The sequence below is a fragment of the Porites lutea genome, chromosome 6, assembly GCF_958299795.1.
Source record: "Porites lutea chromosome 6, jaPorLute2.1, whole genome shotgun sequence".
Lineage (NCBI taxonomy): Eukaryota > Metazoa > Cnidaria > Anthozoa > Scleractinia > Poritidae > Porites > Porites lutea.
The window spans coordinates 13,992,901-14,053,848 of NC_133206.1; the positions used below are offsets into that span (position 1 = coordinate 13,992,901).

Sequence of the window (60,948 nt, forward strand, 5' to 3'; positions counted from 1 at the left end):
CCCCACCAGAGCACACACTTCCATCCTTGACTGCACAGCTTCAAATCAGCACAGCACAGCCTATCTACTGAAATGGTACAGGTCAGGTGCATTCCTTATGGGTTGGGTCAAGGGGGGTATATAGAGCTCTGGAGGAACCTTGCAAAGCATACTTTCCACACACGTTCGGCCTGAAGCTTCCGGACTTTTTTTCGGCTTAACTTAATTGTAGTTAGATTAGTTAGCGGATTCCCTGGGCTGGTGAGGGCCTCCCCTTCCCTTTTTCATAGGATGGGTTCCTTTGCAGGTGTTCGGTTAGCAATAAGAGTTCGGCTTTTAGGAATAGGTTCGGCTTTTTGGATTCGGCTTCGATTCTAGGAAACAGTTCGGCTGAGTCTTCGTTCGCCTTTTCAGTTGGATTCGCCGTCGCCGCCGTCATCGTCTTCGTCTTCGCTTCGGTTTCCCCTTAGTTGCGCCAAATTGGATTGATTTATCACACTTCACTTGATAGTCTCTGCGCTGGGCAAGTGAAGCTTTCATTCGCAAGGTTCAACCAGACAGTGATTATCATAAGACTTAACTTAGTAGACTAGAGACTTCAGGTCATTCAGCTACTGTGAGAGGACCTCATTTGGTCACTGCTTACAAGCTTAGTGGTCTCTCTGGTTACAGGTAGATAGTTAGTTTAGCCTCGCAAATTCGGGCTGCTCCTAGCAATTTGGCTGTTGATGTGAAAAAGTACATGTGTGAAGTAAAAATGCATCGATGCGCATTTGCAGACCTCGAACTTGTGATGGTATATCAGTTAACAGGTGTAGTCGTACAACAAAGGTAATTTGCGACCAGGCGTTTCTTCCCGTGAAGAGCCAACACCTCGTGGCAGGTTACCAGGGCAACATGGGACAATCCACACACCACAGGCTAGATCGTTTACAAATCGTAAGCGTAGGAAGTCTTCGAGACCAATCTACGACGCAGTTTCATCGTTGGAGGAGCACAAAGAAGATGATAAGCTAACTTTATTAGCCTGCGAAGTAATCACGGAATGCTATTAGGCCGAATATTTCGGGGACACACATGTGGAGGCCCACCATACCTCAATATGCGTGCCCCTGAAAAGTATTCAGGTGGATACCTAGCATGCTATAGATAGTCTTTCCCGATCAATAAGTAGCAGGAGAGGATACTTTGGCTTGGCCTTGTTGACACTAAGACGATCTCATTTGTCTTCCTGTTGATTTTGCCTTGCTGGAGGGTTTTCTTCTTAGGAAGTCCTGCATTGCACAACGCAGGCACAGATCGTCTACAAATGGTAGGCGTACGTAGTCTTCACGTCGACCGGTCGTGGCTATTGGTTTCTTCGTACTCCAGACGTCATCCGATTTTTCTACCTCCAAAAGATCTTCAAGTTCGTCATGACTGGGACCAAATCCTATCCAGCACACTGTTTTTTCAACTTATTTCTGAATCTTGTAACAAAATAATAGAATTCATTTTGAATAAAATGTATTTTATTGACTTGTGTCATATTGTATTGTCGGTCCAGTGCTACATCAAAGGAAGAGGCCGGCCGAAGAAAGAAGAACAAAGAACTTCCAGAGCCATAGAAAGATAGTCCAGTAATCCAGTTCATTAAGTAGGCGAGGTACCCTCCTTTGCAGCCATGAACGGAGAAGAAGAATCACGTCGGACCAAATCGGACAAATAAGATGATAACGATTACAGTGGTGATGATGATCGTTTTACACTAAGACGTCATTCTCCTTCTATGAAAATAGAAGCCGGTGTCATCTTAGGGTAAACGACTTCATGATTAGGAAGGCAACGTAAAGCCAGAGAAGACAGCATATAGTAATAACTTTAAAGAGCTGTCTTGACTAACGTTGACATTTCCATAATTAAGACCCTTTATTTTTCGTCGCCTTCCATGTGGGAACGAGTTTGAAAAATTATGAAACGAATCAGACAAGCTTTTCTTGAAATAAAGAAATGAGGAAGGCAATTCCATAAACTGTTCCAAGCAAAAGTTAAAATTCATATTATCTAGGATCCCATGTCCGGCAATTGTTTTTGTTGTCGTATAGAACAATGTTAGTTGAGACAGCAAATATATTTAATAATTTTAACTTTAATTGGCCGGCCGGACTTCATCTTTGGAGTAACCTCAAGTCATCATCATCAACAACAACAACAACGTCATGGACTTTTTTTTATCTACGCCTTGGTCTGTTGGATTGTTGGCCCCAGTATCCATGGTCCTTTGTTGGAGGAACATGACGACAGAGTACAGCAGCCCATATAAGGTAGGGCTGATTAATGTTGGTACAAAGTTTGCGCAAAGCAGACGCGTTTGGTTTGAAATAGCGTACGGCAAATTGAATTTCCACTGCACCGTTATTCTTGCAAGAAGGTTCGCAGCTTAACGCAAACCTCGCACCACATCAATCAACCCAAGTAATAATTCAGTGTGGCACAAGGTATGTGGACTTTTTTTCTTTGTTAGACGATTAGATTTTCGGTTCGGACCATTCCTCGTTTTCCGGTTTTCCATTCGACTTGCGATCTGATTCCGGATTCGGCTTCGAAAAAACGCGAAGGCTTGGTATCGACGATATTTCGATAGCAAGCCGCCAAATATCCCTGCGTACCGTCCGGGGACCCTGGTGTGTTTCATTCGAGGTGTCAAAGTTTATGGACACATGTCACACTCCTCGGTCTAGCGAACCTGGACGCCAAATTCTTGTAGGAGCGCACCCCATAAACTACTTAACTTCTGTAAACGACTAACTCAATTCAATAAAAACACTTTACCTAATGCGTTGTCTGTGTGATTTTCTTAAATTAATAACTGATAGAGTAATTAGTTATAAGTACTAATGATGATTTGATTTGCAGGTATCTTACAAAATACTTGTTGTAATAAGACCAATGAAAATAATAATAATAATAAAAAACGCTGAGTTGTGAGTGTGCTGTCTTTTACACAGTTTCGCGCATTCACTGACATTGTCACATCAGCATGTTCCACTGCAAACACACAAATAACTAATTTTTCATTTCAGTGTCTAATACGTCGATCCTCATTATTTTTCGATTTTTGGACTCTACCTCCATTTTTTTCTTGAGTGAGTGGCAACGCAACTTTTTGGGCGCGCCCCCCCAAGATCGCAGACGCTTTTTTTCCTCGCCCTTGGATTACTTTTTTGGACGCGTTCTTGAAGAAACGCATGGCGCCACCAACTTGGAAGTCGGAAGGAGAGCTAAATGCAAAGTAGAAATTTTTAATTGCGTTGTACGTAATTAAAAGTTGATGAAAAATAAAGTTTAAAAACAGACGAGAATTCACCAGCTTGTTTTTTTCCTTTACACCAATACTGAATAACTTAAATATGTTAGATTTTTGTTGTAACGTAGTTGCTTTTCGGTTATAACAATAAAATTAATGTTTGACCAACATAACGTCGCCTCAACAGTGTATTTTTTCTTTAAAAATGATATTAAGTTTTATTTCAGGAACTTCGGGCGTCATCTTTTCACACGCTCTTTTCGTTCGAAAATCGCCGCGTCGAAGACGTCTTTATGGGCGCGCCCTTTGAAGACTGAGCGCGTATGCTCTCAAGAAGCTCGTTCTAGAAGCACTTCTGGCTGCGTTCCTGAAGAAACGCATGGCGACACTGGTTATACGAATGAAAAACGACTTTAGGTTCTAAAGGTAACACAGATACGTGTTTCTTCTTTCAGTTGTTTTTACTGTTAAATAATCTTTTTGTGTTTCAGATTTCGTGCGTGAAGTGAGCTTTTTCCGGAGGAAAGGAAGAACGAAACGGACCATGAGAACAATAAATCTGATTCTGCTGATACAGGCACTTGTCCTCAGATGATACAAAACTTATTCATTAATTTAGGTTTTAGTGGGATTCAAACCCACGCGCTTTGTTTAGTGACTGGTAATCCTTATCTACCAAAGAGTACAATATTCAAGACGTAGGATTCCAAACAATGCAGTGAATATCTGTTTGAAGAAAGCTGACAGAAATTCACAGTTAAAACTTACTATTAAAACTAGGTAAACTGGGATTCCAACCCAGCAGACAAGAGAGTCGAGAGCTCTCTGGACTGACACATCAGTCTATGATCCATAGTTAAAAGTTACCATTAAAACTAGACGAACTGGGATTCCAACCCAGCAATTTAGGGAGACAGAATCTCCCTGGACAAATACTTCAGTCTATAATAGTTAAAACTTGGTATTAAACCTAGATAAACTGGGATTCCAACCCAGCAAACAAGAGAGACTAGAGCTCTCTGGACTGATATTTCAGTCTATTATAGTTTATAACTTACTATTAAAACTAGATAACCTGGGATTCCAACCCAGCAAACAAGAGAGACTAGAACTCTCTAGACTGATAAGTCAGTCTATGATTCGTAGTTAAAGCTTACTATGAAAAGTAGATAAACTGGGATTCCAACCCAGCAAACAAGAGAGACAAGAGCTCCCTCGACTGATATCTCAGTCTATGATTCATAGTTAAAACATACTATTAAAACTATATAAACTGGGATTCCAACCCAACAAACAAGAGAGACTATAGCTCTCTGGACTGATATTTTAGTCTATTAAAGTGTGTTTAACTTACTATTAAAACTAGATAAACTGGGATTCCAACCCAGCAAGGAAGGGAGACGGACGCTCCGTGGACAAAATTAATACTTCAGTCTATAATAGATAAAACTTAGTATTAAACCTAGATAAACTGGGATTCCAACCCAGCAAACAAGAGAGACTAGAACTCTCTGGACTGATACATCAGTCTATGATTCATAGTTAGAAGTTACTTTTAAAGCTAGATAAACTGGGATTCCAACCCAGCAAGCAAGGGAGACAGGAGCTCTCTGGACTGATACGTCAGTCTATGATTCATAGCTAAAACTTACTTTTAAAACTAGATAAACTGGATTCCAACCCAGCAAGCAAGGGAGACAGGAGCTCTCTGGACTGATACGTCAGTCTATGATTCATGGCTAAAACTTACTTTTAAAACTAGATAAACTGGGATTTCAACCCAGCAAACAAGAGAGACAGGAGCTCTCTGGACTGATACATCAGCCTATGATTCATAGTTAGAGGTTACTTTTAAAGCAAGATAAACTGGGATTCCAACCCAGCAAGGAAGGGAGACAGAAGCTTCCTGGACAAATACTTCAGTCTGTAATAGTTAAAACTTAGTATTAAACCTAGATAAACTGGGATTCCAACCCAGCAAACAAGAGAGACTAGAACTCTCTGGACTGATACATCAGTCTATGATTCATAGTTAGAAGTTACTTTTAAAGCTAGATAAACTGGGATTCCAACCCAGCAAGGAAGGGAGACAGGAGCTCTCTGGACTGATACGTCAGTCTATGATTCATAGCTAAACTTACTTTTAAAACTAGATAAACTGGGATTCCAACCCAGCAAGCAAGGGAGACAGGAGCTCTCTGGACTGATACGTCAGTCTATGATTCATGGCTAAAACTTACTTTTAAAACTAGATAAACTGGGATTTCAACCCAGCAAACAAGAGAGACAGGAGCTCTCTGGACTGATACATCAGCCTATGATTCATAGTTAGAGGTTACTTTTAAAGCAAGATAAACTGGGATTCCAACCCAGCAAGGAAGGGAGACAGAAGCTTCCTGGACAAATACTTCAGTCTGTAATAGTTAAAACTTAGTATTAAACCTAGATAAACTGGGATTTCAACCCAGCAAACAAGAGAGACTAGAGCTCTCTGGACTGATATTTCAGTCTATCATAGTGGATAACTTACTATCAAAACTAAATAAACTGGGATTCCAACCCAGCAAACAAGAGAGACTATAGCTCTCTAGACACTGATATTTTAGTCTATTAAAGTGTGTTTAACTTATTATTAATACTAGATAAACTGGGATTCCAACCCAACAAACAAGACAGACAAAAGCTCTCTGGACTGATACGTCAGTGTATGATACATAGTTAAAGCTTATTATGACAAGTAGATAAACTGGGATTCCAACCCACCAAACAAGACAGACAAGAGCTCTCTTTACTGATATCTCAGTCTCTGATTCATAGTTGAAAGACTACGTAAACTGGGATCCCGACCTAGCAAACATGAGGGACTAGAGCTCTCTGGACTGATATTTCAGTCTATCATAGTTAATAACTTACTATTAAAACTAAATAAACTGGGATTCCAACCCAGGAAATAAGAGAGACAGGAGCTCTCTGGACTGATACGTCAGTCTATGATTTATAGCTAAAACTTATGTTTAAACTACATAAACTGGGATTCCAACACAGCAACCAAGGGAGACGGGAGCTCTCTCGACTAATGCGACAGTCTATGATTCAAAGCTAAGACTTACTTTTAAAACTAAATAAACTGGGATTCCTACCCAGGAAACATGAGAGACAGGAGTTCTCTGGACTGATAAATCAGTCTACGATTTATAGTCAAAACTCACTTTAAGAAGATCAACTGCATGGGATTCCAACCCAGCAAACAAGAGAGACTAGAACTCTCTGGACTGATATTTCAGTCTATTGTAGTTTATAACTTACTATTAACACTAGATAAACTGGGATTCCAACCCAGCAAACAAGAGAGACTAGAGCTCTCTGGACTGATATTTCAGTCCATCATATATAGTTAATAACTTAGTATTAAAACTAAATAAACTGGGATTCCAACCAAGCAAGCAAGAGAGACAGGAGCTTTTTGGACTGATACATCAGTCTACGACTCATAGATAGAACTTAAATTGATTTTAACACTAGATCAACTGGGATTCCAACCCAGCAAACAAGAGAGACGCAAGCTCTCTGGACTGATACATCAGTCTATGATTCATAGTTAAAACTTACTTTTAAAGCTAGATAAACTGGGATTCCAACCCAGCAAACAAGAGAGATGCAAGCTCTCTGGACTAATACATCAGTCTATGATTCATAGTTAAAACTTACTTTTAAAGCTAGATGAACTGGGATTCTAACCCAGCAAACAAGAGAGACGCAAGCTCTCTGGACTGATACATTAGTCTATGATTCATAGTTAAAACTTACTTTTAAAGCTAGATAAACTGGGATTCCAACCCAGCAAGGAAGGGTGACAGAAGCTTCCCGGACTAATACTTTAGTCTATAATAGTTAAAACTTAGTATTAAAACTAGATAAACTGGGATTCCAACCCAGCAAACAAGAGAGACAGGAGCTCTCTGGACTGATACGTGACATGCAGTCTATGATTCATAGTTAAAAGGTACCATTAAAATTAGACAAACTGGGATTCCAACCCAGCAAGCACGGAGATCAGAGCTACCTGCACTAACACTTAGTCTATAATAGTTAAAACTTAGTATATTTGACCCTAGATTTAAACTGGGATTCTAACCCAGTAAACAAGAGAGACTAGAGCTCTCTGGACTGATATTTCAGTCTATCATAGTTAATAACTTGCTATAATAATTAAAACTAAATAAACTGGGATTCCAACCCAGGAAACGAGAGACAGAGCTCTCTGGACTGATATATCAGTCTACAACTCATAGTTAAACCTTACTTTTAACACTAGATCAACTGGGATTCCAACCCACCAAACAAGAGAGACAGGGGCTCTCTGGACTGATACATCAGTCTGTGATTCATAATTAAAATTTACTTTTAAAGCTAGATAAACTGGGATTCCAACCCAGCAAGGAAAGGAGACAGAAGCTCCCTGGACAAACTTAATACTTCAGTCTATAATAGTTAAAACTTAGTATTAAACCTAAATAAACTGGGATTCCAACCCAGCAAACAAGAGAGACAAGAGCTCTCTGGACTGATATTTCAGTCTATCATAGTTAATAACTTACTATTAAAACTAAATAAACTGGGATTCCAACCCAGGAAATAAGAGAGACAGGAGCTCTCTGGACTGATACGTCAGTCTATGATTTATAGCTAAAACTTACATTTAAAACTAGATAAACTGGGATTCCAACCCAGCAAACAAGAGAGACAGGAGCTCTCTGGACTGATACATCAGTCTACGACTCGTAGTTAAACCTTACTTTCAACAGTAAATCAACTGGGATTCCAACCCACCAAACAAGAGAGACAGGGGCTTTCTGGACTGATACATCAGTCTACGATTCATAGTTAAAACTTACTTTTAAAGCTAGAGAAACTGCGATTCCAACCCAGCAAGGAAGTGTGGCAGAAGCTCCCTGGACAAATACTTCAGTCTATAATAGTTAAAAGTTAGTATTAAACCTAGATAAACTGGGATTCCAACCCAGCAAACAAGAGAGATTAGAGCTCTCTGGACTGATATTTTAGTCTATCATAGTTAATAACTTACTATTAAAACTAAATAAACTGGGATTCCATCCAAGGAAACAAGAGAGACTAGAGCTCTCTGGACTGATACGTGACATCGAGTCTATGATTCATAGGTAAAAGGTACCATTAAAACTACACGAACTGGGATTCCAACAGAGCAAGGAAGGAGATGAGAGCTCCTTGGACTTATACTTAGTCCATAGTTAAAACTTAGTATATTTGACCTTAGATTTAAACTGGGATTCCAACCCAGTAAACAAGAGACTAGAGCTCTCTGGACTGATATTTCAGTCTATCATAGTTAATAACTTGCTATAATAATTAAAACTAAATAAACTGGGATTCGAACCCAGGAAACAAGAGAGACTAGAGCTCTCTGGACTGATATTTCAGTCTATCATAGTTGATAGCTTACTATTAAAACTAAATAAACTGGGATTCCAACCCAGGAAACAAGAGAGATGGGAGCTCTCTGGACTGATACATCAGTCTACGACTCGTAGTTAAAACTTACTTTTAACACTAGATCAACTGGGATTCCAACCCAGCAAACAAGAGAGACTAGAGCTCTCTGGACTGATATTTCAGTCTATCATAGTTAATAACTTGCTATAATAATTAAAACTAAATAAACTGGGATTCCAACCCAGCAGACAAGAGAGACTAGAGCTCTCCGGACTAATATTTCAGTCTATCATAGTTGATAGCTTACTATTAAAACTAAATAAACTGGGATTCCAACCCAGGAAACAAGAGAGATGGGAGCTCTCTGGACTGATACATCAGTCTACGACTCGTAGTTAAAACTTACTTTTAACACTAGATCAACTGGGATTCCAACCCAGCAAACAAGAGAGACTAGAGCTCTCTGGACTGATATTTCAGTATATCATAGTTAATAACTTGCTATAATAATTAAAACTAAATAAACTGGGATTCCAACCCAGGAAACAAGAGAGACGGGAGCTCTCTGGACTGATACATCAGTCTACGACTCGTGTAGTTAAAACTTACTTTTAACACTAGATCAACTGGGATTCCAACCCAGCAAACAAGAGAGACTAGAGCTCTCTGGACTGATATTTCAGTCTATCATAGTTAATAACTTGCTATAATAATTAAAACTAAATAAACTGGGATTCCAACCCAGGAAACAAGAGAGACGGGAGCTCTCTGTACTGATACATCAGTCTACGACTCGTAGTTAAAACTTACTTTTAACACTAGATCAACTGGGATTCCAACCCAGCAAACAAGAGAGACTAGAGCTCTCTGGACTGATATTTCAGTATATCATAGTTAATAACTTGCTATAATAATTAAAACTAAATAAACTGGGATTTCAACCCAGGAAACAAGAGAGACAGGAGCTCTCTCGACTGACACATCATGCAGTCTGTGATTCATAGTTAAAAGTTACCATTAAAACTAGACGAACTGGGATTCCAACCCAGCAAGCATGGGAGACAGAGCTCTCTGGACTTTTACTTCAGTCTATAATAGTTAAAACTTAAAAACTGGGATTCCAACCCTGGAAACATGAGAGACAGGAGCTCTCTGGACTGATACGTCAGTCTATGATAGTTAATAACTTGCTATTGAGACTCCATAAACTGGGATTCCAACCCAGCTATTAATCTCTTGTTCTTGAGATGTATTTTATTCAGATCGTATAAAAGTCTTAAAATCAGCTGACGCCTCCTCACGGCCAGTTGCTGTCATGAAAACCTAGCGCCAGTACCGGTCAGCGGTACTGTAGATAAGGACACGCGCCCTAGACGCTCTCGGGTCTCGCTCTTGAGTTTGTTCTGTATTTCGCTGTTGTGCCTACAGTAGCATTAAAGTAGCAGTTGCTTTACCTGAACCGTGTCATCGATCGACCGACTCTCTCTTTACTGGCGTGGTGGCAGCGCTTCCGGATCTACGCCAAGAAACCGAAAAGAAAACAAAGCCAGAGCTACCCGTACAAACGTCGGTAAGTCGATACTTCGAACACCTTCGTCGCCCAAGCACGATTTATTCGTAAACTTGCAACCAAACCACAACTATGGCGAGTACCCTCCGAGCCCCAAAACAGTGGAGCCTGTCAAAGAACGAGTCCATCAACAGCTTCGAGAACTGGAGACAAAATCTGTTGTACACTTTATCCCTCGACAGCAATTTCGCTCCTTTCCTCGCAGAAGACGCTACGTGGGGGAAAAAGACTAAGTCCCAGCCCCTACGCGGCCTCACAGATGACGGGGAAACCATTCCAATCTCCAGACGCAAAACGGCCCGTCAGAAGGTCAATTTTCTCGAACTAATGCTCGGACAAATAGCCAACTATTGCCCAGTGATATCCAGGACCTCTCTCGTGAAGAACTCGACTTCGATTCACTCTGTTTGGAACATGATTCGTGCACATTTTGGCTTCCAAGTCACAGGCGCCCACTTTCTAGATTTCGCTGGCTTACATTTGGAAGCAGATGAACGCCCAGAGGATCTCTTTCAGAGACTGATGGCCTTCGTGGAGGACACTCTACTCCGTGCAAATAGCCTGTCACACCATGGTGAGGTTACCACAGAAGATGAGGAACTCACCCCCACCCTGGAGAATTTCATCGTTCTCACCTGGCTTAAACTGATCCACCCCGAGCTACCTAAGTTAGTGAAACAGCGGTATGGAACTGAGCTACGATCACGGACTCTGGCCTCCATAAAGCCAGAGATATCTCAGGCCCTTACTTCCCTGCTCGACGAAATACGCACCGCTGATGATGCCAAGATCATGCGCACCGCTGTCACTAACTACCGCAGACCTCTCGGCGTCAAAACCCCGTATAAGGCGACTACACGACCCAGCCGCCCCACTAAGTCCTGTCCCCTTTGCAAACAGGCAGGTCGCCCCGACAACCATTTCTTGAGCGAATGCAATTTCCTTCCAGACCAAGACCGCAAATACATCGCGAAGGCCAGACAGATCGCCGACATCTTTGATGCTCCCCATGAACCTGAGACCACACCCGACATGACCGACCCAGAAAGCGACACCGACGACGCTAGGCCTGGCCCAGGCCCTAAGGTCTTCCGCATACAGACCCGCCAGTCACCGTACCTAGACATGTTCTACTCCCACTACCCCGTACGAATCACCATCGATAGTGGGGCTACTGGAAACATGATCCGCCACACTGTCGTCCAACGTCTTGGCTGCCACATGACATCTAGCTCCCAGTCCGTCCACCAAGCAGACGGCTCATCCCCCCTTCAGGTCGTCGGTGAGACACGCTTCTTATTAAGCCGCGAAGGCCGAGATTTCACCTTCGAAGGACTCGTCGTTGAGAACCTCGACGTGGACATACTGGCAGGCACCCCCTTTATGGAAACCAACGATATTGCAGTACGCCCAGCTAAGCGCCAAGTGATCCTCCACAACGGTTCCATCGTCAGTTACGGGTCCCCACACCCGGCTACAGTAAACCCCGCCGCACGTCGTGCAATAGTACTCCGCTCTCCCCCCACGTCAATGACCGTCTGGCCCGGAGAGTTTGTTGAAGTCGACCTACCACACGACGTCCCCACTGACTCCGAATACGCCTTAGAGCCTCGAACAGATGCCCCCAGCGTTAGGCAGTTGTCAGCTTCCCAACTGTGGCCCACCCCACGCATAGTCTCTAGCGTGGCAGGAAAGATACGTATTCCCAATCTCTCATCCGAGCCGCACTTCCTCAAGCGAAATGAGCACTTCTGCCAGGTACGCGCCACCTTCACACCAGAACCCCTCGGCGACAACTCACCCCCAACAGCCAAGCCACCTCCCAAACCATCAGTACCTATCCCAGGTACAAAACACTCGTCAACCGTACGCCTTGACCCAGACAACTTACTTCCCCGGGATATAAGAGCAAAGTTCACTTCGCTGTTGGACGAGTATGACCACGTGTTCGACCCAAACATCAAGGGCTACAATGGTGCGGAAGGTCCGTTCGAAGCAAGAGTCAACATGGGACCTGTAGAACCCCCCCAGCGGAAAGGCCGTCTACCACAGTATGCCCGTCACCAGCTAGTGGAGCTCCAGCAGAAATTTGACGAACTTGAAGCTTTGGGTGTCTTCAGTCGCCCCGAAGACATAAACGTCACGGTCGAGTACCTGAACCCTTCATTTCTCGTCAAGAAACCCAATGGTGGCTCCCGCCTAGTTACTGCATTCGCTGATGTCGGCCGCTATAGTAAGCCACAACCTTCACTCATGCCAGATGTGGACTCCACGTTACGCCATATCGCCCAGTGGAAACACATCATCGCATCGGACTTGACCAGCGCTTTTTACCAAATCCCCCTCTCGCGTGCCTCCATGAAGTACTGTGGGGTAGCTACCCCATTCCGGGGAATGCGCGTATACACACGGTCGGCCATGGGCATACCCGGCTCTGAAACGGCACTGGAAGAACTTATGTGTCGCGTCCTTGGTCACCTTTTAGAAGAAGGCGTCGTCGCCAAAATCGCAGACGATCTATACTGTGGGGGAAACACGCCACAAGAACTCCTACGAAACTGGAGGAAGGTTCTAGCAGCCCTCCACAAGTGTGACCTCCGCCTCTCCGCATCGAAGACGATCATCAATCCTCGGTCCACAACAATACTGGGATGGATTTGGAACGCTGGCACTTTAAGAGCAAGCCCTCACCGCATCGCCACCCTCGCCTCGTGTCCTGAACCCGAAACCGTTGGCCGCATGCGATCATTCATAGGAGCATACAAGGTGCTCTCCCGCGTAATTCCCGGGTGCTCGTCACTCCTTGCACAAATTGATGACACCGTAGCTGGCCGCGAATCTAAAGAACACATACAATGGTCAGACGACCTCCGAACTTCGTTCCTCCATGCCCAGAAAGCCCTCTCCACTGCTCGCACCATCTCGCTACCCAAACCAAGTGACCAGTTGTGGATTGTGACCGACGGGGCGGTCCGTAAGCCTGGAATAGGAGCCACGCTTTACGTCACCCGTGACAACAAACTTCATTTGGCAGGGTTCTTTAGCACAAAGCTACGTGGCTCACAACCGACATGGTTACCGTGTGAGGTGGAGGCCCTAGCTATTGCCGTTGCCACCAAACACTTCAGCCCGTACCTAATCCAATCCCTTCACAAGGCCTGCATCCTAACCGACAGCAAACCGTGCGTACAGGCATTTGAAAAACTCTGTCGCGGGGAGTTTTCCGCTAGCCCTCGCGTCTCCACCTTTCTATCAACTGTGAGCCGGTATCAAGCGTCCGTCAGACATGTATCCGGATCTGCGATCCTACCCTCTGATTTCGCCAGCCGCAACGCACCCCCTTGCGAAGACGAAGCCTGCCAGATCTGCGCCTTCACAAAACTCACCCAAGACTCCGTTGTCAGAAACACATCGGTACAGGATATACTGCGTGGTGATGAGCGCCTACCCTTCACCAGCCGCACTGCCTGGTTAGCCATTCAGGCCGAATGTGCCGATCTGCGGCGTACTCGCGCCCACTTACAACAAGGGACACGCCCTTCGAAGAAACTTACCAACATAAAAGATGTTAAAAGATACCTGAACGTCGCTACCATTGCAAACGATGGCTTGCTCGTTGTCCGGCGTGATGAACCCCTTGTACCTAGCCGCGAGTGCATCATTGTCCCTCGACAAGTGCTTGATGGACTGCTGACAGCCCTACACATACAGCTCACCCATCCGTCGAGCCATCAACTCCAGGCTGTAACCAACCGGTACCTATATGCCTTAGACATACACAAGGCCATCGACCGCGTGACCCAAGCTTGCCACATCTGTGCCTCTCTACGCCAAACTCCGAAAATGCGCGTGGAGCAGTCGTCCTGCCCCCCTCCCGACGCAGTTGGCGTATCATTTGCCGCAGATGTCATCAAACGCTCAAGACAACTTGTGCTTGTACTACGTGAGTGCGTGACATCGCTTACAGCCACAACCCTGCTGGAAGACGAGCGTCACAACACTCTGCGCGACGCTCTTATCCGTCTTTGTGTCCAACTACGTCCACTAGATGGACCAACAGCCGTCATACGTACCGACCCAGCCCCAGGATTCAAAGCACTCAGGGATGATCAACTACTGAAACACCACAGGATCACCCTTGAGATCGGCGACGCCAAAAACAGAAACAAGAACCCTATTGCAGAGCGGGCAGTACAGGAGGTCGAAAGCGAACTACTCCGCCATGATCCACTAGGCGGTCCAGTAAACCACGTGCAACTCGCCGTGGTCACAGCCAATCTAAACGCGCGCCTTCGCTCACGTGGTCTTTCCGCAAGAGAGATGTGGACCCAACGTGATCAGTTCACAAACCAGCAGATCCCCCTACAAGACCAGGACATCATCCTACGACAACATACACAACGGTTGTCTAACCACCCCCACGGTAAGAAGTCAAAGACACCTATCCCAAAGAGCACCCCCACTGACCGCGTTGCTGTAGGTGATTTAGTCTACCTCTATGCCGATCGGAACAAGACCAGAGCCCGCGATCGCTACCTTGTCGTAGAAATAACCGGCTCGTTCTGCAACGTCAAGAAATTTGTTGGCTCCCAACTCCGCAGCACGTCTTACCGAGTGAAGATGTCTGAGTGCTATCGAGTCCCATCCGAAGTCGTGAACCACAGACCACCTGCTCCCAATAAGGATGCAGACTCATCATCTGACGAAACTCCACCAACACAGCCAGAACCACCACCTCCGCCAATCATCCCGTGCGCGATCTCGACACCTTCTACCCAGGAATTCCCTCACCTTGATGACTTCCCTACCAGCCACGATGAGTCTCACGATACCGTGACCGTGACCCACCCTGATGAAACCAGAGACCCCTATGCTAGCGACAGCGAATCAGATGCCACCCCCCCTCCTCGCCGATCCACACGTGAGCGACGCCGACCCGCACGTTTTGAGGACTTTGATATGGATTAATTAGCCAGTGGTCCTCGTGACCCACACTAGAAACTGTTCAAGTTTTATTGTTATTCATGTTAGCCGTTTACATGTACCTAAATTTTTCTATAACCATTGAGCTCATACCATATTTGTAAGAGTAAAGAAAGGAAAAAGAGGCCACGCCAGTACCGGTCAGCGGTACTGTAGATAAGGACACGCGCCCTAGACGCTCTCGGGTCTCGCTCTTGAGTTTGTTCTGTATTTCGCTGTTGTGCCTACAGTAGCATTAAAGTAGCAGTTGCTTTACCTGAACCGTGTCATCGATCGACCGACTCTCTCTTTACTGGCGTAGCCATTCGCTTGAACACGATATGTTGGATCTTCAATGCTTAACTGACTCGACAGAGGTAGGTATGAGAATAAACAAATATTTGATGCCCATGTTTTACCATATAATTTGCAAAAACCTAAGCAGAAAGGAAATTAGCGAGGATCTTGAGGCTTTTTTCATAGAATTAAATGGACAAAGCACGTGCTTAAACTGCAAAAAAATCAAGGGGAGAAAAGGGGGGTCATGGTAGCTCTACCTTCCTTCTGTGAAATCCTTCACTAAATTTGCTTGCAGTCTCGTGTCTTTTTCTTAGAGAGATGTACGTATTATCTTCTGGGGCATCGTCACGGCGAGTGGAAAAATGATTGACAACCCATTGTATTATGTTGCTTGGTGATGACGACGACGATATCAGCGGCAAAGGATAATGTTGGTGATGATGGTGACGATGATGGTGAAGATGAATCAATGACCTTCTTCCGAGCAGGTGAAACGTGAAATATTCGAAATAGAAATCACATTCATTACAGAACCTCGAGCGGCTGAGCGGGTGCGGTGGGAGGCAACCTCATTCCCAGGCTCCTCCCGGGGGATGAATAGTATGGGACCGTGACAGCCAGGTTAAGCTCAGGGCTCCCTCGCTGGATGGCCTATTAAATGATGCAATGGCAGAGAGAAATGGAATTGTCCAGCTCAATACCCATAATATAAGCAAAGGCCAAGGCTAAGGTAAAGGGACATGAAGTTTCCCGGTAGAGCGGATGGTCTTGGCGTTCTTCTCGGAGAATTTACTAAAAGCAAGTAGGGATAAAAGTAAAAATAATAACATGCAAATGAAGCACCTGATGGACTCATTTGAAGCACAAGGAAAGAAAAATGGCAAAAAAGGAAACAAATGAAGAAAAATGGAACAAAAGTGAACTTGAAATACAAAATAAATAATAAAGAAAAATAATAAACTAATAATCATAAACAATAAATTGAAAAAGTAGTCAAATAAATAATATGAGAATAGGAAAAACAATAGTAATGATTATGATAATGATAATAAAAAGAGAAGTAGAAGTAGAGAAGGAAATAATTGCAACAAAAGAGACTTGATTGATTTTTTGAAAACGAAACTGCAAGGATTTTAAGGCAGTTTCGTTTCAAAAATCAGGCAAGAAGTATTTTTTTATTTCTAAAGTCTTTTTAGTTGCCACTTTCGATGCTTTTCCTTTTCTGTTACTATCATTATAATCATTATTACTATTATTATTATTATTATTCATAATAATAATAATAATAATAATAATAATGATATCAATTTTTAGTTCCTTTTTGTTACATTATTCTGATTTTTTTACCTTTTTCGTCTTTATCCTTTTGTGCATAAGTCATTATTTTTAAGTTTTATCCCTCTTAATAAGTTTGAAATTGTTGTATAAAATTTTCACCCGAGTCGATTTTCTAGTATATAGGGACGGCTGACTATCCGAATTATCTGGAAACGCCAAGTCCTTTTTGTCTTTGCTTATTTTCTTAATTAGTTAATTAGATGCTTTGATCCAATAAATGAACAAATGAGGGAGAACTTAACTTTTTGATATAAGTTCAGTTTAACGTGTGGTCTTGATTTCTTGAGAGATATAGGAACAGTGAACGTTGACAAGCTGGGCTGCTTGATGAGGCACGGTGATGTGAAGAGGCTAGACGTAGACGAATGACACCTGTTGCATGGATGATGATCATGATGATAATGATAATGACGATGATGCCGACCATGATGCTGACGATGGTGCTGCCAATGATAATGACGACGATAGTGCTGACAATGATGATGATGCTAAGGATAATGCTGGCGATGATGCTGACGATGACGACGATGATGACGACGATGATAATGATGACGATGATGCTGACGATGATGATAACGATGATGATGATAATGAAGATGACCACGATCATTCTGACGATGATGACGACGAAGATAACGACAATATGGACGAGGATGATGATTATGACAATAGATGCTGGAAATGATGATGATGAGGAGGAGGAGGACGTTCTCGTGAAATTTGTTCTCTGATGAAGAAACCCCGAAGTCAGTAATTGGTCCTGGCGACGTTAAAATTGGTGAGTGTCAGAAAAGCAATTTTGTTCTTCTTCAATACCTGACTGCTCCCCAGTCGTCTCTCTTCTCTCACTCAAATATTAACGATGGAGACACGTGGAACATCCATTCCCTGTATACCGTAAAGGCCTGTCTCCCGCGACCGTTCCACGACCGAGAGAGACAAGATAGGCGACTGGGAACGAGTCAGCTTCAAATAGGGAAAACGCAAAGACACAAAACCTGCGACGGGAGGAGTGAGGAAAGGCTAATCTTTGTTAATGTGTCCCTCGTTAAACTAAAGGCTTTGACTTGACTCAGTCGTCAGCGTTCCCTGTTTTACTTATTAAAGCTATGGACTGCAAAACAAGGACAAAAAACGCGGTTGCAGACCAAGACACCTTAGGATTCAAAACTCCATCAAATGGATTTTGCTATTGATCACACTTGCTTCTATGATAAAATTAAGGCTATATGTTTTGAAATAGACGACAAAATTTTGTACAATGCGTAATATTTTTTTATAATAGGACAAAAAATACTCTGCAGACAAAGCAAAATAAACTTTGCAGATCCTTTGTTAAAAATCAAGCAATAAAGATATCTTCTGTTTCGTCCTAACAGCTCACAGGAAAAGAATGCTATTGGGCGTGTTCATATATCATATCGGAGGATGAGTGTTGATGTCGTCCGCTACTCTTGCTACTACCCTACGTCACTGCAGCACGAAAAACTGATAATAATAATTTAATGTTTATGTAAGACTCAAGTTAAAACAGGCTGCATTTCGGGGTTAGGGTACGGGTTATGGTTAGAGTTAGGGTTAGTGTCAACCCTAACCCCAAAACAGCTTTATTAAAATAAGATAGACCTCGACCGCGACCGTGGCCACGGTTCCGATCCTGGCCACGCGTTTTACTGTCAACCAGGAAAATTATAGCGTATTAACTTGGAACTTCTGAATTCTTCTTAATTAATGCCACAAACGCTGATTTTATAGCTTCACATGTAACATAAACTGCAATAACCTTCTAATGCATGAAGATTTTCAGAGGTTCCCAGCAAAACGTTTTGCCTGATCTGAATTTGTCTGCAGAAAAAAAAAACTTTATAGCTTTCATCTGCTAAGTGAAAGGCGGGGAATCATAGCTTTCACCCTTTACATTGATCCAATAAGCATAATTTAATAACTATATTGCGAGCGAAGGCGCTTTGAACTTAAAAACGGCGACAGATCTTTAAATCGCTCTATTCTAAAATCAGCCTCGCCGACTATTTACTTCGCGAATAATATTTTCTTTTTGTTTTCTTTTTCCTTTCAGCCTAGCTAAAATATTCATTTATTTGCCTTAGCCAGGAGCCTTAGCTTTGATTATTTTTAACGTTTATATACAGTAGTAAGCCTTAAAACCCCAAAGGCGTCACCATAGCACTGGTCGGGGGTACACGGTCCCCTTTTTTTCCAAATTAAATTGGTTTTCGGGGTTTACGTGTCCGGTTATGGTGGAATTGTATTTTCGTCGCATTTAATTTTATTTAGTTGATGTATTTCAAAACAATAAAGTATGATGGAGCTTGTTGAAAAACTGCGTTCTTGTTTCTTTGGTTGTTCTTATAAAGGGGTCGCCAGAAGTCTATTGGGGTAATAGGCGGGGGCAAGGGGGGGGGGGGGGCAAAATACCTTATCCTTTAGCTCCCAGCCCTCCCTCATGTTTTTTCCCGTTGATTGATCAGCAGGGAAGGTATTTGTTGAACAAATATTTTATAACTCTAACAACAGTTCGATGTTATTATCTACTCAGCTGTCTTGATGTCTTAAAGGTGATGTTACAGGGGACGATTTGCAACGACGATTTGCTAATTCTGCGCAACACAGCGTTGCAATGTTAGTGCAATGTTGCAGCCATTCGAAACAATGTCGCAACAATACTGTAAATAAATGCTGTGTTGCGCTAAGAATCGTTGTTGCGAATCGTCCCGTGTAACATCACCTTAAACTTTAAGCGTTCGATCTTTACGATCTTACGAAAGAAAAAGGGGACTGTGAATAGTCTACAAAGACCCCAGCAAAATGGTCGAAGGAGGCTTCTTTTTTGGGCCACATTCCTCAGGTCAAAAGTGCGAGTCACTGTTTTATGACTTTTATTGTTGATAACCAGTTTTCTTAACGACCTATAGAAGAAACATCTCAGGTACACTGCAGCGATTGCAGGGGCTTTAAGAAGTGTTTTTTTGTACACGGTCGCGTCGATTATCTCTTAACGGACACCTCTGTAAAAAGGACAACCAGAGTTGGTGTCTGCCGTTCTTCACGTCCTTTAGAGTCAAAGGTCACCTTTAAGACCGGCATTAAGTCTCCGTCTTGGAGAGATGTCCGTCTTATAGAAAGTCAAATAAAGAGAGTGAAGAAAGGCAGGGACCAACTCTAGATGTCCGTTTTACTCAGAGAGAAGTGACTGTATACATATACAGCTATTTCGTGAAAGGTTGTCGGAAAAAGTGCACGCGACAATCCCAAAAGGTTTTGTGGGTGGTTTTGAGTTCACTGTTGTTCAAAGAAATTTGAAAGAATGGCACGAGAGGCCGTGGACGTATGTTTTGCTACTGCTAAAGGAAAGCAACAACTGTAGGTTCGACGGTTACTGGGTTAGGAACAGTGTATTCATCATATCCCTTGTTAGCTTTCGGGATTGTCGCGTGCGCATTTTTTCCGACAACCTTTCTCGAAATAGCTGTATACATTTCACTCAAATTGGTATGATTCCCGCTATATTTGAAATTTGATAACTTTTGTGAAAGAGCTTCTTTAATTTGAATGGCACCACCATACGATGTCTTTCACCATGTTCACCGACTCAAAAGTCACGGTGATGACAAATCATCTCCGGTCTAGAAGTGATAGAGGTGATAGCAGCTTAAACCTTCCCGCCCAGCCTTTTAGGCTCGAACGAACAATTTAGCCTTAGTAGGTTCCTAATTAGGTTCTTTGATGGAGATATAGTTGTTGACTACCAAAAAATTAGGAAACTTGAGTTCGGTTTCTTGCCAACATGGACATTGTTTTATTGATTCTTTTTGTTTGGGGTGTCGGGAGGCGGGGGGCGTTTATTATTCGAGGTTGGGCTCTTATTAGCTTTACCTATCTACAGGGTTGGCGCTTCCCGAGGCGAGCGCCTTTTCCGGTGGAGAGAAGTGCTAGCCCAAATTAATATTGCCCATGATAGAAACCAGGTTTGTTATACACCTTTTGGCAGAAAGTTGTGTAACTGCAAGAGGCTATAGTTTACATAAGGTTTTGTTATCAGTATGTATTCTTTATTTTCTCTAATTCTTGCGACAAATAGGAGGCAAAAGCTTTCTGTTATACTGTTACTCACTTCATTTTAATTTATCTGCAAGGTATTGGTCGAGGAAATTGCCTCTCACGTTTTGCGGACCGCAGACAGCGGGATTGAACGTTGGTAGTTTAAAAAGGGGGTGGGCGGCTTTTGCATCGTCTACCGAGGAGCATTGTATTACGCCCATGTTTCTCTGTTGTGGTTTATTGTTGTAGGTTTGGCCTTGTTTGTGATAAGTAAGTGGGCAACCGTTGACTGCAGTGGGGTCTGTAATACCAGGTGTGTTTTCAGCAACAAAGACAATAGACTGCTGAGCCTGGGGATCACACACGGCTTTCCAGTAATATCTTGGGACCTCGATTTTGTTGTTCAGTCGACCAATGTTTGCTCCGTTGTATTGCGCTGCACCACCTTAAAAGCATAAAAAAGTAACTTTGAAATACATTTTAAAAAATCAGAGATGATTACCTTAAACATAGATGTAACTGCGAAACGAATTTTTTAAAAAAATCATTTTAACGTATTTTCAAAGGAATGAGATAAAAATCAACGAGTGTAATTTTAAGAAATATTAACAGATCAAACCGAAAAGCAGAAATTGGTCTAATTTAGGGCCTAATATCATGAGCCCGTGGGCTAATCCGATTTTCCGGGCTGGCTCACTTTGCCAAAATATCGAGGTACGTTAATTAAACACAATAAAAATCAACTTTCACATCACACGACAACGAACCCAGCCCGGTTAACTGAAGTCCCGTTCTCGGGGCTAAAAGTTGCCTAGGCAAATCGGGCCAGTCCGGCGCATGCCATGTAATCAGGCCCTTAACAAGAGCTAGCCAAGCAGGTGCTAACAGTCACATAGTCTTAACGCGTGAGCGAAAGAGCGTTCATTTTCTTCAGGCTACGTTCACAAGGCTCCGGACGAATTTTCGATAGGTTGAAAATTCGTGCATTTATGTTAGTTCTGTTCACACGGAATCACCTTAACCCTTCGAAAACTTAGACGCCTAGCCGTTCAAAGTTCCGTGTGAACTAATTGGTGACCTGTCCAGTTTTTCAGCCGGTCGCCGGAAAATTCGTTCGGTGTCATGTGAACGTTGCCTAAAAATTACAAACCCACCGCCTGTTCCTGTGAAGATGTACAAAGTTCTCGTGTTTACTGGTGGAACAGTTGGACGGTCAGTATAGCTTCTAATGGCCCCTTCAAGGGCCGCCCAGTTCCCTGCATTAAACAACTGCCATTGCGGTGCAGCGTTGGTATAAATATATGTAAAACTTTTTTCACAATTTTCATCTTTTTTGAAATCCCCGTCAGGAGTCAGATGACCTTTCCCTAAAAAACGATTTTCGATCCCACTGAACCTGTCTGCGCCAAGTAAAGCCTTTTGACGTTCATCGTCGTAATCATTGTTTGTTGCTTGATCGGCTGGGGTAAACCCTACGAACAAACAATGATAATTAATGATTGTTAAGTAAATTAACGTGTTCCTTTTAGAGAGATCGTTGTACAGGTCTTCAAGATTTCATTAAAATCTTAGAAGTTACGGCCCTTAGTGCTGCTACAGCAATTGCTAACAGCAGTTGCTGTTAGATTTTGTGCTTTGTACGGACTGTTGTCAGTGTTCATTTACATCTTTTGAATCAGTTACCATTCACAACATTGTTGTCAAAGAGAAGGCTATTGTAAGAGGCTACGTCAAGATATTTTGCTCACTTTTTAAAAAGCTAAAACTTGTCTTCGCATTAATTGAGTTCCAAAAATAATCGTACAGTATTTTTTTTATCCAAGACTTATTTAAGCATTGAAACTGTTTCCTATCATCTGTTCAACGAATGGAAAGGATTGACATGGATTGAAACTTGAAATTGCACTGAGCTGGCCCACCTTTTTCAAGTAATGGTATGCCTGCAAAATTCACCTAAAAAATGTTAGTGTTTATGGCTGCCTGATGACAATTTCCCCTCTACGGTCCTACTTTTCATTTTTGTTTTTTCTTTTGTTTTTTTTTTTCTTTTGTTTGTTTCGCATCTTTGGACTGGGGACTCATTTGGTTTTTATGTATTCGTTCGGAATCCACCCTTCAAATACTGTTTGAATATATGTTATAAAATAATCGTTAATTTATATTATGAAGTATTTTTTTGTTAAGTATTTGAATATTGGCATTAAAATACTTAACGGTACTTTTTATACGCGTATCGTCGAATTTCTATTCCGACCAAAGCCGGAATGTCAGTGATACATTCGCTGACGCTCCTGCAAATATTTTAATGAACAGACATTTAAGGCCGACTTAATGCCCCATTCACACCAACTAAACAGGTTTAATTAAACTAAGTTTAAAACTGAAGAGCACAAATCAGTAACGGAAAACTCAAACGCAAGCTTTAGCACAAAATTCAAATGAATTCTAATACCATCAATAAGAGCACAGTACGCAGCTTTCACAAAGAAAACAAATTTAAACCGTGTTTAACTGAACAGCGTTTAAACATGTTTAAACTTTGGTGTGAAAGGGGGCATTAGCCAATGTGCCATGGTCTAATTTTATTAAAAATGAGCACTCAACGAGCGATCCTGATGGCATGACAAGCATGCGCCAATACGATCTAGACGCACAAAATAAAGGCAGTCACCCTGAATCAATCAAACTGTGTTGCCTTCAGATTCTAAGACCCTGTTTACATGGAGTGGGGGACCCCGGTCTAGTGCGGTAGGTTTCTTTTGTTTTGTGTCCCCCAGAGCGTGTAAACAAAAGAAACCAGCCCCACTAGACCGGGGTCCCACACTCCATGTAAACAGGCCCTAAGACGATTACGACAACGAGTAAGAGATTTTCTCAATACTAAGGAGTGCGCAAACGTGAACCAGCGTCATTTGGGCACGAAAACGTGACAGCCGTCGTCATTCTACTACAAGTTCTAGCGAGAATGTCGTAGTGGAGGTAGAGCGCTTTTCGTATGACCTTAAAATGAAAACACGCAAACAAAACAGAAACAAAAAAGAACGGAAATAGAGCGATTTGATTGGTTTATCGAACGGATACAAACGCGCGTGGCTTTTGGTTGGTTAAGCGAACGCTCGGGTGAAAAAACTTCATGCTCGAAGAACTTTCTAGAAATCAATCGAGACTTCGCTTTGAAGTCATACTGCAACACAATTGGCAAATCGAATAATGCCTTCTCCATATTACATGTATGGTTTCCTTTGGCGGGAAAACGAAGGGTCCATGTTTTGATCTTTTCATCCCTTGGCTGATAAAACAAATAACGAACACTTACCTAAACCATTTTTCAAGGTTATACGAAAATCGCTCTAACATGTTATCAAATATTAGAATTTTTATCGTTTTGCAAACGGAAGAGGGATTAACCTCCACCAATAAAGACAAAAGTGCTAACTTTTCTGGTGAAAAAACAGAACAATTAAGAATACTGGAGTGTGTTCGGAGTGAGTGAAAAACTTCAAATCAAATCTCGACTCGTACTCGTTCTCGTCCTCGAATCGAAAGAACCCTCATCGGGCAATAAAACATCTCTTCATAGCTGTTCAATCAGCAGCCTGAGAAAACAGTCGACGTTTCGCGACTCCATCTCTGGTTTTTATTCCCCGCGAAATGACCTCTGAGAAACGAGCGCAAAAGTTCCATACTGTTGACATGCCACTTCCCAAATCTGGGTATTGCTTCTGATTGGATGAAGCAATTTGCGGGCCAATCAGTGGTGGCGTCGCGAGATGTCGGCTGTTTTCTCAGGCTATCCAACCAGCCTTGCACTGAGCTTAAAGATAATATTTTAGTCTTTCAGCAAAGTTTTACCTGATCCACTTTCTATTTTCCATGCGTCTTCGTAACATTCCTGATTCCCTATCATGTTTTCCTCTCCCTCAGTACCACCTTTTTTATAAACGTTTGCAGTAAATTTTGGAATACGCGTTAGTTTATTGAAACAGACAGCGAAGAGTGCCTTGTTTAGGTTGTGTCTCCCATAACAGAGTTGGACATCACCTTCTTCATTACATGCACCGGGTGTCTCCAAGACACCAGCCCAGTCGTTGAAAAGACAGGTGTTCAAGTCGCTAGCAAAGGAATTGTAAGGGTTAGGAAGTGCCCTCTTCTCTTGAGCTTTTGACAATAAGAGAAAACAAGAGTTAGTTAAAGCGAAACAAAGAACCGTATGAGAAATAACGCGACAAGTACAGTTCAAAACCCCATTTTTCGAACTTCCTAGGGAAGAAAAATTAGTTCGAATTATCGGGAGGTTTGAAAAATTGGCGGTAAGACTACAGTGACTCAGAAAAGGGAATTTAGTCCTCGGTTCGAGTTATCCGGAGTCGAAAAATTTTGGGTATAAACAGTGTTTAATTCGGGGAAGGGATGTCAATTTTAATTTGGTTCGAATTACTGGGAGGCCTTCGAGAAACTGTATGAGGGTTCAAGAAATCTTTTTCTTACCTGCTGATTTGCCGCCAAGGGTCAAGAAAAGCGCATAAAACACAAAACATGGCATTTGCTTCATTATCGTTTTCCTGTCTTAGTTCAACCTGTTCGAGAAAAGGGTCACGTTATTAAACTATACTGCTTCAGAAAGAATCTACGAAAGGTACAAATTTCGGATGAATTTTCACGAGTAGTCCAGGCATTTTGTATAATCTGACTTTTTACTAATCGCAACAGAAGCTTCAACCAGTTAGAAATAACCTATTCTTCAACATTCCAAAAGTCTCCAAAAGATTCCAGCATGGGAAAGTTTCCAAATAGGACCCAAAACAGAATTCTCTTTTTCCAATAGCAAGACATGAAAAAGAGGCTGTAAGCCACAAATTGCTGTTTCAGCGTTTTTATTACTGGAACAAATCGAGTCACTTATTTTCCTAGTTACTAAGATTACAATGTTAATACTATGATATAAAAAATCAAAATCCCCCAAAAGCCGCCAAAATCGTTAACTTAGTTAAATATTGAGTTATTCAAAGCTCACGTAACCAGCAGAAGAAAATTATCCTTTAGGTTCTACCATGATGGGACACTTCCAATTCGTCAGTATCGTAGTTTAGGGCATCAGCAGATATAGTGCAGGAAGACCCCTTGCATAGGCTTATTATGCTGCAGATAAGTGAACAGTTTCATCTGATTAACTAAAGAAGAGTGTCTGAAGCAAGCGGCAAATCCACTGCGACAAGCAATTTTTCATTACCGTTGAATTTCTTTCCAGCCCTCTATAGACATTTTTTTCACCTTCTCCCTGCCACTGCTTTACTTGTAGATAAACGTGCAGGCTGTGAAGTCGGGTCGCTGTTGCAGTTTGGGAAGCTATTGTGGCTGTATATGAGATGTCTTCGCTACAAGTTTTGTCAATGCCTGAGAGCATCAAGACCAATCTCTGGCTTAACACCGAAAAGAAAGACTGTTGTTTTTTTTACCTGCCAGGAAAATGGCTAAAACAGCATAATATATGTAACACGTGTAACAATGAGAGCGAGACACATAAGCTTACTTTCTAAATAAGATAAATTCTCAAATTTCAACAGGACTGTTGCCTTGCCAACTCCATACTGGCGAGAAGTGTTGTTGCATCCGGTCACTGCTTGACTCAGTTGATTTACGAGGTCCACAGCATTTAATAGACAAGTATATTAGTTTCAAAATTTCTCGAAAGCCAGACTCCTCCATCAGTTGGCTAATACTTCCGAGAAAGCCCATCTCCGTGTGAAAGAGGCTCCGATTCTGCCGATTCGCTTCGCGCAAATCGCTGTTAGCTAGTTCCGTCTGTATTATGTTGAAGGCTTTCATAACTAACCAAACGTGACCATGGAATTTGCAATTCCGTGTTGTTTAGCATGCGCAGATACAGAATTCTGGATGAAAAATTACCCGGATTCAGATCGATCATAGGAAGAAATTTAACAGAGAAGATTCCATGATGCCTTCCTTTCTGAGAAAATTAATTGCATTATGCCACTCCAAGAAGGGTACCGGGTGCCAAACAGTAGAGACATCTCACACAGGACGTTACAGGTCACAAGAGCTAAGTATCAATATTCTGTTTTCATGTTCAGCTGTCGGGGCTCACGAGGAAGTATTTCTTTCTCCCGGAGTGACTTTTCATCTCTCTTTGATGCCATGTGTGACAACTGCAATCATGCTCACATCGGAGAAGGTGTCAACCCCGTCGAGAGTCCTAACGCTGCAACCAACTTTGTCGACTGCGTACTGGACAAACTCGCCATGAAAGGTAGATACAAAAGTTGCCTGCCGAAGAGCAGCATTCTGATTGTACATTGTACTTCCTGATAAACAAAATCCGTGAAGTGATGCAAGGTGCCAATGCCGGAGGAAGGGCGAGAAGAAATTGTGGTGCAACTGAACCACAAGTCCGATCTGTAAAGAGTGTACGTTTTCTGCAGGCTTCAACAAAACTGAGAATCGTATACGGATTGATTATTTTATGTACCTGGTATGCAATTAGAACCTGGCACAATATATAAGCCAAGGAATTCTCACTTTCGTTGCCAGCCCATGTGTACGTCGCATAAGACTCGCGCGACAAGACAAACACTGCGTACAACTTCGTTTACATTCTGCACTATAAATTAAATCAAATTTTTGCAGACTTGACATGTCGTAGAAGACATGACCCTGAACCGAAAACCGTTAAAAAACTTCTGTTGCAATTTGTAACAGGTTGACCCATTTTTGGAGATAAAATGCCTGGACTAGAGTGGCTTCAAAGAGATATAACGACAACGCCAAAAACGTAGTAAGTTTAATGAGCAAAAAAATTGGCCCTCATATCACATTTTTTGGTACTTTTTTTTGCTGTCCCAGCTCAATTACGACGTGAAACACTCAAATGCGACTTTCTGTATAGAGGAAGTGAGCAAACAAAGACAAATTTTCCTTTCCCTCTTTAGACTTGGATGCGGTCTCTGACAATAAAACTCTAGGAAAATTCGTCGTAAAAAATGTAGCGAGATGGAGCAAATGTTATAAAGTCTGAAAGATCGCGAATACACTTGATAAATCTATTGCCTGAATAAGCTTCGATCCTATTGCCCTCGCCTATCCCGGCAAGAACTCGTTTGTAAATATAAAAATTGGCCGGTGTTTTTGTAGATGTACATTCCGAATCCTTATAAAAAACTTATAAAGGATTAAAATCAAGAAAATTTCGATACCCGATCGTTACAAGCTACAACTATTGAAACACAGTGCCACCTGAAAAGCACTGCTCTTAGTTCTCGCCGTACAGTGTCGGAATTGGCTCTGTCATAAAAGAAAACTCTTTAGTATACCATACATTTTATACCTATAGATCTATTACTTTATCATTTTTACAGTTCCATTTTTTACAGATTAACGTTTCAATCTTATGTCCAAATTAAGTAATTACAATGCAAATTAATATTCAAGCCCGGTTTACTTTAATAGCGAGAACGAGGTGCCTCATGATTATAAAATGTGTTTGCACGAAAGAACAATCTGGTTTAAAACAAACAAAGTCATTGAATGTGTGAGTAAAACAATCTTACCTCGTCTGCGGCACGATGTGATGAAAGCTGAACAGCCTCTTTGCCCTAGCTTTAAGCCAAATGGCACATTAAGTGACTGACAACAAAGGAACAATTTTGCCAAGTTGCCAGACCAAATTCTCTCATAGGAAAATAATGGGACACCAGTGTGCTTGACAGCCTACTGGTGCATAGAACACAACGACCCTTAGCCTTTACCATTACCAACTAACTTCACATAGTGCCCACCGTATAAAAAGATCCAAATTTCAAATAAAGATATTGAAACAACAGGCAGCACCATAAGAAAGAAAAATATTTTTCTCGCTTTCCTCCCAAACCGCCCCCGCCCACTAAGTAGTTTTGACACTCATGCAAGATGGCAGCCCGTAACACAAAGCGCTCGATCTCGATGATCTGACGGAAAAATAGAGGACTGTGAACAGTCTACTTACTTAGAATGCATTTCTAGAGATCTAAAAGTGCTCTGGATAGCCTAAAAAGTGTTTTCAATGTATTTAGGAGGAAAGCGTCTTGGGTGCCCCTGACGACATAAAAAACAGTGCCACATGGAAGAAAGTTCTTCTTATCAGAAACCTTCATTTGAATGGTCATATTGTAATATTTCACGAAATGCGCAGATTCAAGTTAGGACTCATCCTGTATTGCAATTTGTTTACGGCTAACAGCACTAACCATATTAAACCGGCAAACCGATGTCGTGATTTTCACTTGAATAGCGTGAATAGCCTACGCTTGTAGTAAAATGCAGTGATTTCACAATTCACGGTGAATAAAACAAGCAATTCACGGTTCAAAACAAAAATACCCTAACCTTTACCACCCTCAGTCAAGGCGTACCTGCCTGTAAGCAAATAAGCACACGCTTACAAGTGATTCAGACGGTATGATATATATTTTTTAAAAAATAGATGTACTGGCAAAGAGCCGTGTATTTTGCTTTGGTCGATCACCTCGTACAAGAACTACACCTGTAAATGACAGGCTTCTGTTACAAGAGAACCGTTTCTTAGGTCAATATCTTGTTCCAGCAAAACTGAATGCTTCCAACAGCGGAGTACAAGATAAGCTTTATGACACCTACAAAACCGATCTTTCAAAGAAGAGAGACTTTGACAATGAAATTTTAAGGCGGCAAACAAAGTGGTCTCATTCAACTGATGAAAAACAATTGACGCTCACAGAGACACTCCAGCACGCTAATCCGGACCTTTATCCCGACGTGGACACAATTATTACCATTCTCCTGACAATGCCAGTGTAAACTGCTACCCCCGAACGATCTTTAGCACGATGCGCAGAGTGAAGACGTACTTACGTCCCACGGTCTTCCACGATGAAAACAGAGCGAATCGCATCACTTGCCCTGATGCATGCTTACAGAGACGTAACCATTGATGTAGAAGCAATGATTCGCGAATTTTGCGCCAAAAAGAACAGACGTCTAACTATCGAATTTCTTTGACTTCCACCAAGATTTCGGATATGTTTGCACTTAATGTGTCGCTAGTCAGGTCATTACGTTGTTGCTGTTGTTGACAACCACAACTGGCTGCATTTTGTTAAATATTTCATTATTTCTTGTTCAATATGAAATCCTGGCATTTGCCAACTAATTTAAGCGCCCAGATTGTACCAGATTACATCTCAGAGTACTTGAATTTTCAGAATTTTCGAGGATGGCATGCCCCCCCCCCCCCCCCTAGCATGTCGCGCCTTGGGCTGTCCTTATGCACGCTAACGCGCCCCTATTGTACCCCACCCCTCAATATGCTCCACCAGGACTTACAAACAAAAAATGTCTAGGAACGCCCCTGTCAGTACAGTGCCGCTTTGTGCGGCTATTGGTACTTAATTTCGCGGTTTTTTTTTTTGCGATTTCAACAGGCAAATATGAAAAAAGGGCATAAAATTCGCTATTTAAGCGTTTTCAACTCCGTTTTATTAGGGGGTAGGGGACGGTTTAGGAGGCGAGAGAAATTCTCGCCTCCCTCTCCCCAACCGCTATTGCGGGTTTTCAGTGTCACGCCATTCAGAATAGATCAAAACAAAAATCAAATCCGTTCAATGGATAAAGTCCAGAATCTTGGAAAAGAAAGGAGGTAAATACGCAAAGACCCTCGCCAAGATTCAGGTCAGAGGAATACTTCGTATACGAGATATCTGAAGAAATGTTTTACTCAAATTTATACAGATTTGAGACGCCATGCTGGTGCCCATTCGGATGGGCACCAAAATGGCGAACGGAAACCAACAGAAACATCTGTTACCGAGTTTTGCTACAAAAGCGTGAATTTATTCTTCGAGAAACTCATAAACATTAAAGTAATACTTTTTCTAATACATGACCTGTTTAGATAGCAAAATTCCCTGAAATAGGTCATTTGTTTAAACCTACAGGACAGCTCTCTTGGCTGCCATGTAAATGCCCCATCACGCAAAAGCTCAGAAATTTAAGCCTACTCAATTACAAAACCAAGGACCCTTCTGAAGCGAAAATTTGTATGAAAATTAGTTTTCAGCTGCTCCAATACATCGTGAAAGTAAAACCTCGGTAGGAGCGATAGTTTTGTAGTTTGAATTTTAGTGACGTCATGTGAAAACCAACAATAAGCCCCGGCAGCTGCCTCCTCGGTACATTTGAAACCAAAATGGGTGGCCGTAACGCTTTATGATCTTACGAAAGAAAAAGGGTACTGTGAACAGTCTAGAAAGTCGCCAGGGAAGTTGTGGAGGGAGGCTTCTTTTTTGGGCCACAATCCTCAGGTCAAAAGTTCGAGTCACTGTTTTATCGTTGATAATCAGTTACACTGCAGTGATTGGGCCTGGAAGAAGTTTTTGGTTCTGTTTTGTTTCGTCTCTTAGTTTGTTTGGCTGGTTTTAGCCGTAGCTAGGTGACCTGTGGAATGTGATTTATAAACAAATCTACCTCTGACACATCCACATTCACAAAAGGGCGTGTTTCCCACGGCGCCCATATTATTAAGTATTGAACAATTTCTTCCATGGCAAATAAATGTAATAATAATAATTACTATATGGCTGAGTCTGTTTTCGCCAGGCGATTGGTCAATTTGCGGTCCGTAACTTGCTATACGGACCAAAATTTCAAAGAAAATGCTCATTTCGGAACTCTAAATCTCTTTACCTCGGAAAAATTAATTAAAAGGTTGAAATTAAGTTACAAGACGTCTATCAACCTTGAGGACTTAGATTTTGACTTTGTCCTTCAACATTTTAAACTGTGTTTATTTGTGAACGAAGACGATGAAGAAACTAACTCGTAATCTTATCGAAAGAGGATTCTAGTCAGTGTTTCAAAATTTTATCGTAGTACACAGTTAAGAAGACAAAAATCGACTGGCAGAGATTCGAAATGTTTTGCCTAAGAGAAAATGAGTAATTCCTTCGACAAATATGATAAAAAAACATACCTGCACCCGATCATCTTGAGGAGCTTCTTTGTCTTTTGCACTGTTTTTCCAAAGACCAACGAAAGAAAGATAGAAGCGACTCCAAGCCAGACACAATGTCCAGTTTTAAAAAGACTCCAGCGTCACATTGGCGAGTGAATACTTATAGTGCTCTTAGCTTTGACCGAATATACTTAAAAATATATCTGTAAACCCTGAGAACTGGGATTTTGACTTTGCCTTTCCAGATTTTAACCTAGCTTTGTTTGAACGAGAACGAAGCTGATGTAGAAACTGAATCGTAACCTTTCCGTGGAAGAAAATATGGTCCGTGTTTGAAAATTTTAACGCAGATCACGCTTGAAGACGAGAATGAACTGGCAGAAATTCGAGAGGTTTTCCCAAAACAATAAACGAGCGAATCCTTCGACAATGACAACAAACTTACCTTGAAAAGCTTCTTTGCCTTTTGCAGTGTTTTTTTTTACAAGGACCAACGGAGGAAAGATGGAAACGACTTCGAGAAAGACACAGTGCCCGGTTTCCAAAATACTCCAGCGTTACATTAACGCCTTACATTAAAGAGCTAAAACTTACAGCACTCTTAGTTTTGACCAAATAAACTTTTTCGACGAGGCAAATTTGTTTTCACTTTCTCGGAAACCCTTTGTTGCGTGCTATTGTTTTCGTGAGCCAATACACCGTATTCACAAATGGCGGACACGCGGGAAAAAACTGGTGCCTAGTCATGAAAGCGAGGCGTTGGAGGATAAACAAAAATTGCAAATGAAGACTTTCAGTGAACTTGCGGAGTGTTTAGCACGGATTCCACCTAAAATAACTTTTTACGGACTTCTTTTTAAATACAATTACGTGGGATGTCTTCTGCTTTTAATGTTTAGTAGCTATTTGCTGTTTGCAATCAAAAGGGACGCGTATATCTTCAGGAAACAGGATGATTTTGTAGGTTTCCGAAGCATCGATCAGAAGCTCGAAGAGTAGGCGATCGCTGGAGAAAAGCGGCAAACATGTTGGCCCAAACTTCACACTGAAACCGAATACGAAAACCAGATCACTACAATTCTGTATTGGATTAGATTAATTCCGTCGCTTTGGAGGGAATTGTTAGAGGTACGTTGGCAGAGCTTAGCAAACATCTCATGATTTCTTTGTCATTGCGAAACAATTAAAAATAATTTTATCAAAATTAGAAGCTGTAGTGTGTGAATCTTATGGCTTGCTATTTGCCTAGTTTCTTTTAGGGCATTATCTCAGAGAGCTCTTGGTAAAAAAGTGGTATAAAGCTTACATTTTACTAGGTTAAAATTTTAAGGCAATGTTTTTGTCAGGACTGAACACGGCAAGCTTCTGTTTCGAATAATTGAATTCGAGTCTGGATCAGTTTAAGAAGACCATCATTTTATTTATTTATGTATTCTTCAACTTTAAAATATTATGAAACATAAAGTTAAAACTCTTAACAGCCAAAGGTAAGAAATACGAAATTACTCGCTGAAATGATATGTGGCCGGCTTACCGAGTCTGCCGAGTAACAAGTTGAAATTTTGAGCGTACTCCCCTCGATCGCTTCCGCACATTAAAAATAAATTACCGAAAAACCGCTTAAAAAAAAGGTCAACCCCGCTGTCTAATTGATGTTCTTCATTGATAAAGACCAGAGAACAACGTCCTGGCAAACAAAAACCAAACATAACTTCATCGAAACCTCAGTCACCTCTTCTTTCCTGTCTTCCTTTTTTCCATCTCGACTTGAACTGTTTTGTTCAACGGCAGACGTCTCTTGCGTTAACAGTTGCAAGTAGGCCATACATCTGTCGCTTATTTCTTTTTTTCTTGCCACCAAGATTTGTTTATATTTCTGTTTCACCGAATTGCAGTGAGCTGGCTTTCGTACTCGGTTTCAAAGTGAAGTTTGGGTCAACATGTTTGCCGCTTTTCTCCAGCCATCGTCCACTTGTCAAGCTTCTGATGCTTCGGAAACCTACAAAATCATTCTGTTTCCTTGAAGATATACGCGTCCCTTTTGATTGCAAACAGCAAATCGCTACTAAACATTAAAAGCAGAAGACATCCCACGTAATTGTATTTATAAAGAAGTCCGTAGAAAGTTATTTTAGGTGGAATCCGTGCTAAACACTCTGCAAGTTCACTGAAAGTCTTCATTTGCAATTTTTGTTTATCCTTCAACGCCTCGCTTTCATGACTAGGCACCAGTTTTTTCCCGCGTGTCCGCCATTTGTGAATACGGTGTATAAAAACTTTCTTTCTTGACGCCTGTCAATCGATTGTCAAATCGCGCGTCCTGCACTTGTTTCCGGTCCCCCAAACTGGAAGAAGCCATATAATAAGTAATGGTAATAGGACTGAGTGGAGTCCAATTCGGTCTGTAATCATACGAGTGATTAACAAAATCGGACGACCGCGTAGCGGGAGTCCGATTTGTTTAATCACGAGTATGATTACAGACCGAATTGGACGACACGAAGTTCTGTTACCAATTAATCATAACTTTAACAAAATTTGTGACATTATAGGCTATTTTTTAAATCAAAACACAAGAAATTCCGAGATTTTTATTGCTAGCAGGGAAAAAAAAGCCATTTAAGCGCGCGCGTGATGGCGCGTACTGTCCAATTACTTAGGCATGACGCGTACCGTCCTATTAAACTGTCCAATTAAGGCTGAAATCAGGGCAGTTGAGAGCCAATCAGATTTGACAATTTTGTTATAGTTATGATTAACATATTATTAGCCTCGTTTTTTCGGTCCGTACTGTAAATTACGGATCCTCGTTTTTTTCCATCGATTTATGGCCCGCGCGCTTCGCGCTTGGGCCATAAATCGATGGAAAAAGACTCGGTCCGTAACTTACAGTACGGACCGAAAACTCGGCTAATAAGAGGTATTGATAATAGGCCTCAAACTGCGCTTATTTATATACCCGTTGAATGTAGGCAAATTATCTCTATTAGTGGTATTTACAATGATAATATTTACAATAAATGTGCAGAAAATGGCGAAAGATCTTAGTTTTACTTGAAGCTGGTCGCAGTTTACCTTGTTACGGGAAATTAACGCGATTTTCAAAAATTCACGTTTGATAAAACGTTTATTTGCGCGCCGTTATTTAAGTGGAGCGTTAAATTCTGCGACTTTAATTTCCAGGGTAGAGATCCGTCAGCAAGGGTGAAACTATAAAGAACCTCTAGATTTCTTTGCTTGACCCCCTTCATATATACATGTCAGAAAAAAACCACGAAAAAAATTCGATTTCAGAAAACGTTTAACTAATTGATTCTGTTGGCTCAACAAGTTTTGTTTCTTTGTGAGCGTCGTTATGATTTCTTTCATTTTTAATTGTTACCCTCTCTTTCGTGTTTTGAAATAAATGAAATTAAAATGTCATTTATTTGAAAGTTGTTTTCCACAAAATTTACGTTATTTTAAGTCGCGTTTATTTCCAATACCTTGAATTCATGGTCTTATAGAGAGTGAAATAAAGGGAGTAAAGAAAGACAACGGGCCAACTGTATGTGTCCGATTTACAGAGGTGTCCGTCTTATAGAGAGCGAAATAAAAGGAGTAAAGAAAGACAAGGGCCAACTGTATGTGTCCGATTTACAGAGGTGTCCGTCTTATAGAGAGTGAAATAAAGGGAGTAAAGAAAGATAAGGGCCATCTGTATGTGTCCGATTTACAGAGGTGTCCGTCTTATAGAGAGTGAAATAAAGGGAGTAAAGAAAGATAAGGGCCATCTGTATGTGTCCGATTTACAGAGGTGTCCGTTAAGGGAGAGTGAAATAAAGGGAATAAAGAAAGACAACGGGCCAACTGTATGTGTCCGATTTACAGAGGTGTCCGTCTTATAGAGAGCGAAATAAAAGGAGTAAAGAAAGACAACGGGCCAACTGTATGTGTCCGATTTACAGAGGTGTCCGTCTTATATAGAGAGCGAAATGAAAGGAGTAAAAAAAGACAAGGGTCAACTGTATATGTCCGATTTACAGAGGTGTCCATCTTATAGAGAGTGAAATAAAGGGAGTAAAGAAAGACAACGGGCCAACTGTATGTGTCCGATTTACAGAGGTGTCCGTCTTATAGAGAGTGAAATAAAGGGAGTAAAGAAAGACAACGGGCCAACTGTATATGTCCGATTTACAGAGGTGTCCGTCTTATAAAGAGTGAAATAAAGGGAGTAAAGAAAGACAACGGGCCAACTGTATATGTCCGATTTACAGAGGTGTCCGTCTTATAGAGAGTGAAATAAAGGGAGTAAAGAAAGACAACGGGCCAACTGTATGTGTCCGATTTACAGAGGTGTCCGTCTTTTAAACAGTGAAATAAAGGGAATAAAGAAAGACAACGGGCCAACTGTATGTGTCCGATTTACAGAGGTGTCCGTCTTATGAAGAGTGAAATAAAGGGAGTAAAGAAAGACAACGGGCCAACTGTATGTGTGCGATTTACAGAGGTGTCCGTCTTATAGAGAGTGAAATAAAGGGAATAAAGAAAGACAAGGGCCATCTGTATGTGTCCGGTTTACAGAGGTGTCCGTCTTAGAGAGAGTGAAATAAGGGGAGTAAAGAAAGACAAGGGCCAACTGTATGTGTCCGATTTACAGAGGTGTACGTCTTATAGAGAGTGAAATAAAGGGAGTAAAGAAAGGCAGGGACCAACTGTGGGTGTCCGTTCTACAGAGGTGTCCGTTAAGAGAGAGTCGACTGTAGTGACCAAAGGCAGATTTAAATAAAATTTCAATTTGCAAAACTGTCTTGAAATCTAGCCAGCTGCAAGTAAGCACTAGGGGTGGGGGCATTAGAGGAAGGTTTTTTCCCTACCCATCCTTCCAAGAGCTTACTTTTAGGCTGCCTGAAAGGTAAATGGTACTTTTTTAACGTAGTAGCAAAGATATTTAAAGGGGCTGTGGTCCCGGGGGATACTTCCTTATAAGAGGCTAATGGGGATATGCTGCTGGATGGGGTCGAATTTTCACGACTGGATTGAATTTAATGGGGTCGCGCATTTTCGGAGTTTGGGGGTAAGAAAGTTCTTCACAATTACGGTTAGCAAACGTACCAGCGTGTTTGTACTGTAGGTGAAAAGTAAAAGTCAATTTAAAAAATGGGGCTAATTCATTTTAGGATGACCTATTTAAAGGATTGATAAGGTAGATACATTAATCAAATGATGCCTAAGGCTAACTAGTGGATTATTAATTACTGCATTTTAGAAATGCAAGCTGATAATTAACCTGCAATTAGCGTACCGGTTTTTCAAGTTTGTCAAAAAATGAAAATATGTCTTACGAAAAACAAGAAAGAAAAACAAAAAGACCAAAAAAAAGGAAATAAAGTTTCCAACGGCGAGAGTCGAACCCCGAGCCTCCGAAGTGTAACGTCAATGAGTTATCTATTGCACCACGACAACTAATAGTGAAGCCAATTTTCAATTAATCATCTTTAACACTTTTGCCCATGAAATTCTGCTGGTCGACGCTGTTTGAAGCCGGTAGAGCTTTATTCATGAAGAACTGAAAGATATATTCGAGAAAAACAAGCATGGTTTTGACAGTTAAAGCTGTACTTTAACTGATTTTGTCGCATTTGAAGAACATATGGCCGACAAGTCTTTAGCAACTTGCGATTCTCGGCGTTTACATGAGGAGAATCACTTACGATTCAGCAACGGTAAACATTTCCGTTTTATTGTACAAAGAAATATTTCATTTCAGAATGATATGTCACTCAAAACTATGAGATTGTAAGTCTTGTCGTGAGAAAAGTTAAAAAATCGTGAGACTCACGGCAGAATCGTGAGCTTGGACCAGCTTAGCTTGGGACTTTTCGTCATGTTTATCGCCTGGACGAGTCAATGAAGCTTCAAAAGTTCATAAACTTCTGTCTCAAAGTTGACGATGGTGCTATTGAAACATTTAAAGTCCACATGAAGACCGGCAAACGACCTGTGACTCCTGTCACAATGTACAAAATCAGCTCATCGCGGAACGGGAACGATCTACGACGGGTGTCGTTTTGATATCGGGCGCTTTCGCGCAGAGCCGACTGATTTACGAAAAGTATCTCCATCTGCTTTATCTCGATGTAAATTCCATAAAATCTTTTTTTTTTTTCAATTCTTTTTTTCCACTTACAGATGTACATGGCTTTTAAAACTCGCCCCAGTCCTCGCTCAAAAATTGGAATAAATGCAGGTGGTTCGCACTTTCTGCAGCTCTACCGCAAAAATAAGTACGGTGACTCTTATACACTGGAACCTCGATATAGCGAAGGGCCAAGGGACTGGCAAAAATATGTTCCCTATAACGAGGTTTCGTTATATCGAGGTTCTTTAATTTTCATATATTTTCCTAGCAAATGCTGGGGTAAACAAAATCGTTCGTTATACCCAGGACTTCGTTATATAGAAGTTCTTCAGATATCGAGGTTCCACTGTATTTAAGTTCATGCAAGAAAGTTCGTGGTTTCAGTAACAACAATACTTCCTTTTAATGAGTAAAATACTGGCAAAAATCTATGTTCAGTATTTTAGCCATTCTATGATCAGCGGAGAAGGGAGTTGTATCACGCACTGTTAGGGCATGGAAGACATGGAGAAACTCTGATTTAGTCAGGACAAGGGCCTCTGCAAAGAGATAAGTGGTTAGGCGGTTGTGGTTTTTTTGACCTATAGGACAACAAAAATTCCTTCAAGTCCAAATATGCCTGTTCCTCGAGGCTCCAAGATAGTGGGGAAAACGAGCGAGAAAAACAGGGCGAAAGTTAGAATCATGACTGACTTGTGATCATTTTCTATTGCATCAGTTATAGCTACATGAACTATCATTTTCATGTTTGCTTCTTCTCCGTGCGAACAGAAAGACACTCTAGGGTGTTCGTTTGCTGCTGTGGATTCCTATAGGCATTTTTCTTTTCATCCTGCGATCCAGTTTCATCCTGTTGAACACATCTCGACAAGATCTATCCCACATAGAAACGACTTGCTAAAGTCCCTGGTAAAGTGGAAGCAGTTCCATTTCCGACGTCAAAACATTTTCAGTTAACTGCTTAACTCAATTCCTCCGCCTCATAATATGACGTTAATTTTTGCTCAAAAGTAAGGTATCCAGCACCAGAGTCGTGCGGTCTTCATCCTTCTGGCGAATAGCACATTTTAACCAGTTAATAGCTTGGGAAAGCGACCTGTTTCTTGCTTCTTAGAATTAACCTGTTTCTTACTTCCTCGTTTTAAGCCGACAGTTTTCTCTTTTATATAACTAGAATACCGACTAGTTTCTTTTCTAGCTGCACGGAGTCGCATGAACTGCACATTTAGAATGAGATAGCGCAAACTCTTACCATCCGAACCAAGAGAAAGAAGAGAAAAAGTATGCGCAGATAAATTCCAAAATACGTATATATGTTATATAACGAGGAAAAGAAAATCACTATAACAATTTGTATCCAAGTTTAACATCTGTATTGTTGTATCTGTATTTTGAAATAAGGCGCGCATTAAATCTAGCCAAACTGAAAGCAAGACAAAGTCTCGGATCTGACACCTTCGTTTGCTACTAATAAGCTGGAATTAGACAATCTAACTTGGCACTATATCAGAAATTGAGTAGCCTGGGAATGTAAATATCCCTACAAATTTTGGCGTTTGTATCAAAAACGCATAATTCTCTAGCCAAGCCGCCGTACAGTATGTTGCCCAGTATCAGGACGGTACCAATATCCGGACACTTAAAACAAAAACTCAATTTTTGAGGCACCTTTTTCAGTTCTCGGTAAACAAAGTATTTCGAATGAAAGCTGAACATTTCAGTTTTGAGATAAAAGTTTTGGCGAGTTTAAAGATTGCGAAACAGTCGCAGAAGGCGCCGTTCTGTTCAGGCGAGTAAACTTTTCATGGCTAATATTAACGCTGTTTACTGCGCAGTAAAATTAGTGCTGCTCAGAAAAGGGTAGGTAATAGGTGATATTTTCAAAGAAACTGTTTTATATTTAAAGTGAAGATACGTAAAGAAGTCAGGTTCTCAGAAATTTTATTGATTCTTCTTGAAATTCGATTTGTTTGGAATAACGGAGGCCAGAAACATTCACAAAGTATTGATGTCGGGTGCATCGCTTGCCCAAATAGGAGAGCTTGCTCGCAGGCGAGGACAGTTTTTTCTTTGCTGTACAGAATCGATGAATTAGCCGTGTACATTATCCGAATAAGATTTATTTCATATCTATAACTATAAATAAAGCTTAGGATATATGATATAGTCGTAAAATGTAATTCCACTCATTCCGTATGGAAAATTTCTTCGCTCATTCAGAGGCGACTTGATTTCGGGGTAGTACTTGGCGTAAGACTGCCCAAAATGTCCCGAGCCACTGCCCACTACTGTTAGTGCTGTAGTAGCTAGTAGTAGTAGCTGTAGTAGCTGTAGTAGCTGTAGTATCTGTAGTACCTGTAGTATGTTGCAGTATCTGTAGTATCTGTAGTAGGTGTAGTAGCTGTAGTAACTCTAGTAGCTGTAGTAGGTGTAGTATCTGTAGTAGATGTAGTACCTGTAGCATCTGTAGTAGCTGTAGTATCTGTAGTATTTATAGTAGCGGTAGTAGGTGTAGTATCTGTAGTAGGTGTAGTATCTGCAGTACCTGTAGTAGGTGTAGTATCTGTAGTAGGTGTAGTATCTGTAGTACCTGTAGTAGGTGTAGTATCTGTAGTAGGTGTAGTATCTGTAGTACCTGTGGTAGGTGTAGTGTCTGTAGTAGGTGTAGTATCTGTAGTAGGAGTAGTGTCTGTAGTAGGTGTAGTATCTGTAGTACCTGTAGTAGGTGTAGTATCTGTAGTAGGTGTAGTATCTGTAGTACCTGTAGTAGGTGTAGTATCTGTGGTAGGAGTAGTGTCTGTAGTAGGTGTAGTATCTGTGGTAGGAGTAGTGTCTGTAGTAGGTGTAGTATCTGTGGTAGGTGTAGTGTCTGTAGTAGGTGTAGTATCTGTAGTAGGTGTAGTGACTGTAGTAGGTGTAGTATCTGTGGTAGGTGTAGTATCTGTAGTACCTGTAGTAGGTGTAGTATCTGTGGTAGGTGTAGTATCTGTAGTACCTGTAGTAGGTGTAGTGTCTGTAGTAGGTGTAGTTTCTGTGGTAGCTGTAGTATCTGTAGTAGGTGTAGTGTCTGTAGTAGGTGTAGTATCTGTGGTAGGAGTAGTGTCTGTAGTAGGTGTAGTATCTGTGGTAGGAGTAGTGTCTGTAGTAGGTGTAGTATCTGTAGTAGGTGTAGTGACTGTAGTAGGTGTAGTATCTGTGGTAGGAGTAGTGTCTGTAGTAGGTGTAGTATCTGTGGTAGGAGTAGTGTCTGTAGTAGGTGTAGTATCTGTAGTAGGTGTAGTGACTGTAGTAGGTGTAGTATCTGTGGTAGGTGTAGTGTCCGTAGTAGGTGTAGTATCTGTAGTACCTGTAGTAGGTGTAGTATCTGTGGTAGGTGTAGTATCTGTAGTAGGTGTAGTACCTGTAGTAGGTGTAGTATCTGTGGTAGGTGTAGTATCTGTAGTACCTGTAGTAGGTGTAGTGTCTGTAGTAGGTGTAGTATCTGTGGTAGCTGTAGTACCTGTAGTAGGTGTAGTGTCTGTAGTAGGTGTAGTATCTGTGGTAGGTGTAGTGTCTGTAGTAGGTGTAGTATCTGTAGTACCTGTAGTAGGTGTAGTATCTGTGGTAGGTGTAGTATCTGTAGTACCTGTAGTAGGTGTAGTGTCTGTAGTAGGTGTAGTATCTGTGGTAGCTGTAGTATCTGTAGTAGGTGTAGTATATGTAGTATCTGTAGTACCTGTAGTAGGTGTAGTATCTGTGGTAGGTGTAGTGTCTGTAGTAGGTGTAGTATCTGTGGTAGGAGTAGTGTCTGTAGTAGGTGTAGTATCTGTAGTAGGTGTAGTGACTGTAGTAGGTGTAGTATCTGTGGTATGTGTAGTGTCTGTGGTAGGTGTAGTATCTGTGGTAGGTGTAATGTCTGTAGTAGGTGTAGTATCTGAAGTAGGTGTAGTGTCTGTAGTAGGTGTAGTATCTGTGGTAGGTGTAGTACCTGTAGTACTTGTAGTATGTGTAGTATCTGTAGTAGATGTAGTATCTGTTTAACTCTGTATTTTTTTACAAATTTCTCGCACACCCGACCAAAAGCCTCACTGATCGTGCGAATCTGAACAAGCGGCTCGGGTTACGTTTTACAAAAATCCTTAAACGGCCTATGATTGGTGAACGTAAATGTCGGCTATGTTTAAGCAGACGTCCGTGGGGGAGAAATGAACGCGTGACGAACGAACCCCAAAGGACGTCTGCGGGGAGGCTAAGTTGAACCTGGAATTGTCATACTTTCCCCAGTTGTGACTGCTAGAATGGGGTTGCAACGGTCTGAAAAATGTCACAAAGGGATTAAGAGATGTAAAAGAAGGAGAAATTAGTGCTAGAAAAGCAGGCTTATCGTGGGGACTGAGCATGAAGAAATCAACACTGCAGGTCAGATTAAATGGGAGAGTGACCTTAGACCATGGGATTGAGGTCCCTTCCCCAAGCTTTTTTTTTTAAATATTAAAAAAATGAAGAAAAACAGTCGTTTGCAGATTGGCTACTTGAGCTTGCAAACCGCGGCTTCGGCATGTCCACGGATGCCTTCGTTAAATCAGTGAAAAATTTCCTAGACAAGGAAGTACGAATTATGCCATCTAACAGCCGCTCGCGTTCCCCACCATACCCCAGTCATTTGTTATGTTTTATTTCACGATGCTAGGTTATATTTTTTGAATCGATTGTCGGACTACTTTGCAACAGGGGCACCCAACGAGAATATACTTCAAAACCACTTAAACATAACATTGTTAAACGAATTTTAGTATTTAAACGGCAGATACAGGCATAATTTCAACCCCTAAAAATTTTTCATCTGTTCGGATTTCTTAGCGGAAAGTCTAGTGATCCGAAAATTATAGGGATCAAAACTTACTTTTTCGAAAATTTCAGCCAGAAAAAAGGCTCCCGAAAATTCTAGGTAACCCTTTTAGGGTAAAAAATGTTAAAAATGGGCAATTATACCATTTTTTAGATGTTCGAAAATCCTAGGAGAGGCAGGCAGCAAGAACTTTACAACAAATTTTCCGAAAATTCTACATCTCAAATCGTCTTCCGAACAGATATTTTCCGAAAATTGACGTTGGGTGCCCCTGTTTGCAAGTTCAAGAGAAGCTTATAAGTCGCTTGCCTGTCGAAATTTATGCACAATTACTTTGTTATTCTTGTGTCCGGATACTGGGTAAGCTGTCCGGATACTGGGCAACATAGGAGCTCTGCAAAAATATTAATTTCGCGATGGAAAAAAGGCCAAAAAGTTACACTGTCTTTCGTCATATTAAGGACTAAATAGATTTTCTCTGGGCCAAATTTCAGAGCTCTTGCGACTAACAAAGGAAAGTTATTGCGATGTTAAACTGAAGTGTCCGGATACTGGGCAACATTCTGTACTAGAAGTCTAATTGGTTGATAGTGTAAAAAGGGGGTCGACCTGCAGGCAACACACGACTTTCATGACCTCGAGCCAAAATGCTGCTTGTTCCAATAAATTTTTAGAATGGCACTTATTAGAATGAGGGCGCTTAATGGATTAGGGGCGCTTATTTACAAAAACACATTCGAAGAAGGGCGTTTATTCGAAAGGGGGCGCTTATTGGAAGGAGGGCGCTTAATCGAATCACTACGAACACTTTAGTCGCTTATTTGAGGCTGGGCACTTAATAAATTTTCACCATTTCCAGCCAGGTATTTTGCAACAAAACAGTAAATAATAATAAAACCTGAAGATGTACCAAAGCAGAAATTTCTCGGTGAGGAGAAGGAGTCCAAGTCCTTTTAGGACGAAAAGTATTAGGATTGGCTTGGGGTGGGTAGTGATGAAAATATTCAAGGAGGTGCATGCGTAGGCTAGATTAATTGAAGTCAGCTTTGACTTCAGTCCAATTTATATGACGGGAAAAGGGGCAAAAAGAAGGAAGGAACTATAAAAACGAAGGCTTCGTTTTTGAAGCACGAGAATTTTTTTGTAAGTACATTTTGGCCGCTTGACGCCAAGCCGCCAAATCATATGTCAGATAAGGCAATATCAATGATTGATAAATATTTTAAATGGTAGGGACGAAGTGCCTAAGACGAGCAACAACACCAACAGTTTTGCTTACTTTTAATGCAACATTATTAATATGAAATTTCAAGCTTAATGTCACTATTCCGCTTGTAAGATACGCATGCAAACGTCACGCAAATAAATGACGCACGCAGGCTAAATAAACAACAACTACATTATGGCGTAATGAGGGGGGGACACAGCCCTGTGGCAGGTTATAGCGACTTCGGGTTATGCGCACAAAATAACACAAGCCTTACTTATCGCCCCACTACCGTGGGGTAGGACAAGAATCTTGGCAGAGCCTTTCTTATCTCCCCAGCGCCGCACGGGCTGGATCGGACAAGATTAAGGCAAAGGAATAGCTCAAAAGATGGCAAGACACAAGCAATGCCAAAAGCTTGGGGGAAGTCGCAACGTAGACTTAACCGCACCACAGGGAGTGACCCACCAAAATTTATTGAGACATAACAAAACAACAACTCCTCCAAAGGGAGGGAGGGCGGGTAACAAAACTACTTTAAATGATTGCTTTCGTGCAAGCTAACCAAATAATGACTAGGAGTGGCATTGGCAAAGCTTTATAGTCAGACAGTGTCTCAAAGTACGGCCAATAGGCACAGTTGTACTATAAACTATCTCAACTTATCATGATTAAGGTCTAGCCATGAATAGCTCTGAATAGGGCTTTGAAAACAGGGACCAATCTTTGCGAAGCTAAGAAAATACACGATGACAAACATGCGACAAATTAGTGAGGTTCTAGCCATGAAAAGCTTTTGTTTTCTGCTTAAAGAATAGAGTGCTTTCATTTAATGAATCAGGCTTTCAAGATATCACCGAGCCTAAGACGGGGCAGGCTTTCTCGGCCTACCCCCCTGGGGCTTCATGCTCCATTAACTGCATTTACCCGCTGGTAAATGTCTCATTAATGTCACTATTCCGCTTGTAAGATACGCATGCAAACGTCACGCAAATAAATGACGCACGCAGGCTAAATAAACAACAACTACATGATGGCGTAATGAGGGGGGGACACAGCCCTGTGGCAGGTTATAGCGACTTCGGGTTATGCGCACAAAATAACACAAGCCTTACTTATCGCCCCACTACCGTGGGGTAGGACAAGAATCTTGGCAGAGCCTTTCTTATCTCCCCAGCGCCGCACGGGCTGGATCGGACAAGATTAAGGCAAAGGAATAGCTCAAAAGATGGCAAGACACAAGCAATGCCAAAAGCTTGGGGGAAGTCGCAACGCAGACTTAACCGCCACAGATGCATGCAATGCATCCCCCCAAGCAACAACAAAAAACTAAATAAAGTTCCCTGACACACGAGCCATTTTGGGAACAGCAGAAAGCAAGACTGTTTCGGGAGTGCGAATATACAGTTGATAACAGTCCGAGGACCAACGACCTAAAACTTTTATTAACCAGTCTGGTAAGCCCGCAGCGGCCGCAGCGGACGCGGCACCTATACGAAAACTGTGACCTTTTAGACTCTCGTGTGGGAGTCCCGCACAGCGAGCAGAATCCTGAAGTAAATGCGTAACAGAAGACCGAGTGAGAAGCCGACCCGACTGAAAGTAAAAAAGGGGTCCAGGCCGAGGCTGGGCAAGCATAAAATACCGTTGCATAGCGGAAACGGGGCACAATAAAGAAGAGCACCGAGCTACCACGAGAGATTGCCCCTGTCTAAAACTGTCAGTTTTAGACGATTTAAGTTTGAGAAGCATGTGCTGCGGGCGAGCCAAACTTGGTGAGAAAGTCACGCAATCAGTGGTGAGGTTAAACTGAGAACTAAAATTACGTGCCCCCGGGTACGTAAACTCGCTACAACGAAGAAAGGCGAAAAAGGCTAGCGTAAATGCAGCCCAGATCATGGAAAAATCCCGAACATCCAACCAGCTCTCAAGGACGGGACGGATAGCTAACAGGACCCGGGGGGTGACCGGCTGACGACTTATACGAGGACAACCCTGGTAACGAAGAATACCCCTTAAGATCTTTTTTAAAAGCAGCTTGCCCTGTAAGGGGTCATTGTAACCGGAAACTATATGTAGATTTCTGACGGCTGCTAAGTATATTTTGATTGTGCAATGACGAACTGTGCGAGCTAAATAAGATGCAAAATAAATAAGTGTCCCCTCCGAGGCAGGTAAAATATCGCCTGTCGGAGATGTAAGTCTGTTCATAAGGCAAAATGAGATAAAACGCTTTTCTCCAGATGTATAGGTGCGTTTGGTGTTCCATGATAAGGCCCAGTTAGCATACCTTAAAACTTCATCCTTCAGAGGGTCATGAATGAAGGAGGGATGAAACAAGGGGTCCGGTCGGCATTGGGTGCGAGATCCCTGAAGCGTTTGACCTGGAAACGTGAGAGGGCGTCAGCAATTCCGTTATTTACCCCTGGAACATGGCGGGTCCGTACCAAGAAGTTGTATTTCATGGAAATGAGGACCAAAAAACGGACCAGGTCCATCACCCGGGGAGCTTTTGAGTGGCCAGAGTTGATAATAGCCACAACGCTTTCATTGTCGCACCAAAATTGAAGGCGTTTACCCGCAAAATGGGGGTACCAGAGGGCGCAAGCGATAACAATAGGGAAAAGTTCTTGCCATTCAATGCTAATCCCCGTCTTCTTGTTGATAAGGAGGTGAGGCGGCCAGTGCCCCTGGAACCATTTCCCATTAAAATACCCCCCGAACCCAATGGTGCTAGCTGCATCTGTGTACAATTCAAGGTCAGGGGAGGAGGTAACAAAGGAATCAAGGAAAAAGGAACGCCCGTTCCATTGGGTGAGAAAAACTTTCCACATGGTAATATCCCGTTGGAATTGCTTGTTTAAGCGGATATGGTGAAAACGGCTGGGAACACCCCTGGTGAGATTGATCATGCGTTGGAGAAAGGTTCGCCCGGGGACCACTACTTTACAGGCAAATTGCAACGTGCCGATAAGGGACTGGAGGTCCACTAGACGGGCTGAGCGGCGGGCACTAAAGGAATCAAGGAGCTTACTAATCCGAGCTAGCTTATCTTCCGGCAACCTAGCTTCCATGCGGGTACTATCAAGCACAATCCCCATAAATTCCAAGACTTGGGAGGGGCCCAGGGTTTTGGCTGCTACTATTGGTACCCGAAGGGACGTGAACACTTTTAGAAGGGTACTAAAGTTCTCCAAGCAGGCCAGCTTAGAAGACTCTGCGATAAAGAAGTCGTCCAGGAGGTGTAAAACATGACCCAGGCCGTAGTTGTGTTTTAAGATCCATTCTAAGGCCTCAGAAATTTGATTAAAGAGGAAGGGTGAACTGCGGAGCCCAAAGGGGAGGTACAGATCTACATAGTAACGTGATTGCCAATAAATACCCAACAGGTTCCAGTCATCCGGGTGAATAGGCATAATACGGAACGCCGATTTAAGGTCGGTTTTAGCCATGTACGCCCCGGGACCCAAGGACTTCAAAATGCTTATTGCGTCGTCTACCCGTACATACTGAAGAGAGTAAGGGTCCTTTGGAATATGATCATTTACGCTGTCGCCCGGGGGATAGGATAGGTGATAGATAGTGCGCCATTCCGTAGAGTGCTTTTTTGGCACCACGCCGATAGGGTGGCACTGGAAATTGGGGAGTGGGGGCGAGAAAAAGGGGCCTGCGACCCTACCCAACGACATTTCCTTGCTTAAATTCGCGGAGATAACCTCGGGGTGTTGAGAAGCGGAGATCAAGTTATTGGATACCCGGAATTTTTGAGGACCAAGGTAACCGATGCGAGTCCCGTACCTGAGGGCATTAACTAAGTTATCAACAAAAGATCGATTAGGGTGATTAACTAATTCAAGCGCTAATTTATCTACATCAAGAGGGGTGGATACTGTTGGTCTCTGCTTCTGCTGGCGCTGTTCCACTTTATTTTTTGCTGCGATCGCCTGGGGATGCTGATTTGGTGTTTGTGGCGTGCTGTTTGGAGCTAGGGCAATTGAAGAGTGCGTGACTGCTGGATCCACAGCGGCGGCAATTGTGGGGGAAGTGACAGGTACGACGCTGACACCCTGAGGGTTTGTTGAAATCGAAGCAAACGAGGGCAGACCGGCGAGGCTTTTTGCTGGGTTCTTGGTGGGGGCAGTCATCGGATTGGTGGTAGGGGCTAGAGCATATAGAACAATGGGGCTTAGCGGTACCCGTAAAGGTCACCGTCCAAAGTTCAATATCTATCCTATCCCATGCGAGGGTAAGATCGCGAGCCGCGCGGCGTCTAAAATGCTCATCGTATGTGTACCACGCTAAGCCCTTGAACTTAGTTACTGCGCGGCTAATGATTTGCTGATACTTGATGAGCTCCACCGCCCGGTTGGGGTAGGCCGTGACGATTACAAGCATATACGCCATGAACGCGTCCAACCACTTTTGGAAAGAGTCTACAACTGGTTTCTTGCGTTTGACAACAGTAAGCGGGGAGCCCAAGTGGCCTGGGGGTGAGTCCTCATAACGCAATTGTAGGGCAGGGGTCTGGGTCTGGTACAGTGTTTTTGGCAAAAGCAAAGAGAAATCTACGTACTCACCGCGGAGTATTTTATCCTCGAGGGCTTTGTCCAACGGACGATTGAGGCCGTTCGGAGGCGCCACAGAAGAAACACGAGGACTTGGAGTGCTGAAAAACGCGGGAGCAGGCGGGATAACGTCGTTGTGTGGGAGCGATTGAAACGCTGCTTGAACGGTCGACGAAACAGTGTCCTGGATCGCCGCTAGTTGAGCCGGGGTAAAAACGGCATCGCTTGACTCCATGGACTCCATTGGTTCTGCGTCTAAATCCACCAAAAGGTCGCTTGTGGCGGACTCCTCCTCCTCGGGGAAGTGGTCCAAGACTTGATCTAAATCGGGAGGTTCGGAAGCCAAATTGGACGTGGCGGATTGACGATTGCGACTCCGTGCGGCCTGTTGTGAGCGCTTCGACGAGGTGGATGACCTCTTGGCCACTCGACCATCAGCCCGTTTGTTTCGCGTTATTGCAGAGAGCGGGCGGGTTCCATTCGCGGAACGGAGCCTTTCGACCAGGCGAGCGTGGTTTCCCGTGACGGGAAGATTCATTTGTTGTAAGCGAAGCCGGAGGACTTCGCTGGAAAGCTTCGAAAGGTCAGTACTTTGACGCGATGTCGCAGGCTGGGAACGTGGACGAGCCATAACAAAACTACTTTAAATGATTGCTTTCGTGCAAGCTAACCAAATAATGACTAGGAGTGGCATTGGCAAAGCTTTATAGTCAGACAGTGTCTCAAAGTACGGCCAATAGGCACAGTTGTACTATAAACTATCTCAACTTATCATGATTAAGGTCTAGCCATGAATAGCTCTGAATAGGGCTTTGAAAACAGGGACCAATCTTTGCGAAGCTAAGAAAATACACGATGACAAACATGCGACAAATTAGTGAGGTTCTAGCCATGAAAAGTTTTTGTTTTCTGCTTAAAGAATAGAGTGCTTTCATTTAATGAATCAGGCTTTCAAGATATCACCGAGCCTAAGACGGGGCAGGCTTTCTCGGCCTACCCCCCTGGGGCTTCATGCTCCATTAACTGCATTTACCCGCTGGTAAATGTCTCATTAAATTGTTGTCTATTAGCACACCAAGATATTTAACATGATCTTTACACTGAAGGGTGGTAGGAATTTGAATACAGTTATCAATCATTTCAGTGTTAACCGAGTAGTTCAATTTACGTTCATATGGACGAAAGATAACATAGTTTGACTTTTTATACATTAAGCTTTAACTTATTTGCATTGAGCCAGTCGAAGACTTTGAGCAGTTGGCTATTGACGGCCAGTTTTTTCAAGAGATTTCAAATTAGTGTCAGCATACAGCATTTTGCTGAAGAGTTGTGAATATCGTTAATATAGATTAAGAATAACAGAGGACCAAGCACAGACCCCTGTGGAACACCACTTGAGATCATGCTTTCGGTAGATAAGTTAAAACCCACTTCAGTTAATTGTGAACGACATAGAACGTACGAGGCCAACCAGTCATTGTTAATTCCTCTGATGCCATAATGATTAAGTTTTTGAAGCAAGATTAAATGGTCGACGGTATCTGAAGGCCTTTTTTAAGTCTAAAAAGATCCCGCAAGGGAAAAAATTTTGATGAGTAATTGATGCGTTCGATTATTCATCGATTATCTAATGATTACCCATCGATTACTCATTGATTACACATCTCATACAATTTCTAGCAGTTTTTTTCCTCAACTTATTTCCGGTGATGAAAATTTACGTTAATAGTTGTTGACGATAATAATAGCCAAATAGGAATTGATTTTGTATGTAGAAAACCAATGTACATAGGCCATGACGAAAACAGAACGGCAAATCAAAATTATTTATTGGACAGTAACTGAAATATGAAAAACGAAATGTTCAGATAAGGTCGAGTTATCGATCATACTCTCTTGGCTATTAGAGTCTGTGTTGTTGTTGTTGTTGCCATAGTTAGAGTCTGTGTCTTTGTTGAGAAACAGCCACCGCAGAGTGCCTACCGGGTAAAAGATTCCAGTGTCTAAAGTGGTTGTCTCGATTTATCCAGATTTATAGAAACTAAATGAGTAAATTTGATCTAGGGAAAATATTAACAGGTGGTACTGCCCACAAATGTGTCTCATTTCGATTCAAGCACTTAAACGTTTCCTAACAAAACAGGAGAACAGTTTGTAATAACCTAACTTCATACTGTGAATCGGTTAATATGTCCCCTCTCTTTGGCAATAACTTATGGCATTCTAGAAAGCACAGGAATAATCCAGGTGGTTGGAAATCCCTTGCGGTGGCTGTTTCTCAGCAGAGAACTGCTGCTTCGGCTTAGGAAGATTTCCGTCATAAGCAGTGACATTAACACCCATAGCTACAGTAGCTAAAACAATTACTCTTCGAGCCCTAATGTTGTTCGTCCTGCTAGTTTTTGATTTGGTGTGGTTTGCGTACCCGCGAGATTATTCGATAACCAATCAATGACTAATCGATGACTGCAAATTTTGTGGTCTATCGATTATTCATCGATTACTCATTGAATATCGGATATAATCAATGACTAATCAACTTAAAACCCATCGATTACTTATTGATTTCATTGATGTCATTAATGTCATCGATTAGTTACGTCTGATACAATGCTTGCATTTGATAGGATACAGAGGCCTTGACCTCTTACAGATAGTGTTAATTATTTAATACTCGTAATTTATCAGCAAGGAATTGGTCCAGGAATCTGCCTTTCTCGTTCGGTCCACAATTCATGGCACTGAAAGGTGGTAATAAGAAATCGGGATGGGCAACTTTGGCGTCCGCTAGCGATGAGCATTTTATCACGCCCAAAATTCTCTTTTGCGGTATCCTGTTAGTAATCTTTGCTCCACCGGTTGGCTGCCTATAAGTAAGTTCGCAACCAGTGTTATCTAGGGAAGGGTCTGTATTGCCAGGCTTATTTTCAGCAACAAAGACAATGGACTTCTTCTTGTCAGGATCACACACAGCTTTCCAGAAATATTGTGGGGTCACGACTTTTCCGTTGAGTTTGATCTCTTGATCATTAACTCTCGCTCTACCACCTTTAAAACAAAAAAAAGGGGGAGGGGGGCGGGTTGAAATATTAAGAAATGATACAACTACTACCACTACTACTACTACTACTACTACTACTACCACTACCACTACCACTACCACTACCACTACCACTACCACTACCACTACCACTACCACTACCACTACCACTACCACTACCACTACTAATATAATCCTACTGCTGCTGCTGCTGCTACTAATAATACTGCAGCTGCTGCTAACACTACTACTACTACGACTACTACTACTACTATTCCTAATAATAATAATAATAATAATAATAATAATAGAAAGAGCGCGAAGCGCGCGCGTGCGGAGCCCCATAGCTAAGTAAATCTACCCATCCTAAAAAATTTGGCAATCACGTGACTAACACCGCCCCCCGACCGACCGACCGACCGTCCGTCCGCACCACAGTCCACACCAATATAAAATAACTCAATCAACAAGTATGGCAACCCAAATGCAACGGAAAAAATTGCATGGCCGCCCTGACTTTTAGAGAGAAAAAAACCAACGAAATCGTGTCTTTTTCCACGTTATTTTTGATGTTTACTCTCACGTGGATAACAGAGAAAGAGCTAGGGTGGCGAAAATCGTTGGAAGAAAAACATGAAAATTTCATAGCGGCGGTGAAAAAATGAGACATGCTAGCGGCCAGGTGAAAATGAGCGGCAGTGAGAAAATAAAAGCGAACATGAACACAGGAAAAAAATCTTTGGTAAGCACATACGACAATTCCTCCATAAAAATAATGAGTAACTAGGAAGTTTGGCGTTTTAGTCGTACAAAACGGCGTTGTAATCACGCAAAACAACGGCAAAGAAAGACAAAAAAGCGTGCTGCACGTCCAAATTTGTTTTTTTGATAATTAGAAAAAAAGTGTGCTGCACGTGCAAATTTTTTTTTTGCTAATTAGATCTTACTATTGATCTTGATGCCATTTTCGTTGCCGTCCCCGTTTAGCATTACGCGATTTATTATTTTTTTGTTTATTGTTGGTTTTCACTTGACGTCACTGAAATTCAAACTACAAAACTATCGATCCTACCGAGATTTTACTTCCACGATGTATTAGGACAGCTGAAAGCTAATTTTCATACAAATTTTCGCTTCAAAAGGGTTCTTGGTTTTGTGATAGAGTACGCTTGCATTTCTAAGCTTTTGCGTGACGCGGCATTTACATGACGGCCAAGAGAGTTGTCACGTAGATTAAAAAAATGACTTATTTCAGGGAATTTTGCTATCTAAACAGTTTATGTATTAGAGAAAGTATTACTTTAATGTTTATGAGTTCCTCGAAGAATAAATTCACGCTTTTGTAGCAAAACTCGGTAACAAATGTTTCTGTTGGTTTCCGTCCGCCATTTTGGTGCCCATCCGGATGAGCACCCGCATGGCGTCTCCATACAAACTCTATAAATTTGGGTATTCTCCTCTGACCTGAATCTTGGCGCGGGTCTTTGCATATTTACCTCCTTTCATTCCCAGATTCTGGACTTTATCTATTGAACGGTTTTGATTTTTATTTTGATCTATTTTGAATGGCGTGACACCGAAAACGGCAATTAGTATTATTAACCATAGCTTTGCTTTTAGCCCTGGCTAAATCTATATAATAATAATAATAATAATAATAATAATAATAATACTGAAAATAGTAAAAATAAAGATAGATACGTCACAGAATGACTCTCTGTGCCGTATCTGCCGTCAGAAACTATGAGAAAGTGAGTCACCTGTTTTATGCGAGTGCCCTAAGTTGTAAAAGAAGTAAACAGAGCTAGGGCGTTGACTCCTATCAACGATTCACCTTAGAAGCTGGTTTACCAATTTATAACAAAAGCCGCTGAATTGTAGTCAACAGTTACCGGCACCGCACAAACGACATACTGATGGACTCAAGCAAAACTGACGACGACATTATATGAATGGACAGCCGACAATTGACTAAAGCAATGAATATAAAACGACCTTTAAACTGTGACAAAAAGACGGATCGAAACGCACCGATGACATTTAGAGTCTTTATGGCCAATGACATCACGGCTTAACAGATAAACGACCGATAACATCACAACCTAATTGACCAATCAGGTCAATACCCAGGGTCTAATACCATCAAATGACTCGATACAACTCACTTTGACTCTGAAGACGACTACCGCACAGGTTGTCGAAATGTCAGACTAAGTCACAGTTAACAACAGTCCTATTCAGGACTACGTTCACCCGGACCATCATACTCAATCTATGTTGCACTACTGTCAATATTTTTAAAGACAAAATAGGGAAAAAAATATAAACGTACCTGTTCCAGTGACGATGTACAAAGTTTTTCCTCCAGGTGTACTTTTAGCATAGCTTCTTATGGCCTGTTCAACTGCAGCCCAGTTACCCTCATTAAACGGTTGCCACTGCGGTGCACTGTTGGTCAACACTAAGGTAAAACTTCTCTCCTTATTGTTATTCCTGAAATCCGCTGCAGGAGTGAGATGACCTTTCGCCAAATTAAGGTTCGGGGGTGCGGTTGCGTAATCTGCATTAGTTGCTTGATCAGCTATTACTATAAAAAATTTTTAAAATTCATTTTATGAGTCCGTGAATGTACCTTCTTGATTTTAGCGTAGTTTACGTGAAACTGTGTTTTCGGATTGATCCAGTCGTGTTTTTTTCCCACTGGGAATTAATACTTGAACCATAGTCGTACCAGTTGAATAGGTCCCATCATCACGGCCCTGCTCCAATTCTAAGTGTCCTTAATAGGCCATTTTCGAGTTGCCGAAGCCACTTTTTTGAAGTGAGTCTAAGTGCAAAGCTGTGTAATGAAAATGATTTTCTATTCTCATGTAGATAAAACTCATTTTCACAAAGCGAAACTCAAAAATTACTCGGAAATAACGGAAATGGCCTATAAGATGCGGGTTTGATAGGAAGTACTTAATTTTAGCTCACTTAAACGTATTACTTTCACCACTTGAACCAATCGAATCGAATTAGGTGATAAACTGTGTCTCACAACTCGTACTACTCGTTTAAGCTGCACCACTTAAAACCTCACTCTTACGACTTGGAATAGTGGTGGGTATTATACAGACCCTCTACAACCACGACGGCTCAGCTGCAAACAAAAAGTAGTCTCTTCCAAACTAGTTTTGCAATTTTTATTTGTTTGAGTTAAAACTTTGCAAGGTGACAGAACTCGGTATTCCCAACAATCGCATGTTTTTGGATTTTCGACTGTAACGTTTTTTGGCGGGAAAATGACGTCATAAGATTGACAGCAAAAATTAACTTTTGACTTTTGACATAACAAGTATAAGCAACTTTCAAAAAACACGCAGAGATGAGCTCAAAGGTGAAAAAATCATTTACAAAAGCTCAATTGGTTGAGAAGTTATTGAGCTATGAATTTCAAATTTCCTGCCATTTTGTTGCCATTTTTCAGAAACATTAGTGATCTTTAGCGTTTAGAATGTTATTTGTTTGCAACCAAATTAGGTTTTCCCCCCTAAGAATTTCATTTTTCAGTTCACCTCTGAGTACTTTTTCAAAATGTCTGACTCGCTATGTCAACAGTCAAAAATAAGTTTTTGCGGTCAATCTTATGACGTCATTTTCTGCCAAAAATCCTTAAAATCGTAAATCCAAAAACATGCAGTTGTTAGGAATACCAAGTTCTATTTTCGTGCAAAGTCTTAGCTAACAGATAAATATTACAAACTAGTCTGAAAAATTGAAGAGACCACTTTTTCCTTGCAGCTGACCGTTGAACGGACGTCTACAGATGTAGAAGGCCTAAATGTAATAAACGACCCTAAATGTACTGAAGTAATAACAATTTGCCCTAAATGTAATAGACTCTTAAGTTGCCAATTACAGTAATTACTCGAATAAGTGCCGCCCTCAAATAAGCGCCGCATTTGGGGGGGGGGGGGGAGTTAATTAGCGCCGCGGCGCTTATTGGTGTAAATACGGTTCTAAGCGGTATTACTATGGTATTAAGTACCTTGCCGCGTAGCTAATTCGCGTAAATCAAGTACATTTCCTTATGCACTGTGAAACTTAACGACAAATAAATTGCTTGTAAACGACAAAGTAACAGTATTTTTCTAAAAAAGCAAAATTTAAGCAACTGGAAAACTTTATTTCCTGTGTTTGCATAGCCTGATATAAACACTCGAGGGGTTGGGAGAATTCGGAACAGTTATACAAACTCTCGACTTCGTCTCGGGTTTGCATAACTGTCAAGAATTCTCCCAACCCCTCGAGTGTTTTATATCAGGCTATGGAAACACAGCAAAAAAGTTTTCTATTGCTTTTATAAAATAACTTTCCCGAGAAAAAAGAAAAACTCTTTGTTTAGGTTACTGATTAAAAGAGAAATTTTAACCAGTCGCGAAGTCTTGTACACGAAGCTAAATGTACATGTAATCAGTTCTTGTTTTGCAATAAAGAAGCTTTCCAAAAAAGGGTTTTTCTCGCTTAAAATGTCAGCTTAAGCGAAAAAAATTGGCACAGCATGTTTGTAAAGATTTTCCAAGTTTCCTCCGACGAGGGAATGGGTAAATAAAGTAAATTTGTCGAGTTTTCAACTCAAAAACATTTTAACTGATTCGTGCTTGTGTGATGAGCGCGCGAAGAGCAAAACATCTCGACTTCACACATGTTTACATACTCTCATGCAAACACATCTCTTGACCAATCAGAGCGCGCGCGTACTATCTTAGTTATTTATAAACGTTGTTATCAGCTGTGCAGTAGTCTTTAGGGCCTGTTTGAATGGAGGTGGGGACCCCAGATAGGTGAGGTAACGTGCGGCGGGTCACCCCACCTGTCATGCAAACGTGATCAAATCAAAATGAGAGATTACTGTGGACAGGCGGGTTACCACACCTAAGCATGCAGGTTACCTCACCTACCTTAGGTCCCTCACCTCCGTGTAAACAGGCCCTTAGACTTCTCGTTTTTGTTCTTTACATTTTAGCTGATTAGATCTTCAGAAATTGGGCCTGAAAACGGTTCACTGGAATGTTATTATCATTATTCAGTTATTATCATTATTATTATTGTTGTTGTTGTTGTTGATAATGATACTTATTATTGGGTTTACTCATCCTCCGACCATCCATTTCAAGTTTAGTGCGACGGCTTATTTTATTGCAAAGTGCGATGGTGCGACTAGTTTTAATACAAAGTGCGACAGGTATTACAAAGTGCCCCTGAAAATATATGTCATATTAATAGTGTGGTAATTACCTAATAATCCACTGTCATCTGTTCTCCAGTTATTGTCTTCCCTTCCGTATGGAACCATATTTGGTACACCCACAGTACCTTCTCCACGTAAAACGTGCCCCGTAAATTTTGGAATACGCGTCTCTTTATTGTAGCACACAGCGAACAGAACATTATTAGTTCCCGTGACTTTGTCACCATAACAAAGTTGGACATCATTGTTACCATTACATGCTATCGGGTCTGCACTCAGAACACCAACTGCTCTCCAGCTGTTGAAAAGGCATACGTCGATTGGGACTAGAAAGGAGTCGTAGCAGGGATCGTGACCTATAATTGATTTTGGATAAAAAAGAAAGTATCTGTTAATCCAGAAGTCGTGATTTTGCCAAGTAATTTAGTAAAAAAAACAAAAAGCGAAAAATCAGAACACAAAAAAGGAGAATAACGAAGGGACGTGAAGGTTGTTATAAAGAAATATATACAGTAAGCGGAAGATGTTGAGGAAGATGCACCTGCTGCTTTGGTAAGCATCAGAAAAAGCAGAAAAAAAACAAAAAGCATTCTTTGCTTCATCCTCTTCTTTTTGCTCTTCTAAAATAACCTGCAAGAGGAAAGGGTCACACAATTGTCATTAACTACTATTAAGAAACACAATTAAGAAGATGATCAGAGATATCAATTTGTCTAGAGTTATAAAGAACACACACTGGTATTCAGTTGCTATTTTCATCAAGGGCTGAAGACAAATTATAGAATAGCTAGCCCACGTTCTGGCCCTATGTAAGAGCAAAAGCCATAAGAATGAAAAAGCTAAAGCCCTCAGTGAGCCGGCGTACAAAAATTAGCAGCAAGAGTCCAGCTAAGAACAAGTTAATAATCAGAAAAGGTCAAAACACCCTTCTTGCAATTTTGACAGCTAGGCTTTCTCAAGAAGTCTCAAGAGGACAGAGAACTTCAACATAACAGTATCGTGGTCGCCTAAAAGTTAACTACAAAGGCAATGTAAACATCACTGAATCTTAACCATACTTCAAGCATTCAAGTTTATGCTTTTACTCACTTTGCTGAAAAACTTCCTTGAATTTAAAAAACTTGGCACCGGCACGAGCTTGAAATCGCCTTGTTCTGCGCGAGGAACATTAAAAAAAGTCACTATATGGCAAATGAAATTCACGGATTATAACAAATTTAAACTGCCATCTCGTATAGCTATTAAGTACAATTTAACTTACCCTAGTCTTAAAGCATTATGATTTCAGCCCCCTTGAATTGCCATTTTCGGGAACGCCATGTCATCTCGACTCGAAGATAAAAATGCGTTTCATCTTTTGCTTAAATTTTTGTTGGGTGGTCAAATATAAAATTTTCTGCGGTAAATGTCCGCTAAAGTTCTGCAACTTTTCTGTAGTTTAAAATCGCTGTTCTAATTGATCGGTAATCGGTCTAAAACTATTTAGCTGCTTTTTGGGAGCAGCGAGCATGTAAGCACCCGATTATTATTTTGCAAAAATGTTGATATTAAACACAATTTTTCCGGGTCCAAAAATTGTGGGCGTGGTCTCTTGGGACGCGCGCTGGGATATTAGAGCCTTTGTTGTTGTAGACTACGAGTAGTCCCCCATTTTTCCTCAAGGATAGTAGGGCGAGCGAAACGCGAGCGCGCGTGAAAATCACCCCACGCGAGAAAAGGCGACACGCATTTTTCTCTCTCCCCGCCGCGTGTCGCCTTTTCTCGCGTGGGGTGATTTTCACGCGCGCTCGCGTTTCGCTCGCCCTACTATCCTTGAGGAAAAATGGGGGACTACTCGTAGTCTATTGTTGTTGCGGTCTGCTTGTTTAAACCGTCTTTTGTGTTAATAATTGTGTAATTTGATCATTTGTGTCGTGGGCCCTGTTGCGGGATCGCCATTTTCGTTACGGAACCAGCAAGGTCATAAAAAATGTGTTCCTTTTTTTCTCTAGAATAGGCAACGTTTAGTCTCTAGAATAGGACGTTCGATTCAGGAATCACAGACGTTTAATTCCATATAGTCTTTCGCTGATTAAATCGGCCGTAGCTCATATCATACCCTTCGATTGAGGGCCTCTGTTTATTTCCCAATTCTCCACCAAATTCAGTAAAGCTAGTTTCATCGATTATCTATATCGATCGGCCAGTTCAACCCGAAGAAATGCAAAATAGCTCTTAGATACGCGCTTAAGCTAATTTTCCGTAAAATGTATATTTAAATTCATGATAAATACAACTCCACCAGCTTTAAATAGCTTCTATGGCAAAGAAAAATGGTTTTAATATGACAAAATTACAAAAGTAGGTTGAGTTTGATCGTCCGGGTGAACGTAGTCCTGAATAGGACTATTATTGTTGGCAGTGACTAACGTTTCGACAACCTGTGCGGTAGTCATCTTCAGAGTCAAAGTGAGTTGCATCACGTCAGTTGATGGTATTATACTCTGATTATTGTTTCCCTGATTACGTCGCGATGTTAATTGTCGTCTGTCAGTTAAGCCGTGATGTTATTGGCTATGAAGACTCGTAATGTAATTGGTGCGTTTTGATCAGTATGTTGTTAGTCAAATTGTCAGTTGTCCAGTCGTTCTCTCGGCGTAGTTAGTTTTGCTTGATTTCGTCATTAAGTCGTTTGTACGGTGCCGGCAACTGTAGCCTGCGAACGGCAGACGTTTCTCCTCGGTCATCGCCGCTGAGGGACGTTTCACGAGGAGGAACGTCTGCGACTCAACGACAGAAATTCCATACTGATGACGGACGTTAATCAATGTTTACATAATAAATCCGGTAGTCATGGGGTTCCAAATGCAAATTTGTTCAATTTAACGTTTCTCCTGGTCGATTTTGGTAAAGTGCTGTGCTGATCTGCGACCGAGCTTCAGCAAAACTCAAATGCTTCTTTTAGAGGAGACTATATTCCACAAATATTGATTGTTTTGTTAGAGATTCATCGCGTTTACATTTGACCTTTGCGGCCTTTTGTCTTTTGTCTGTCATTAATGAACAATAGTTAAAACAATGAAACTACCCTGTCGACCAATTGGTGCTTCTGATCGGATTCCGGACAGATTTTGCGTCATCAGTATGGAATTTCTGTCGCTGAATCGCAGACGTTCCTCCTGCGAAACGTCCTTCAGGGTACTTCAGCGGCGATGAGCGAGGAGAAACGTCTGCCGTTCGCAGGCTACGGTAACTGTTGACTACGATTCAGTGGCGTTTATTCTAAGTTAGTAAACCAGCTTTCTAAAGTGAGTCGTTGATAGTAGTCTGTAGAATACCTAATACATGTCGCAGAGTCCAAGTAGATCTGATGTTTCGTCTGTAAATGCATGGCAGGTGATTATAAAATGTGTTTGCACGAAAGAACAATGGTAGTTTCGAAAACGAAGCACTCGAAAACGAAGACCGAAGCACGAAGCACGCAAATCTCGAAAACGAAGCACCCTAGATCGAAAACGAAGCACCCAAAACTCGAAAACGAAGCACCCAAAACTGGAAAACGAAGACCCCTAAATCTCGAAAACGAAGACCCCTAGATCGAAAACGAAGCACCCAAAGAACAATATCTGGTTTAAAGCTAACAAATTCATTGAATGTGTGAGTGAAACAATCTTACCTCGTCTGCAGCACGATGTGATGAAAGCTGAAAGGCCTCTTTGCCCTAGCTTTGAGTTAAATGCTACATTAAGTGATTGACAACAAGGGAACAATTTTGCCAAGTTGGCAGACCAAATTGTCTCATAAGAAAATAATGTAACACCAGTGTGCTTGACAGCCTACTGGTGCATAGAACACAACGACCCTTAACCTTAACCATAACCCGCAATTAACTTCACATAGTGCCCACCGTGTAAAAAGATCCAAATTTCAAATAAAGATATTGAAACAACAGACAGCACTATAAGAAAGTACTGCCACAATGAAAAAGTTCATTTTCAGTGGTCACAGATTCAAAAGTTAGAATCACC

General features: G+C 41.7%; 4 protein-coding genes across 6 annotated transcripts; 2 read left to right on the plus strand and 2 right to left on the minus strand.

Annotated features, from left to right (window-relative positions):
- The first annotated feature begins 10,067 nt into the window (after nt 1-10,067).
- On the plus strand, nt 10,068-15,275 carry LOC140941906 (uncharacterized). The gene has a single exon (XM_073390909.1). It carries the CDS (start codon nt 10,380-10,382, stop codon nt 15,273-15,275), a length of 4,896 nt encoding a protein of 1,631 aa, XP_073247010.1. The 5' UTR covers nt 10,068-10,379.
- A 1,766-nt stretch (nt 15,276-17,041) lies between these two features.
- Nucleotides 17,042-19,179, plus strand: LOC140942258 (uncharacterized). Its single transcript, XM_073391220.1, has 2 exons — nt 17,042-17,685; nt 18,287-19,179. The coding sequence occupies exon 1, from the start codon at nt 17,287-17,289 to the stop codon at nt 17,590-17,592; it is 306 nt and encodes a 101-aa protein (XP_073247321.1). The 5' UTR covers nt 17,042-17,286; the 3' UTR covers nt 17,593-17,685; nt 18,287-19,179.
- A 1,802-nt stretch (nt 19,180-20,981) lies between these two features.
- Nucleotides 20,982-60,682, minus strand: LOC140941547 (salivary protein Tsal1-like). Of its 3 annotated transcripts, none has more exons than XM_073390556.1 (5): nt 60,597-60,682; nt 25,455-25,543; nt 24,819-25,124; nt 22,121-22,438; nt 20,982-21,411 (listed from the first exon to the last, which is right to left on the minus strand). In XM_073390556.1, exons 2-5 carry the CDS (start codon nt 25,516-25,518, stop codon nt 21,041-21,043), a joined length of 1,059 nt encoding a protein of 352 aa, XP_073246657.1. In that variant the 5' UTR covers nt 25,519-25,543; nt 60,597-60,682; the 3' UTR covers nt 20,982-21,040. The 3 variants fall into 3 exon arrangements, with proteins under 3 accessions (XP_073246657.1, XP_073246658.1, XP_073246660.1); XM_073390557.1 differs by lacking the exon at nt 60,597-60,682 and adding an exon at nt 28,532-28,563; XM_073390559.1 differs by lacking the exon at nt 60,597-60,682 and adding an exon at nt 28,218-28,267.
- Nucleotides 44,880-47,317, minus strand: LOC140941116 (uncharacterized). Its single transcript, XM_073390082.1, has 2 exons — nt 46,625-47,317; nt 44,880-46,487 (listed from the first exon to the last, which is right to left on the minus strand). Exons 1-2 carry the CDS (start codon nt 47,202-47,204, stop codon nt 45,433-45,435), a joined length of 1,635 nt encoding a protein of 544 aa, XP_073246183.1. The 5' UTR covers nt 47,205-47,317; the 3' UTR covers nt 44,880-45,432.
- Nucleotides 60,683-60,948: the final 266 nt, after the last annotated feature.

Bases quoted from the DNA above. Each gene is read 5' to 3' on its own strand.
- LOC140941906 (XM_073390909.1), top strand. From the start codon at position 10,380: ATGGCGAGTACCCTCCGAGCCCCAAAACAGTGGAGCCTGTCAAAGAAC.
- LOC140941116 (XM_073390082.1), bottom strand. From the start codon at position 47,204: ATGGGGATTGTGCTTGATAGTACCCGCATGGAAGCTAGGTTGCCGGAA. The intron at 46,488-46,624 runs GCCACTCAAAAG...TCACGTTTCCAG, and splicing joins TGTGGCTATTATCAACTCTG to GTCAAACGCTTCAGGGATCT.
- LOC140942258 (XM_073391220.1), top strand. From the start codon at position 17,287: ATGGATGATGATCATGATGATAATGATAATGACGATGATGCCGACCAT.
- LOC140941547 (XM_073390556.1), bottom strand. From the start codon at position 25,518: ATGAAGCAAATGCCATGTTTTGTGTTTTATGCGCTTTTCTTGACCCTT. The intron at 25,125-25,454 runs GTAAGAAAAAGA...TATTGTCAAAAG, and splicing joins CCTTGGCGGCAAATCAGCAG to CTCAAGAGAAGAGGGCACTT. The intron at 21,412-22,120 runs GTGGGTTTGTAA...TATGCTTTTAAG, and splicing joins CATCTTCACAGGAACAGGCG to GTGGTGCAGCGCAATACAAC.